The sequence below is a fragment of the Bos javanicus genome, chromosome 19 (assembly GCF_032452875.1).
Source record: "Bos javanicus breed banteng chromosome 19, ARS-OSU_banteng_1.0, whole genome shotgun sequence".
Classification (NCBI taxonomy): Eukaryota; Metazoa; Chordata; class Mammalia; order Artiodactyla; family Bovidae; genus Bos; species Bos javanicus.
Window position 1 is genome coordinate 7346411 of NC_083886.1, and position 67082 is coordinate 7413492.

At 42.3% G+C, this 67082-nt stretch overlaps 1 protein-coding gene and 1 non-coding gene across 3 annotated transcripts; one reads left to right on the forward strand and one right to left on the reverse strand.

Annotated features, from left to right (window-relative positions):
* Nucleotides 1-17138: 17138 nt before the first annotated feature.
* On the forward strand, nt 17139-17223 carry LOC133233111 (small nucleolar RNA Z195/SNORD33/SNORD32 family). The gene has a single exon (XR_009731589.1). It is a non-coding gene; the product is annotated as a small nucleolar RNA Z195/SNORD33/SNORD32 family (small nucleolar RNA).
* Nucleotides 17224-32897: 15674 nt separating this feature from the next.
* On the reverse strand, nt 32898-56791 carry LOC133231642 (phosphatidylcholine transfer protein-like). Of its 2 annotated transcripts, XM_061390020.1 has the most exons (6): nt 56578-56791; nt 40940-41054; nt 37011-37090; nt 35374-35545; nt 34321-34388; nt 32898-33215 (listed from the first exon to the last, which is right to left on the reverse strand). In XM_061390020.1, the coding sequence occupies exons 1-6, from the start codon at nt 56716-56718 to the stop codon at nt 33150-33152; spliced, it is 642 nt and encodes a 213-aa protein (XP_061246004.1). In that variant the 5' UTR covers nt 56719-56791; the 3' UTR covers nt 32898-33149. The 2 variants fall into 2 exon arrangements, with proteins under 2 accessions (XP_061246004.1, XP_061246006.1); XM_061390022.1 differs by lacking the exons at nt 32898-33215; nt 34321-34388; nt 35374-35545 and adding an exon at nt 35854-36749.
* Between the last annotated feature and the right edge of the window lie 10291 nt (nt 56792-67082).

The window sequence follows — 67082 nt, forward strand, 5'->3', positions numbered from 1 at the left end:
TGCATGGTGCTTGACAGTAAAAGATATTTGTCTCTTTAAAAAGGAAGAAGAAGTGGTTTATATATACAATGAAATGCTACTTGATCATAAAAAAGAGGGAAATTTTGCCATTTGCAGCAAGATGGGTGGACTTGGAGGGCATTATGCTAAGTGAAATAAGTCAGAGAAAGCCTGACTGTATGTGATCACTTATATGCGGAATCCACAGTAGAACAAGCTAATGCCTATAATGAGAAAGAAGCAGACTTACAGATACAGAGGACAAACTAGTGGTTACCAGTTTAGGGGGAAAAGTGGGGAGGAGGGTGAAGAGGTACAAACTGTTAGGCATAAAATAGACTACAAAGACATTGGACAGCATGTGGAACACAGGCAATATTTTACAACTAACAAGGGAGTATAAGCTTTAAGACTGTGAATCAGTGTAGTGTAGACCTGTGACTTACATAGTGCTGTGCATCAACTAGACTTCAATATAAAATATTAATCTCATCCCCCAAAAGAAAAAATACAGTGATTTTATGCTACCTTTCACTAAGCTATTATGGTTGTGGTTTACAACGTCAATCCTCTCCTTTAAGAATTATATTTTTACTTTTGCAGAATGCTTCAAAACCATGCTTTTATTGTTCAGTTTTAGCTCTTTTAAGCTATGTTTTTACTATTCTTGAATTCTTAATTTTGACCCATCCTCAAAGTTCTGTAAACATTGATGATTGACATTTAGGTTTAGGAAGAAGAGCTTGATTTGTGTTCTTCTCTAGAATGCATGATTTTCTGTGTTTGAAGCTTCAATTCATGCAGAAAGCTTGGTTTGTCTTTTATATTCAAGAATTTTGCCTGAGTATACCTAGGCTTGTGTTTCATTTGTTTTTAGTGAGCGTTTTTAAAAGATTATGTATTATTTTGGTTGCCCTGGCTCTTTGTTGCTGCATGCGGGCTTTCTCTAGCTGTGGTGAGTGAGGGCTACTCTTCGCTGGGGTCGCGGGCTTTTCATGCAGTGGCTTCTCTTGCTGCCAAGCACGGGCTCTAGGCGTGCAGGCCTCCGTAGCTCAGCACACGGGTACAGCCGCTGCAGCTCCTGGGCTCCAGAACGTGGCCTCAGAAGTTGTGGCGCATGGGCTTAGTTATTCCCCAGCACGTGGAATCTTCCTGGAGCAGGGATGGAACCTGTGTCTCCTGCATTGGCAGATGAATTCTTATCCACTGGGCCACCAAGGAAGTCTTCAGTTCAGCTCAGTTCAGTTCAGTCGCTCAGTCGTGTCCGACTCTTTGCGACCCCATGAATCGCAGCACGCCAGGTCTCCCTGTCCATCACCAACTCCCAGAGTTCACTAGTGGATCTTTGTAAAGCTTCAAACAAATATTTCTTTAACTCAAAAATGTCTTTTGTCATTTATTGTTAATTGTGTTCTTCCGGTGTCATTTCCTGCTCTGGAATTCCTATTTTGCATAATTACATCTGTTGGATTCCTTATTTCTTATCTTTTCTCTCATTATTTTCAATTATTGCTTGTTTTCCTGTGAGTCTTCAGAGAGCTCTCAAGTTTTTTTTTTAGCTTCATTAATTGATATTTTTTTCAGTATAATTTAGGGCATTCATTCCTTCAGCAGGAGGTGAACACGCCAAAGACATTTCTAATTTTCACTCAATCTTTCCAGACCTCAATTATTTCCTTATTCATGATAATCGATCCTCATTTTGGAGATGAACTATCTTCTTGGATCCTATTGCAAACAAGATTTTAAATCTTTTAAAATGTTTGCTCTTTGCTTGTGACATATTTTGGTGCAATTTAGTAGGAAAAGATAAGCCGCGCCGGGAATGGGAACTGATAGAAGAAATATTCGGCAGTACTCTGTAGTGTGACTCTTAGTACTGATGTATCTGTTTTAGATTCCAGGGTTAATTATGGAGTGTTATCAATTTTGGCTCTAGTTTTTAACATATCTTCATGGAAAATATGAGGCATAAATATTATGCAAAAATAGCAATTCGAAAAGCTGAGGCAGACTCAATGTGCTCTCATAAGGTTGGGACATCCTTGCAATGCAACACCATGTAGCCATTATGATGATACATTTATTGACATGGAAAGAAGTTTGCCATACACAGTGCTAAAAGCACATTTTTGAAAACATATGCAGCCTGATCCTATTTTTGTGAGAAAAGTAGCATACATATTAGTCATAGTCACAGGCTGGAGAACTGTAATCTTTCTGTTCAAAATGGGGCTTCCCTGATAGCTCAACTGGTAAAGAATCCTCCTGCAATGCAGGAAACCTGAGTAAAGAATCCGCCTGCAATGCGGGAGACCTGGGTTCGATCCCTGGATTGGGAAGGTCCCCTGGAGAAGGGAACAGCTACCCACTCCAGTATTCTGGCCTGGAGAATTCCATGGACTGTATAGTCTATGGGGTCTCAAAGAGTTGGACGCGACTGAGCAACTTTCACTTTCACTTTGTTCAAATCAGTTCAGTTTGCTAAATCAATACAAACTTGCAGTCAGTAGAGGGCGCAAGAAGTGAGGTGAAAAAGCTGATGTATAAGTAGGATGAAATTTTTCATAATATAAAGATTATTCTGATTTTTGCTCCATTTGTTTATCAAAGAAAATTTCAAAAGGATCACAGAAGCATAATTGCAGCTTGACTATCATTCTGCAGAATGTTTGGTGTTAGCTAGAGAGTCAAAGTATGTACTTTCAGTGGGTAAAGGGAACAGAAAATAATAGAGTGCCTCTTTTGTGCCAGGCACTAACATATACATAATACACTGTAGTATGCTACATAGAACATATTTTGATATTGCATCAGACACTGCAAGCAGATTAGCACAGTCTTGATGGGGTTTTGATTAAACTATAAATCTTGGAGATACTGACAAAATCGCACAGCTACAGATCACTTTGTAGTTATTAAATGCTTTCAGATTTACTATTTCTTTTCATACAACATTCTGTAGAACAGACTCTTCTTTTAAAGATGAAGGTGGAGTGGTTTCTGGAGGTGTGTCAAGATTAGAGATTCTCTGAGCAAGGTTTTTATGTCTGGGTATGCTGATTTCCTCATACTGTCTCTCAAATAATCAAGAAATCCTCAGACATAAACAACACCTTGGCCTCATGAAAGAACCTCATGATACTACCAATAATTAATACCAACATACATCAAAGGATTTGTGTTCTCCATTATTTTTTTTTTTATAGGATTTGACATGATACCTCACATCTCTGACTCTTGGATTAATTAATATAGATTTGGTGGTTTCCAAAAGTCAGTATTGTAAGAAGGCTCAAGAGAGGACCCCAGTGACAACTAGAAAGAAAGAGGGGCCCTCAGCCCTATAGCTACAAGGAACTGAATTCTGCTGACAGCCCCACGAGCTTGGAAAAGGATCCCGAGATCGAGAAAGGAATACACCCCACTGATATCCTGATGGCAGCCTTGTGAGAACCTGAGCAGGAAACTCAGGATGGTCTACAATAAATAATCAGACTGATCACATGGACCACAGCCTTGTCTGATTCAGTGAAACTATGAGCCATACCATGTAGGGCCACCCAAGACAGATGGATCATGGTGCAGAGTTCTGATAAAATGTGGAGAAGGGAATAGTAAACCACTTCATCATTCTTGCCTTGAGAACCCAATGAAAAGGCAAAAAGATATGACACTGAAAGATGAACTCCTCAGGATGGTAGATGCCCAATGTGCTACTGGAGAAGAGGGGAGAAATAGCTCCAGAAAGAATGAAGAAGCTGAGCCAAAGTGAAAACAACACACAGTTATGGATGTGATGGTGGTAAAACAAAGTCTGATGCTATAAAGAATATTGCATAGGAACCTGGAAGGTTAAGTTCATGAATCAACATAAATTGAAAGTGGTCAAACAGGAGATAGCAATGGCACCCCACTCCAGTACTCATGCCTGGAAAATCCCATGGACAGAGGAGCCTGGTGAGCTGCAGTCCATGGGGTCGCGAAGAGTTGGACACAACTGAGCAACTTCACATTCACTTTTCACTTTCCTGCATTGGAGAAGGAAATGGCAACCCACTCCAGTGTTGCCTGCAGAATCCCAGGGACCGGGGAGCCTGGTGGGCTGCCGTCTATGGGGTTGCACAGAGTTGGACATGACTGAAGCAACTTAGCAGCAAACAGGAGATGGCAAGAGTGAACATTGACATTTTTGGAAACAGTGAACTAAAAGGGACTGAAATGGGTGAATTTAACTCAGATGACCATTATATCTACTACTGTGGGCAAGAATCGCTTAGAAGAAATGGAGTAGCCCTCATAGTTAACAAAGAATCCGAAATGCAGTGCTTGGATTCAATCTCAAAAGCAACAGAATTATCTATGTTCATTTTCTGGGCTAACTATTCAATATCATTAATCCAAGTCTATGCCCCAACCACTAATGCCTAAGAAGCTGAATTTGAATGCTTTTATGAAGACCTACAAGACCTTCTAGAACTAACACCAAAAAAAAAAAAAAGATGTCCTTTTCATCATAGTGGACTGGAAAGCAAAAGTAGGAAGTCAAGAGATACTTAGAGTAATAGGCAAGTTTGGCCATGGAGGACAAAATGAAGCAGGGCAAAGGCCAACAGAGTTTTGCCAAAAGAACACACTGGTCACAGAAAAATCCCTCTTCCACAAACAAAAGAAATGACTCTACACATGTACATTACCAGATCGTCAATACTGAAATCAGACCAATTATATTCTTTGCAGTCAAAGATTGAGAAGCTCTATACAGACAGCTAAAACAAGACCGGGAGATGACTGTGGCTCAGATCATGAACTCCTTATTGCAAAATTCAGACTTATACTGAGGAAAGTAGAGAAAACCACTAGACCATTCAGGTATCTTATGATTATACAGTGGAAGTGACAAACAAATTGAAGGGAACAGATCTGATAGACAGAGTACCTGAAAAACTATGGATGGTGATTTGGGACCTTGTACAAGATGTGATGATCAAGACTATCCCTAAGAAAAGGAAATTCAAAAGGGAAAAATGGTTGTCTGAGGACGCCTTAGAAAGAGCTGAGAAAAGAAGAGAAGTGAAAGGCAAAGAAGAAAAAGAAAGATATATCCATCTGGATGCAGAGTTCCAAAGAATAGCAAGGAGCAATAAGAAAGCCTTCCTCAGTGATCAATGCAAAGAAATAGAGAAAACAATAGAATGGGAAAGACTAGAGATCTCTTCAAGAAAATTAGAGATACCAAGGGATATTTCATACAAAGAGGAACACAATAAAGGAGAGAAATGGTATGGACCTAAAAGAAGCCGAAGATATGCAGAAAGGTGGCAAGAATACATAGAAGAAATATACAAAAGAGATCTTAATGGCCCAGATAATCACGATGGTGTGATCACTCACCAAGGGCCAGATATCCTGGATTGTGAAGTCAAGTGGGCCTTAGGAAGCATCATTACAAACAAAGCCAGTGGAGGTGATTGAATTCCAGCTGAGGTATTTGAAATCCTATAAGACCATGTTCTTTTTTTTTTTTTTTTATTCTTCCAATTTTATTTTATTTTTAAACTTTACATAATTGTATTAGTTTTGCCAAATATCAAAATGAATCCGCCACAGGTATACATGTGTTCCCCATCCCGAACCCTCCTCCCTCCTCCCTCCCCATACCATCCCTCTGGGCCGTCCCAGTGCACCAGCCCCAAGCATCCAGCATCATGCATCGAACCTGGACTGGCAACTCGTTTCCTACATGATATTTTTCATGTTTCATTGCCATTCTCCCAAATCTTCCCACCCTCTCCCTCTCCCACAGAGTCCATAAGACTGTTCTATACATCAGTGTCTCTTTTGCTGTCTCATACACCGGGTTATTGTTACCATCTTTCTAAATTCCATATATATGCGTTAGTATACTGTATTTATGTTTTTCCTTCTGGCTTACTTCACTCTGTATAATAGGCTCCAGTTTCATCCACCTCATTAGAACTGATTCAAATGTATTCTTTTTAATGGCTGAGTAATACTCCATTGTGTATATGTACCACAGCTTGCTTATCCATTCATCTGCTGATGGACATCTAGGTTGCTTCCATGTCTTGGCTATTATAAACAGTGCTGCGATGAACATTGGGGTACACGTGTCTCTTTCCCTTCTGGTTTCCTCAGTGTGTATGCCCAGCAGTGGGGTTGCTGGATCATAAGGCAGTTCTATTTCCAGTTTTTTAAGGAATCTCCACACTGTTCTCCATAGTGGCTGTACTAGTTTGCATTCCCACCAACAGTGTAAGAGGGTTCCCTTTTCTCCACACCCTCTCCAGCATTTATTGTTTGTAGACTTTTGGATCGCAGCCATTCTGACTGGTGTGAAATGGTACCTCATAGTGGTTTTGATTTGCATTTCTCTGATAATGAGTGATGTTGAGCATCTTTTCATGTGTTTGTTAGCCATCTGTATGTCTTTTTTGGAGAAATGTCTATTTAGTTCTTTGGCCCATTTTTTGATTGGGTCGTTTATTTTTCTGGAGTTGAGCTGTAGGAGTTGCTTGTATATTTTTGAGATTAGTTGTTTGTCGGTTGCTTCATTTGCTATTATTTTCTCCCATTCTGAAGGCTGTCTTTTCACCTTGCTAATAGTTTCCTTTGATGTGCAGAAGCTTTTAAGGTTAATCAGGTCCCATTTGTTTATTTTTGCTTTTATTTCCAATATTCTGGGAGGTGGGTCATAGAGGATCCTGCTGTGATGTATGTCGGAGAGTGTTTTGCCTATGTTCTCCTCTAGGAGTTTTATAGTTTCTGGTCTTACGTTTAGATCTTTAATCCATTTTGAGTTTATTTTTGTGTATGGTGTTAGAAAGTGGTCCAGTTTCATTCTTTTACAAGTGGTTGACCAGATTTCCCAGCACCACTTGTTAAAGAGATTGTCTTTAATCCATTGTATATTCTTGCCTCCTTTGTCGAAGATAAGGTGTCCATATGTGCCTGGATTTATCTCTGGGCTTTCTATTTTATTCCATTGATCAATATTTCTGTCTTTGTGCCAGTACCATACTGTCTTGATAACTGTGGCTTTGTAGTAGAGCCTGAAGTCAGGTAGGTTGATTCCTCCAGTTCCATTCTTCTTTCTCAAGATCGCTTTGGCTATTCGAGGTTTTTTGTATTTCCATACAAATTGTGAAATTATTTGTTCTAGCTCTGTGAAGAATACTGTTGGTAGCTTGATAGGGATTGCGTTGAATCTATAAATTGCTTTGGGTAGTATACTCATTTTCACTATATTGATTCTTCCAATCCATGAACATGGTATATTTCTCCATCTATTAGTGTCCTCTTTGATTTCTTTCACCAGTGTTTTATAGTTTTCTATATATAGGTCTTTAGTTTCTTTAGGTAGATATATTCCTAAGTATTTTATTCTTTCCGTTGCAATGGTGAATGGAATTGTTTCCTTAATTTCTCTTTCTGTTTTCTCATTATTAGTCTATAGGAATGCAAGGGATTTCTGTGTGTTGATTTTATATCCTGCAACTTTACTGTAGTCATTGATTATTTCTAGTAATTTTCTGGTGGACTCTTTAGGGTTTTCTATGTAGAGGATCATGTCATCTGCAAATAGTGAGAGTTTTACTTCTTCTTTTCCAATTTGGATTCCTTTTATTTCTTTTTCTGCTCTGATTGCTGTGGCCAAAACTTCCAAAACTATGTTGAATAGTAATGGTGAAAGTGGGCACCCTTGTCTTGTTCCTGACTTTAGAGGAAATGCTTTCAATTTTTCACCATTGAGGATAATGTTTGCAGTGGGTTTGTCATATATAGCTTTTATTATGTTGAGGTATGTTCCTTCTATTCCTGCTTTCTGGAGAGTTTTTATCATAAATGGATGTTGAATTTTGTCAAAGGCTTTCTCTGCATCTATTGAGATAATCATATGGTTTTTATTTTTCAATTTGTTAATGTGGTGTATTACATTGATTGATTTGCGGATATTGAAGAATCCTTGCATCCCTGGGATAAAGCCCACTTGATCATGGTGTATGATCTTTTTAATGTGTTGTTGGATTCTGATTGCTAGAATTTTGTTAAGGATTTTTGCATCTATGTTCATCAGTGATATTGGCCTGTAGTTTTCTTTTTTTGTGGGATCTTTGTCAGGTTTTGGTATTAGGGTGATGGTGGCCTCATAGAATGAGTTTGGAAGTTTACCTTCCTCTGCAATTTTCTGGAAGAGTTTGAGCAGGATAGGTGTTAGCTCTTCTCTAAATTTTTGGTAGAATTCAGCTGTGAAGCCGTCTGGACCGGGGCTTTTGTTTGCTGGAAGATTTTTGATTACAGTTTCAATTTCCATGCTTGTGATGGGTCTGTTAAGATTTTCTATTTCTTCCTGGTCCATTTTTGGAAAGTTGTACTTTTCTAAGAATTTGTCCATTTCTTCCACGTTGTCCATTTTATTGGCATATAATTGTTGATAGTAGTCTCTTATGATCCTTTGTATTTCTGTGTTGTCTGTTGTGATCTCTCCATTTTTGTTTCTAATTTTGTTGATTTGATTTTTCTCCCTTTGTTTCTTGATGAGTCTGGCTAATGGTTTGTCAATTTTATTTATCCTTTCAAAGAACCAGCTTTTGGTTTTGTTGATTTTTGCTATGGTCTCTTTTGTTTCTTTTGCATTTATTTCTGCTCTAATTTTTAAGATTTCTTTCCTTCTACTAACCCTGGGGTTCTTCATTTCTTCCTTTTCTAGTTGCTTTAGGTGTAGAGTTAGGTTATTTATTTGACTTTTTTCTTGTTTCTTGAGGTGTGCCTGTATTGCTATGAACTTTCCCCTTAGGACTGCTTTTACCGTGTCCCACAGGTTTTGGGTTGTTGTGTTTTCATTTTCATTTGTTTCTATGCAAATTTTGATTTCTTTTTTGATTTCTTCTGTGATTTGTTAGTTATTCAGCAGCGTGTTGTTCAGCCTCCATATGTTAGAATTTTTAATAGTTTTTCTCCTGTAATTGAGATCTAATCTTACTGCATTGTGGTCAGAAAAAATGCTTGGAATGATTTCTATTTTTTTGAATTTACCAAGGCTAGCTTTATGGCCCAGGATGTGATCTATCCTGGAGAAGGTTCCATGTGCGCTTGAGAAAAAGGTGAAATTCATTGTTTTGGGATGAAATGACCTGTAGATATCAATTAGGTCTAACTGGTCTATTGTATCGTTTAAAGTTTGTGTTTCCTTGTTAATTTTCTGTTTAGTTGATCTATCCATAGGTGTAAGTGGGGTATTAAAGTCTCCCACTATTATTGTGTTATTGTTAATTTCTCCTTTCATACTTGTTAGCATTTGTCTTACGTACTGTGGTGCTCCCGTGTTGGGTGCATATATATTTATAATTGTTATATCTTCTTCTTGGATTGATCCTTTGATCATTATGTAGTGACCTTCTTTGTCTCTTTTCACAGCCTTTGTTTTAAAGTCTATTTTATCTGATATGAGTATTGCTACTCCTGCTTTCTTTTGGTCCCTATTTGCATGGAAAATCTTTTTCCAGCCCTTCACTTTAAGTCTGTATGTGTCCCCTGTTTTGAGGTGGGTCTCTTGTAGACAACATATGTAGGGGTCTTGTTTTTGTATCCATTCAGCCAGTCTTTGTCTTTTGGTTGGGGCATTCAACCCATTTACATTTAAGGTAATTACTGATAAGTATGTTCCCGTTGCCATTTACTTTATTGTTTTGGGTTCGAGTTTATACACCGTTTTTGTGTTTCCTGTCTAGAGAATATCCTTTAGTATTTGTTGGAGAGCTGGTTTGGTGGTGCAGAATTCTCTCAGCTTTTGCTTGTCTGAAAAGCTTTTGATTTCTCCTTCATACTTGAATGAGATCCTTGCTGGGTACAATAATCTGGGCTGTAGGTTATTTTCTTTCATCATTTTAAGTATGTCTTGCCATTCCCTCCTGGCTTGAAGAGTTTCTATTGAAAGATCAGCTGTTATCCTTATGGGAATTCCCTTGTGTGTTATTTGTTGTTTTTCCCTTGCTGCTTTTAATATTTGTTCTTTGTGTTTGATCTTTGTTAATTTGATTAATATGTGTCTTGGGGTGTTTCTCCTTGGGTTTATCCTGTTTGGTACTCTCTGGGTTTCTTGGACTTGGGTGATTATTTCCTTCCCCATTTTAGGGAAGTTTTCCACTATTATCTCCTCAAGTATTTTCTCATGGTCTTTCTTTTTGTCTTCTTCTTCTGGAACCCCTATGATTCGAATGTTGTAGCGTTTAATATTGTCCTGGAGGTCTCTGAGATTGTCCTCATTTCTTTTAATTCGTTTTTCTTTTATCCTCTCTGATTCATTTATTTCTACCATTCTATCTTCTAATTCACTAATCCTGTCTTCTGCCTCTGTTATTCTACTATTTGTTGCCTCCAGAGTGTTTTTAATTTCACTTATTGCATTATTCATTATATATTGACTCTTTTTTATTTCTTCTAGGTCCTTGTTAAACCTTTCTTGCATCTTCTCAATCCTTGTCTCCAGGCTATTTATCTGTGATTCCATTTTAGTTTCAAGATTTTGGATCAATTTCACTATCATTATTCGGAATTCTTTATCAGGTAGATTCCCTATCTCTTCCTCTTTTGTTTGGTTTGGTGGGCATTTATCCTGTTCCTTTATCTGCTGAGTATTCCTCTGTCTCTTCATCTTGTTTAAATTGCTGAGTTTGGGGTGTCCTTTCTGTATTCTGGCAGTTTGTGGAGTTCTCTTTATTATGGCGTTTCCTCACTGTGTGTGGGTTTGTACAGGTGGCTTGTCAAGGTTTCCTGGTTAGGGAAGCTTGTGTCGGTGTTCTGGTGGGTGGAGCTGTATTTCTTCTCTCTGGAGTGCAATGAAATGTCCAGTAATGAGTTATGAGATGTCTATAGTTTTGGGGTGACTTTGGGCAGCCTGTATCTTGAAGCTCAGGGCTGTGTTCCTTTGTTGCTGGAGAATTTGCTTGGTATGTCTTGCCCTGGAACTTATTGGCCCTTGTGTGGTGCTTGGTTTCAGTGTCGGTATGGAGGCATTTGATGAGCTCCTGTCAATGAATGTTCCTTGGAGTCAGGAGTTCCCTGGAGTCAGGGTTTGGACTTAAGTCTCCTGCTTCCGATTATCGGTCTTATTTTTACAGTAGTTTCGAAACTTCTCCTTCTATACAGCACCATTGATAAAACATCTACATTAATGATGATAAGTTTCTCTACAGTGAGGGTCACTCAGAGAGGTTCACAGGGTTACATGGAGAAGAGAAGAGGGAGGAGGGAGTTAGAGGTGACCCAAATGAGATGAGGTGAATCAATAGTGGAGAGAGTGGGCTAGCCAGTAGTCACTTCCTTATGTGCACTCCACAACTGGACCACTCAGAGATGTTCACGGGGTTATACAGAGAAGAGAAGAAGGAGGAAAGTAACAGAGGTGGCCAGAAGGATAAAAGGGGGGAATGAAAAGGAGGGAGACAGATCCAGCCAGTAATCAGTTCCCTAAGTGTTCTCCACCGTCTGGAACACACAGAAATTCACAGAGTTGGGTAGAGTAGAGAGGGGTTAGGGAGGAGACACAGGCGACCTGGTGGAGAAAAAGGAGGGTCCAAAGGGAGAGAGAGCAGTCAAGCCAGTAATCTCACTCCCTAGTGAAAAATGGGTCCTGAAGATTGGGTCCTTAAAGGTACAAAATTAGTAACAAATACATAAAAGCAAAAATTAAAAATCTAGAGTAGAGTTTGGAATTTCAAAAATACGATGTTAAAGAAAAGAAGAAGGAAAAGAAAGAGAGAAAGAACGAACAAACAAAAACAAACAAGGTCGCGAAAATTATAAAGAAAGTACAGGTACAAAATTGATAACTAATACCAGAAAGCGAAAATTAAAAATCTAGAGTAGAGTTTGGAATTTCAAAAATACGATGTTAAAGAAAAGAAGAAGGAAAAGAAAGAGAGAAAAAACGAACAAACAAAAACAAACAAGGTCGCGAAAATTATAAAGAAAGTACAGGTACAAAATTGATAACTAATACCAGAAAGCAAAAATTAAAAATCTAGAGTAGAGTTTGGAATTTCAAAAATACAATGTTAAAAAAAAAAAAAAGAAGAAGAAGAAAAATAAAGAGAGAAAACAAACAAACAAATACGAACAATGTCACAAAAATTATAAAGAAAATACAGGTACAAAATTGATATCAAATACCAAAAAGCGAAAATTAAAAATCTAGAGTAAAGTTTGGAATTTCAAAAATACAATGTTAAAGAAAAGAAGAAAAAAACAAAAACAAACAAAACAAAAAAAAAAAAAAACAAGGTCAAAAAATTATAAAATATATATATATGAAGTTTGCTGAAGAAGAAAAAAATAGGGTCTTTTTTTTTTTTTTTTTGCAAAGTAATAGGTTATAAAAGTGAAAATTAAAGGAACAATAGAGGACTTAAAAAAAATTTTTTTTTAATTAAAAAAAAAAGAAAGAATGATCGTAAAAATAATAAAAATATATCTAGGGCTTTTTTGTTTTTTTTGTGGGTGTTGTGGGTTCAGTTCATTTTTGGCTAGTTCCTTGGTCAGATTTATATTTCTCAAGATCTATAGGCCCCTTCCTATGTAGTCCGTAGTAACCACAGGGTTTTGATCTATTGCCTGTAGCTTCCAAGGCGTTTCACTCTGTTGTATCTTCTTCTGTTTGCTAGTCTCTTCAGTATCTGGTTTCCGCCCTGACTCAAAGGGCACGGTGGAGGACACTTTTTTTTTTTTTTTTTTAGGCTTACTTGTTCAGTCGCGCTGTGGGGAGGGAGGGAGGGATGCTGCAAACAAATAACACTGGCGTGGGCTCGCAGTGCCTCAGCCACCCTGGGTCTGCCCCCGCTCACGGCGCGTGTAGCCTCCCTGTCCACACTGCTCGGACTCTAGGTTGTTCCGCCGGGAACAATCCGAGGCTGGCCCTGGGCTGCATGCACCTCCCAGGTCCAAGCCCCTCAGGTTCAGGCACTCGGGCAGTCCTCAGAGGCGCAGACTCAGTTGGGCCTGCGTTTTGTGCTCTTCCCAGGTCCGAGCGCCAATTTGCTCTTCCCAGGCGAGCGCCAATGCTGCGACTTATCGCCTCCCTGCCACTCGGTTATCTGGATGTAAAACCGGCGCACCTTCTCAGGCAGATGTTGACCGTCCAGACCCCCAAGAAGTTTTAGTTAGCAAAGAAGCCTGCTTACAATTTTATAGATAATGTCTGGGGCTGCGATTGCCCCCTTCCGGCTCTGGCTGCCTGTCACCGGAGGGGGAAGGTCTGCAGCCGGCTATCTCTGTTCAGTCCTTTGTTCCGTGCGCGGGCCTGGCGGTCTTAGGTTAGGGCTGGCTTTTCGCGTGGTAGGTGTCCCACAGTCTGGTTTGCTAGCCCAAATTATTTCGCTCAGATAGCGCTCAGGGTATTCAGGCCAGATTCTTACTCTCAGCGATGCAGCCCACGCCGCGCCTCCCTGCCCAGCCCCGGTTTGCTAATGGCGGATGCAGGCGTCTGCGCTGCTTCTCTGTTGGGGGAGTTACCGTACGGCTCGCAATCTGTGAGTTTTAAATTGTTTATTTATTTTTTCTCCCTGTTATATTGCCCTCTGTGCTTCCAAAGCTCGGCGCAGATTCGGCAGTGAGAAGGTTTCCTGATGTTTGGAAACTTCTCTCTTTTTAAGATTCCCTTCCCGGGACGGAACTCCGTCCCTCCCTCTTTTGTCTCTTTTTTTTGTTTGTTTTTAATATTTTTTCCTACCTCCTTTCGAAGAGTTGGGTTGCTTTTCTGGGTGCCTGATGTCCTCTGCCGGCATTCAGAAGTTGTTTTGTGGAATTTACTCGACGTTTAAATGCTCTTTTGATGAATTTGTGGGGGAGAAAGTGTTCTCCCCGTCCTACTCCTCCGCCATCTTGGCTCCTCCCCCCAAGACCATGTTCTTAATGTGCTTCACTCAGTATGCCAGCAAATTAGGAAAACTCAGCAGTGGTCACAGGACTGGAAAAGGTTAGTTTTAATTCCAATGCCAAAGACAGGCAATGCCAAAGAATGTTCAAACTGCTGCACAATTGCACTTATTTCACATGCTAGCAAGGTCATGATCAAAATTCTCCAACTAGGCTTCAACAGTACATAAACCAAGAACTTCCAGATGTGCAAACAGGATTTAGAAAAGGCAGAGAAACCAGAGATCAAATTGCCAACATCAGTAGAATCATAGAAAAATTAGAAGAGTTCCAGAAAAACACCTACTTCTGCTTCACTGACTAAGCCTTTGACTGGGTAGATCACAACAAATTGTGGAAAATTCTTAAAGAGATGCGAATACCAGACCACCTTACATGCCTCCCGAGAAATCTGTATGCAGGTCAAAAAACAACAGAACTGGACATGGAGCAACAGACTGGTTCCAAATTGTGAAAGGAGCACATCAAAGCTATTTATTATCACCTTCTTATTTAACTTATATGCAGAGTACATCATGCAAAATGCCAGGCTGGATGAAGCAAAAGCTGGAATCAATATTGCCAGGTGAAATATCAATAACCTTAGATATGCAGATGACACCAACTTTATGGCAGAAAGTAAAGAGGAAATAAAGAGCCTCTTGATGAAAGTAAAAGAGGAGAGTTAAAAAGCTGGCTTAAAACTCAACATTCAAGAAACGAAGATCATGGCATCCAGTCCCATCACTGCCTGGCAAATAGACGGGGAAACAATGGAAACAGTGACAGACTTTCTTTTCTTGGGCTCCAAACTCACTGTAGATGGTGACTGCAGCCAAAAATTCAAAGACACTTGCTCCTTGGGAAAAAGCTATGTCAAACCTAGACAGCATATTAAAAGCAGAGATATTACTTGGCTGACAAGGATGAGTCTAGCCAAAGCCATGATTTTTCCAGTAGTCATGTATGGATGAGAGAGTTGGACCATAAAGAAAGCTGAGTGGTGTAAAATTGATGCTTTTAAACTGTGGCATTGGAGAAGGCTCTTGAGAGTCCCTTGGACTGCAAGGAGATCAAACCAGTCAATCTTAAAGGAACTCAGTCCTGAATATTCATTGGAAGGACTGGTGCTGAAACTGAAACTCCGATACTTTGGCCACCTGATGGGGAGAACTGACTCACTGAAAAAGACCCTGATGCTGGGTAAGGTTGAAGGCAAGAGAAGGGGTTGACAGAGGATGAGATGGTTGGATGGCATCAGTGACTCTATGGATTTTAAGGAGTTTGAGCAAGCTCCAGGAGTTGGTGATGAACCAAGAAGTCTGGCGTGCTGCAGTCCATGGGGTCGCAAAGAGTACGACACGACTGAGTGACTGAACTGACCTGAGCTGATTTGGAGAGACGCACTGAAAAAATATGAAAAATAAAAGCAGTGTGGAGAGGATATGTCCTGTTTCTTGTTTTTGCTCTCAAGTGGTCTCTCTTTTAAAAAGTAATCATGATTGTGGATGGTGGTACTCTTGTTCTTTCAAGTACTTATTTAGCAAAAGACAGCAAGCTCATAGATACAGAGGACAGATTTGTGTTTGGATTGGGTGTCATAGGTGAACTGGAGCTTTTTTGGTTATTTTGATTTAAATAAGTCAAATTGTTCTTTGAAAAAAAAATTACATCATTTATGCAAAACCTGTCCCATCAGTGTTAACTCTATCCCCAGAGATGCCAGCTGAGACTCACATGGGACCTTTGTCAATGTCTGCTGTGACATGACATTTACTGCTTTCCAATTCTTGGCCCATTCCAATTCCCAACCATCATTGTTCTGAGATAATTTTCGCAGAGTGTGAGAGGGAACAGGGAGAAGAAACTCATTCAGGAGGAATCATTCCTAAGGCATTTGGATACAGATGAGATCTCCTCCTGTGTGCATGCCATGCAGACTTCATGTAGATACACAGGGATGGGACTGGGTTCCTAGTGAGAAATTTAGTCTCTTCACTTCTACTTGGTCTGTATGGAGCAGTTCCCTGGTTACTTGCCCGGATTTGTGACTGGTTGGCTGTGCAAGAGAGGGAGGAGGGAAGTCAGCTGAAGGGGCAGCAGCATCCCTTTGTCAAAGGCCCTGGGAGGGGAGGGGCAAAGGGGGTTGAGCAGCACAGGGGAGAGGGAGTCATTTCTCTCCACTGACTGCAAACTCCACACTCACAGCTCACATCTCTCAGGAATCCGGAGGCCTCTTTGCCACAGTGGTGGATAGTTTCTTCCTGATGCTCTTTGCCATCATGAAGTGAAGTGAAGTGAATGAAAGTCGCTCAGTCATGTCTGACTCTTTGGGACCCCCTGGACTGTAGCTTGCCAGGTTCCTCTGTCCATGGAATTCTCCAGGCAAGAATACTGGAGTGGGTAGCCATTCCCTTCTTTAGAGGATCTTCCCAACCCTGGGATAAAACTCAAGTCTCAGGCATTGCAGGCAGATTCTTTACCATCTGAGCCACGAGTGAAGCCCATCATAAGTCTGCTCATTTCGTCCTACATTATTTATCTGTTCTAGGGGCCTGCAGAGGCGGCGTGGAGTCCACAGCTTGAGGAGATGGGGGAAAATGAATCTGACTGGCCTAGAATCCTGCTTGGGGATGCACCAGTGAGTTTTTGCTTCTGGTCACTATTTTAGCTATTGATTGAAAAAAAACAACTGTAAAAAATCTTGTTTTCCTATTTTTTCCTCAGATGCATTGATATAGCATTTCTCAGACCACTCTGAAAAGTGTAAGAGGCACTAACTTCTTTCTTAAAGACCTAATTTAAAATGTAATTATTGGGAGGGGGGTTCAGGATTGGGAACACGTGTATACCCGTGGTGGATTCATGTTGATATATGGTAAAACCAATACAATATTGTAAAGTAATTAGCCTCCAATTAAAATAAATTTAAAAAACAAATAAGAAAAATGAAAAATAAAACCATAAATGTGAAGAATTTTTCGGTAGAATGAGTTTGGAATAGTGTACAGGGCTGGGGGAGGACTATTAATTCTCAGCTTTTTCTTCAAGGTGGGTGCTCAAAAAAAGTTTGAAATCCTATACCAGTCTCTCCCTCCTCATTATAATTTTTACCCATCTGAAATTCCCAAGGACACACTATTCTTGATCAGCAATGAATAACATTGGGCTCTTAGGCTGCCAAGCTTCTCAATCAAGCTGTCCAGGAGGCCAGTGATGAGGACTTTTCCCACTCATGTTCAAGTTTCCCGCTCATGAGATGAGTCCACAGGCACTGCCATCTGTGGCCACCACCCTGCCTGCTTGGCAGGGGCAGCAATGTCTTCGCATGCCCCACTGAGCAAGCCCACTGTCCTCTGCGCACAGGCATGCTGCCCCCAGGACCACATGAGGCCAGGCTGCTCTGGACTGCCTCGGGGCATTTGAGGGATCCCAGTACTCCATGAAAAAAAGTGGATGATGTTCCTGCTGCTCTCTGAGTCATGTGTCTGAACCTTATGCAGAAGTTTCCCTACCTAGGGCACCTGGCTCAGGAGGCTGGCTGGAGAACCAGGCAGTTACAGCCACCCTGGAGGAGAAGAGGAAGAAGAAGGTCAAGATGTATTTCCAAAAGAAGCAGCAGCTCATGAGGCTATGGAAGCAGGACAAAAAGAACAGAGAAGGAAATTTACAAGTTCCCAGAGATCCTCAATACCAATGGATTCCTACTCTGAGCACTCAATAAAACAGACTGCTTATTCCTTTTTTAAAAAATAAAACCCAAAAACTGTCCATGAGCTCTTCAGATAACCTAGTAGCAGGTGCGTGGCATCCCATCCCATCTCTTCATGGCAAATAGATGGGAAAACAGTGGAAATAGTGACAGACTTTATTTTGGGGGGCTCCAAAATCACTGTAGATGGTGACTGCAGCCATGAAATTAAAAGATGCTTGCTCCTTGGAAGAAAGACTATGACAAACCTAGATAGCATATTAAAAAGCAGAGACATTATTTTGTCAACAAATGTCCATCTAGTCGAAGCTATGGTTTTTCCAGTAGTGGCGTATGGATGTGAGAGTTGGACTATAAAGCAAGCTTAGTGCTGAAGAAGACTCTTGAGAGTCTTGCAAAGAGGTCCACCCAGTCCATCCTCAAGAAAATCAGTCCTCAATATTGATTGGAAGGACTGATGCTGAAACTGAAACTCCAATACATTGGCCACCTGATGCGAAGAACTGACTCCTTGGAAAAGACCCTGATGCTGGGAAAGATTGAGGGCAGGAGGAGACAGGGATGACAGAGGATGAGATGGTTGGATGGCATCACCGACTCGATGGACATGAGTTTCAGCAGGCTTCAGGAGTTGGTGAAGGACAGGGAAGCCTGGCATGCTGCAGTCCATGCGGTCACAAAGAGTCAGACACAATTGAAAAACTGAACTGACTGAGATGGGGAAAAGTGGAAACAGTGACAAATTTATTTTCTTGAGCTCAAAAATCACTGCAGACAGTGACTGCAGTCACAAAATTAAAAGATGCTTACTCCTTGGAAGAAAAGCTATAACAAATCCAGACAGCATATTAAACAGCAGAGACATCACTTTGCAGACAAAGGTCCATAGAGTCAAAGCTATAGTGTTCTGTAGTCACTTACAGATGTGAGATTTAGACCACAAATGAGGATGAGGGACAAAGAATTGATGCTTTCCAATTGTGGTGCTGGAGAAGACTCTTGAGAGGCCCTTGGACTGTAAGGATAAAACCAGTCAATCCAAAAGGAAATCAACCCTGAATATTTATCGGAAGGACTGATGCCGTAGCTGAAGCTCCAATACTTTGGCCACTTGATACGAAGAGCTGTCTCATTGGAAAAGACATGATGCTGGGAAAGATTGAAGGCAGGAGGAGAAAGGGATGACAGAGGATGAGATGGTTGGATGGCATCACCGACTCAATGGACATGACTTTGATTTAACTCCAGGAGCTAGTGAAGGACAGGGAAACCTGGCATGCTTTTAGTCTATGGGGTCACAAAGAGTTTGCTTAGGGACTGAACAATGAGGACAATGGGAAAAACATCCTGTTCATTGCTCTAAACCATGTGTTACTGTAAAAATACATAGACCTCACCATTTTAGAAACACCTACCACTTCTTTCAGAGGAGATATCTCCAAGCCCTGTATTGAAAGGAAATTATTATTTTAAGTTTAGAGAAAGGATCATGAAGTACAGAAACAGTTGGAATATAGAGATTATCTGTGATGCATTTAAAGAGGAACAGAATGATTCAGGGTGGTTTTTTGAGATGGTCACACTGCAAAGAAAATACTCTGAGGAAGTCAGGCTTCAATAGTCACAAACTTCAAATGGAAGAGCTAGATTAAATGGTAACCAAGCTCTCTTGTAGCCCTAACAGTATATGCATTCAGGACTTTTTGACATGTCTGTGTAGTTTTATAGTTTGTGAATGCTTGTAGCCCTCATGTTTGGGATGTGAAATAATTAATGGGGAAGTTCTGGCCAACTGCAGCTAGAGGGGAGTTGATGGTGGCATACACACACACACACACACACACACACACACACACACATACACGTATCAGAGCCTACATTTCCATGCAGCAGAGGTTTTTCTCAGCTGAACTCAACATGGAAACTAATTCATTCTGTTACAAAAGGGAGGGAGGTATATAAACCAGCCCACCACAGTGCTGGGAGAGCACAGAGGCCACAGCGATGGAATGCCCAGGGTGTAAAAGGAAGTCATAAAGAAGGTCAGCAAAGAGAGAGAGACAGAGTGGGGGAGACCCTTCCTGAAGAGAATAAATAACTGGAGAGGAATTCCATAGGCTGTACTAGAGGAAAAAATCTTCACAAAGAGTGAAGAGGCTCCCTTATTAATGCCATGTATTCTGTGCAATTATAGATGTAAAACCTGGTAACTTCCTGCACTGACATTCAAGGCCAGGAAACAAGGGAGCCCCAGCACAGAACAGAACAGAATGGGGCTAATGAAAGGTTTTGACAGCCCCTGGAGGCCACAGAACACTGGACCGTACTAGGGCAGAGAGGGCCCCCTCAGGCCCGGCTGGGTCCTTATTAGACCCACAACGCGTATCTGGGGCAGGGAGTTGAGCCTTTAAGGTTTCCACAGTCTGTTCATTTTAACAAAGCTCCTCGTGTTTATAATGCTCCAGATTAAAGATCTCTTCCAGATATTGGTACAGGGCACTGTACTGTTTGCATAACCTGAATTTTCAGTACTCCCCAAGCTTTGTGTCTGGAGAAAACATGAGAGAACCCTGTCTTCCTCAGGTTGCCTTCAGCAGGCTTCCTTCTCCACTTCGCACTTTTACAGACCCGTTCTCATTCCATCCATGGAGAACGCAAAGGCACAAGGCTGAGGGTTACAAGTGAGGGAAACTGAGGCACAGGGATGCTAACTGGTTTGTCCAGCGTCGCCACATCTAAAACTTAGAGCCCACCAACATAAGCTAAAATGTAGCTCTTCTGACACCTAGTGCATCCGTCAAGTTTTGCTAAGGGGACTTCCCTGGGGGCCCAGTGCTTAACAACCCACCTGCTCAGCTGCAGGGGACGCAGCTGAGATCCCTGGTTGGGGAGATAAGCTCTCACATGCCTTGGAGCAATGAAGCCTGTGTGCGGCACCTGCTGAAGCCCTCACATTCCAGAGTCCACGCGCCACACAAAGATCCCTCATGACACAACAGGAGTCAACAATGAAGACCTGATGCAGCCCAATAAATAGACTTTTTTTTTTTTTTTAAGTTTTAAGGTGCTATACAGGGGACAGAAGGATACACTAGGCAAAACCCCTACTCTGGAACTCTCAGGATCTAAGAGGAGATAAATGAGCAGCAACTTCCCACATGACTTGGCTCGGGCTATGATGTTTGTAAGTCTAGGGCAATGCCCTCAATCAGGTACAGCTTTGCTCCTCAAGAGACATTTGGCGGTGCCTGAAGACATTTCCGGTTCTCACAACTCGGGAGCTGCTACTGGCATCTCGTGGGGAGAGACAAGAATGCTGCTAAGATTCATCAATAAACAAGAGAGCTTCTCACAGCAAAGAGCTACCCAGCCCCAAATGTCCAAAGAGCCTAGGTTGAGAAACCCTAGCATAGAGCACTATAGGGATACAGTGTAAGGACTCAACTCTGCCTGGTCCTAAGATGGTGGAGGATTTATCAGGGAAGCAGGTGATGCTTGAAGTATCAGGAAAAATGAGCAAATAGCATCCAAAGTATCCAAAAGAACCAACAGGTGAGAGCAACGTGACATAGTCTATTGTACACATATCTATAATTTGATCTAAGCTGAAGGTGACTCTTCAGTGAAGGGGAACCATTGATGGTATTAACCAGAGAGGTGTAGGCTCATGCACTCAATAGTTTGTTATATTAGTGTTGAGCAGAAGCTCTCAAACTTCATGTGGGGTATGAATAAAAAATACAGATTCCAGATCTACCAGCATACACACACATGCACAAATATCCTGATGCAGGAACACAGTAGGTCTAGGGTAGAGCCCTGAAACCAGTACTTTTTATAAGTACTCCGTGCAAGTCTAAAGCAGGTAATCCAGCTCCTCACTGGTATACAGAATATATTTGACAGTGGTAAAATTGCAAACTCAAAGAAAATAAAAAGGAATTTCAGAAAGAGACTAACTAAGTAGACTAATTCTTTTCTCTGTTCTGAACTGGGTGCTTATATAGGAATCTACTGCTTTAGTACAAGTCACACAGCAGGAGAGCTACTCTTCCTGGATTCCTGGGACGGGAGAAGCACTGAAGAAGTGCACACTCCATGTGACACTTTCTGGGCAGTTCTTGGGGATCCCAATTGCTTCTCCAACTTGAAAAATTCTGTGTCCCCAAACCTTGCAGACACAGCAGTACTTGCTTCCTGTCCCCAAAGAGATCATCCCTGGGCTTCCCCATCAGTCATACCATGAGAGCTTGGGTAGTTTTGTTAGCTCTTTCCCTTAGTCGTCTCATCTATGTTCTCTGATAATGATTTGGGGAATTATAGAAGCCCAAATAGGATTTTTAAAATACAAAGAAAAGAATAGTAAAGAATCTACAAGACAGGACCCTGAGATCTGACAGATGGAACTCTGAGAGGTTGGGTGCCTTGCCCAAGGCCACAAAGAGGAAAAAAGCTTCAAACTTAGATTTCCTGACTTTCAGTTTATGGTTGCTTTCATTGCACAAGAGTGAAGAGCCAGAAATGTTAATTTTGTTGTGGAAATGATCCAAAACCTTACCCTGTAACCCTAGAAAGAAAGAACAAGTCATATCAGAACTGTAAAGAAAATTTTCCAAACTAAGTTTACCTTAGGAAATAAATAGAAATAAATCAGTGGAGAGAGGCCCCGCTGAGACCACGGAGCCCCTCAAGTTAGAAGTCATTCAGAGATGCCAATGGCAAACTTACTGACCAGGCTCTGTGGTCCATTGGAGTTCAAAGTGGACTTGGAGCCCTCAGTGAGAAGGAGGACAGAAAATGTGTTTTCATTCTTTGGCCATGTGCTATCTTAGGGTCTTTAGTTTTACCAAGTTTTACAATTGCTTTCACAAAGACAATAATGCCTGTTTCCTATGTAGTTTATTTAAGTAAACAAGAAGGAGACAGAAAGGTACCTTTGTGAAACAAGACTTTAAAATTTTTATCGAAAGAAATAAAGCGAGAGATCTGTTCTCTGCACTGTTCCATAAGATAAGTTCATTAAGATAAATAGCTCTAGTTTGACCTCAGTTCTGCTTGGCAAATGGCTCCCTTTACCACCACCCACCCATGTCGAGAACATCAAAGTTTTTAAGTGAACAAAAATGTTTCCAGTTTCTTGAACTGATCCTATTCTCATCAATGGGTCACTACAGAGGTTCTGTGGGAAGGTGATTGTATGTTTTTTCTGGCAAAACAAGCTTGTCCAAACCCAGAGTTTATTCTCTTGTGACTGTAAATTCCTATGAGCAACAGAAAGAGTGCACATCATCTGAACACAGAAACGATAATGCACAGGAATTAGGAGGTAATCTTTAAACAGGCTTTGGTTCTAGTTTCACCATTTTCCAAATGGTGACTTCCCAAAACACGTCACTTAATCTCTTCATTTGTATATCAACACTGTCTGACATCTACCTGTTGAATTACTTATGAGTATTGAATAAAAAATAAACCTATAAAAAGTATATAAGAATATAATACACATTAAGTGTTGAATAAATATGTGTTTCTTATTAGGTAAAGCCATTGCAGGGTCTACAGGATGCCCACCACCCAAAGAATCCTGGAAAAATGCAAATAATAAATGAATAATTATTTAGTTACAACTAAATAACTAATGTACTTAGCACTAAATATCTGGACACTTTGAAGTAATCCATTTGAATAATATCTCAGTTTTCAAATTTATATCTGACTTCAATGTCGAGTCATCCTTTTACTTGTTTACTTATTTGGCAAAAATTTTCCTTACTCATTCACACAATTACTGATACTATCTTTCAGAAACTTATGAGGGATTTTCTAGTTAACCTGATCCTGGTAAATCCAATGTGAAAGCTTTCTTAAACTGAGTGAGGCCCCAAACAGGACATTTCTAAAGAAATCCAGAATGCCTTTATCAGTTCAGTTCAGTTCAGTCGCTCAGTCATGTCTGACTCTCTGCTACCCCATGAATCGCAGCACGCCAGGCCTCCTTGTCCATGACCAACTCCTGGAGTTCACCCAGACTCATGTCCATCGAGTCAGTGATGCCATCCAGCCATGTCATCCTCTGTCATCCCCTTCTCCTCCTGCCCCCAATCCCTCCCAGCATCAGAGTCTTTTCCAATGAGTCAACTCTTCGCATGAGGTGGCCAAAGTACTGGAGTTTCAGCTTTAGCATCATTCCTTCCAAAGAAATCCCAGGGCTGATCTCCTTCAGAATGGACTGGTTGGATCTCCTTGCAGTCCAAGGGACTCTCAAGAGTCTTCTCCAGCACCACAGTTCAAAATCATCAATTCTTTGGCGCTCAGCCTTCTTCACAGTCCAATTCTCACATCCAAACATGACCACTCGAAAAACCATAGCCTTGACTAGACAGACCTTTGTTGGCAAATTAATGTCTCTGCTTTTCAATATGCTATTTAGGGTGGTCATAACTTTCCTTCCAAGGAGTAAGCGTCTTTTAATTTCATGGCTGCAGTCACCATCTCCAGAGATTTTCGTGCCCCCCAAAAATAAAGTCTGACACTGTTTCCACTGTTTCCCCATCTATTTCCCATGAAGTGGTGGGACCGGATGCCATGATCTTCATTTTCTGAATGTTGAGCTTTAAGCCAACTTTTTCACTCTCCACTTTCACTTTCATCAAGAGGCTTTTGAGTTCCTCTTCACTTTCTGCCATAAGGGTGATGTCATCTGCATATCTGAGGTTATTGATATTTCTCCCAGCAATCTTGATTCCAGCTTGTTCTTCTTCCAGCCCAGCGTTTCTCATGATGTAATCTGCATATAAGATAAATAAGCAGGGTGACAATATACAGCCTTGACGAACTCCTTTTCCTATTTGGAACCAGTCTGTTGTTCCATGTCCAGTTCTAACTGTTGCTTCCTGACCTGCATATAGGGTTCTCAAGAGGCAGGTCAGGTGGTCTGGTATTCCCATCTCTTTCAGAATTTTCCACAGTTTATTGTGATCCACACTGTCAAAGGCTTTGGCATAGTCAATAAAGCAGAAATTGATGTTTTTTCTGGAACTCTCTTGCTTTTTCCATGATCCAGGCGATGTTGGCAATTTGATCTCTGGTTCCTCTTCCTTTTCTAAAACCAGCTTGAATATCTGGAAGTTCATGGTTCACGTATTGCTGAAGCCTGGCTTGGAGAATTTTGAGCATTACTTTACTAGCGTGTGAGATGAGTGCAATTGTGCGGTAGTTTGAGCATTCTTTGGCATTGTTTTTCTTTGATATTGGAATGAAAACTGACCTTTTCCAGTCCTGGAAAAGGACTGCTTTTCCAGGTGGCCACTGTTGAGTTTTCCAGGTGGCCACTGCTGTTTTCCAAATTTGCTGGCATACTGAGTGCTGCACTTTCACAGCATCATCTTTCAGGATTTGAAATAGCTCAACTGGAATTCCATCACCTCCACTACCTTTGTTCATAGTGATGCTTTCTAAGACCCACTTGGCTTCACATTCCAGAATGTCTGGCTCTAGGTGAGTGGTCACACTATGGTGATTATCTTTGTAGTGAAGAACTTTTTTGTACACTTCTGTGTATTCCTGCCATGTCTTCTTAATATCTACTGCTTCTGCTAGGTCCATACCATTTCTGTTCTTTATCGAGCCCATCTTTGCATGAAATGTTCCCTTGGCATCTCTAATTTTCTTGAAGAGATCTCTCGTCTTTCCCATTCTGTCCCCTGACTTCGGACGTGGGGTAGTTCCTCTTGGCCGCGCTCTATGCACCATCGCAGCCGCCTGCGCTCTATGCCCCATCGCAGCCACCCACGATCTGCTCTGCGCTTTGCTGGAGCAGCCGTGAAGAGATACCCCATGTCCAAGGTAAGAGAAACCCAAGTAAGATGGTAGGTGTTGCAAGAAGGCAGACACACTGAAAACACAATCACAGAAAGCTAGTCAATCTAATCACACTAGGACCACAGCCTTGTCTAACTCAGTGAAACTAAGCCATGCCTGTGGGGCCACCCAAGACGGGCGGGTCATGGTGGAGAGGTCTGACAGAATGTGGTCCACTGGAGAAGGGAATGGCAAACCACTTCAGTATTCTTGCCTTGAGAACCCCATGAATAGTATAAAAGTTTGGGCATATAACCAGATTAAAATGAGGGTATTTTCAGTGTTTTTGTAGCACCACTCAATTGTCCTTGAAAAACAGGTTTATTTATCAAATATTATTCTAGATCACATGAATCTGGAAAAGATTTGGGTTCGTTTCTATATTTCTGATAGTTCACTTAATTTGTATATTCTTGTTGAACTTCAAGTCAATTACTGGAGTCTTTAAAAATAACTTTGGAAATAATATTCAGAAATACAAAAAATTCACTATAACATATAGATAGAGAAAGAAATAAACAGATATGATAATATGAAACTCAGTGGTTTATAAAAGAAGATTTGAATCCATTGTGATTCTGGAAGATGGAGTAAATTAAGGTTATCTGCTCAGATAGTTTTTTACTAATATTTCCGAGTGAGACTTTCAAGATGTTTCCTGCTCCTAATTATCAAAATGGACTTTTTTTCTCTCCTTCTTATGAGATTCCTTTGCATCCTAGAGAAGACTATGTAGAATATTTATATCTCAAAGACACAGAGAAAGAATGGAAGTTGCACCAAGGACTTTTGTTCCTTAAGTTCATAACTTTTAGAATACCTGCAAACATTTTGAGATGAAAAGGGTATATTTGGGCACTGGTAAAAAGGACAAGTGGGCTTTGAATTCTTCCTAGAGCCTCCTTTTCAGTTATAATAAAGGCCTGGTTTGTAAGATAATATAGGTTTCTTTAATTCCTCAAAGAATTGAGCGGCAACTTGAACAATATGGAGGACAACACACTCATGCATCTTTATTATCCTCAGTTTGCTTCTTTACATCAGGGAGAAGATCTGCAAGTAAGATGGAAATCAAAAGATTCCTATGTTCTCAACCTAGAGGGGTGGGATGAGGAGGGAGAAGGGAGGGAAGTTCAAAAGGGAGGAGATATAGATACACACCTTTCATGTTAAGGTTTGACAGAAAATGACAAAATTCTGTAAAGCAATTATCTTTCAATAAGAAAATAAATTATGTATACAAAAAGATTCCTATGTTCTTGATTTAGAATTGTATGTCTTTGGAACATTTTGGTAAGTCCATCCACAAAGACTTCAGAGTTTTTCTTGCCCTCTTGGTGTAAAGTTTCATTTTAGCTTAGTGGAGAAGGCTTAAAAACAAATTCCCATCAGGCACTTATTATCAGCTTCATATTTGGCCAGTTTCCTACAAGAGAGCTACTTAAAAAAAAAAAAAAAAAAAAAAAAGCCCTGCCAAATATATTGTCAAGTTTGAGCTGGACAAGCAGTACATATGTCTGGTAGTATTGAACAATCCCATGGGAACAAGAGAAGTCCCCAAAGAGAGTGCAAAAGACCGTATCCTCCCAGGATCCAGAGCAAGTCCCAAGGGTAAGCAAAATGAAGAAAGGGCTGAGAGCTGGCAACAGGGATAAAACCACAGCTGCACATGGAGTGCAACCCACATTCTTCCAAGTCAAACATTTTGGGGATCCCAACCTGGCTTTTGCTAAGCCAAGTTCTCACGACAAAAGTTAGACAAACAAGAAGGAAATGAGTGTCTTTGGGGTAGAAGGGATCTACAATGAATGTGGACTCAAAAGCAAATTTGAGAGTCACAGTTCAAAGATCTGATACATTTAAATGTTTTCTCCCCGTCAATCTAAATTTGGAAAGGAAGGGAGAAAGTGCAATTTAACCTTGCTCTGTTAAATAAGCACCACAGGTGGAGATAGAGATGAGAGAGCTGACTTTGGTAGGAACCCTTACCTTTGCTGTCTGCAGGCTCTGGAGTAAGAAGGATGTCCCAGTGGGTCCCATCCTGATCACCGAAGAGGTTTAGAGAAGGAAAAAGCATTTTTCCTCTACCCTTTATCATGAGATCACTTTTCTTCTAGATAACATCATAAATGATGAGAAATTCTGGGGTAAAATGTCTCCCCTGTGGCCACCAGGATCAAGATTATTTTTGGTAAGGGTAGCTCATTTGTCCAGCCTTAAAACAAAAGTTTATTCTCCTGAGGCCTCACACTGGACTCAGTCCAACTTGAATAAGACCCCGTCTGACTCTGGACTGAGTCCAGTTTCTAAGCTGGACCAAGTCCAGTTCGAGACCCAGACCAATTTCTAAGTCAGATTTAGTCTCTTTCTGGACAACTTTGGGGCCCCAGTCCAGAGAAACAAATGCTAAAATAAAGTATGAACGCTCATGTAAAACTGCAGAGCTAGAATTTGAGAAGGACTTGCTCACAACTTCCAGAAGCAGTGGGAGAGCAGTGAGCTTAAAACCTCAGCAGACATCCAAGTATCCTTGTTTGTGCTGCTGAGGTCCTTTTGGCTCAGTTCATTCTTCTGACACCAGAGCTGTTAAAAGATAAACTGAAGAATATTAAGATTTTTAAGAGTTTATCTGAGCAAAAATCAATTAGAATGGGCAGCATCCATCCCAACAATAGAAAGGAGCTCCAAAGGATACTTGAGCCCCTGAGGAGAGGCAGGCACTGAGGAATACAGGTCAACCTCCAAAACACCAGTTCTGTTTTTTAGGCCCCTGACATTTGCTATATGCCCCTTCATGGATCAAAGCCTTGTCTTGCATAAGGGACTTGCATAGCTCAATGAAGCTCTGAGTTATGCCATGCCATGCCATGCAGAGCCACCCTAGACAGGTGGAGAGTTCTGACAAAGTGGAGAGTTCTGACAAAATGTGGTCCATTGGAGGGAGGAAAGGCAAATCACTCCAGGATTTTTGACCAAAGAACCCTATGACTGGCATGAAAAAGCAAAAAGATATGACAATGGAAGATGAGTTCTACAGGGTGAAAGGTATCAGTAAGGACCTAACAGAAGCAGAAGAGATTAAGAAGAGGTGGCAAGAATACACAGAAGAACTATACAAAGAAGGTCTTAACAACCCGGACCCCCACGATGGTGTGGTCACTCACCTAGTGCCAGACATCCTGGAGCGAGAAGTCAAGTAGGCCTTAGAAAGGATTGCTACAAACAAAGCTAGTGGAGGTGATGGAATTCCAGCTGAGTTAGTTCAAATCCTAAATGATGATGCTGTTAAAGTGCTGCTCCCAATGGCAGCAAATTTGCAAAACTCAGCAGTGGCCATAGGATGGGAAAAGGTCAGTTTTCGTTTCAATCCCAAAGAAGGGCAAAGCCAAAGAATGCTTAAACTACCGCACAATTGCACTCATTTCACATGCTAGCAAGATAATGCTCAAAATCCTTTAAGCTAGGCTTCAGTGTACACGAACCAAGAACATCCAGATATACAAGCTGGATACATTCACTGGATGATAGAGAAAACAAGGGAATTCCAGAAAAACACACACACATACTTATGCTTCATATACTATAGCCTTTGACTGTGTGGATCACAACAAACTGTGGAAAATTCTGAAAGAGATGGGAATACCAGAATAGGCACCTTACCTGCCTATTGGGAAACCTGTATGCAGGTAAAAAAGCAACAGCTAAAACCAGACATGGAACAGATGGACTGGTTCAAAATTGGGAAAGGAGTATGTCAAGGTTGTATATTGTCACCCCGCTTATTTAACTTCTATGCAGAGTACATCATGTGAAATGCTAGGCTGGTTGAAGCACAAACTGGAATCAAGACTGCCAGGAGAAATATCAACAACCTCAGATATGCAGATGCTACTACTTTAATGGAAGAAGGTGAAGAAGAAATAAGGAACCTCTGGATGAAGGTGAAAGCAGACAGTGAAAAAGCTGGCTGAAAATTCAAGATTTAAAACACAAAGATCATGCCATCCAGTCCCATCACCTCATGGCAAATAGAAGGGGGAAAAGTGGAAACAGTGACACATTTTATCTTCTTGGGCTCCAAATCACTGTGGATGGTGATGGCAGACATGAAATTAAAAGATGCTTGCTCCTTGGAAGGAAAGCTGGGACAAACCTAGACAGAGTATTAAAAAGCAGAGACATGATTTGCCGGCAAAAATCCATATAGTCAAAGTTATGGCTTCTCTGGTAGTAATATACAGATGTGAGAGTTGGACCAGAAAGAAGGATGAGCACTGAAGAATTGATGTTTTCAGATTGTGGTGCTAGAGAAGACTCTTGAGAGTCCCCTGGACTGCAATGAGATGAAACCAATCAATCCTAAAGGAAATCAACACTGAGTATTCTTTGAAGGACTGATGCTGAAGCTCCAATACTTTGGCCACCTCATGCAAAGAGCTGACTCACTGAAAAAGACCCTGATGCTGGGAACGATTGAGAGCAGGAGAAGCAGGCAACAGAGGATGTTGTATTTGGATAGTATCACTAACTGAATGGATATGAGTTTGGGCAAACTGCAGGAGATAGTGAAGCACAGGAGAGCTTGGTATGCTGCAGTCCATGCGGTCAAGAGTTAAACATGTCTTAACGACTGAACAACAAGAAGTTTACTGTTTGCTCAGGGGTTCTCAGTTTCCCATGTAACCTCAAGTTTCAATGCTGTGTAGGACTGTCTTTCCTGATTCCGAAATCTTGAATGCCAAGAGGGCCTTAATTCTACTAATCAGAGCAAGCTTAGTGACTTTTAAAAAATCTCCTACCTAGAATGTTAGGATTCTTAGTAGTCTCAGTGTTTTTAGAAGATCATCAAATACTGTTTAAATATACAGTTTGCCTGACAGCATTTCATGTCAACTCTCTACTCAAAGGCTATAATTTTAGTACTTGTCTTTCAATGACAAATGACTGGTAACTTGACCTCAATTACATGAGACATTCACATTTACTTTACCTAAAATTAAATTCCAGCCACCTTCCTGATAGTGATATTTTCATGACACATTTATGAAGTAATTGTTGATTTGCACCGTTCTATCCACGTGACCACAGTGACTGCAGCAGGGATTGCCATATGTTTTAGAGGGAAGCAGAGGAGGGTTCTGGATCTACTGGAAAGAAATGCTGTCTTTTATTGACTTGGCATAAACCTGGGAAGATGCAGGCCTACCCTTTGCTAACAGAAGTGATCCTGCCAGCAAAAACAGCCTAACATTAAAGAAAGCTTAAAGAACAGAGTTGATTCCAAATGCCAGCCTGAGCACCCATAAACTCTTATCCGAGACCACTCTATATTTGATCTTACATGTAAAGTGAGTCTAAAATATCTTGTATGTTCAAGTACATGAGTTAGATAGGATGTGACTTGCAAACCGAAGAGACTTAACAGATGCATTCACACAAAAGGAACAAAGCAGGAAGGAGACTGAAGGACAAGTGTAAGTCACTATTTGGTATTCAATGCACTACGCCTTCTAAAGAGAAGACAAAATCTGAGGTATCCCATTAATAATTTTGCTGCTTCTGGGAATTAATTGCTGAAATTTTATGCCCATTAATCAAGGTTTAGTACCATTACACACAGTAATTAAAATGTTACCCAAGATTTTAAGACTGTCCCTTTGTACACAGAATATCTTTCCTTCAAAAGCCCACCAGCCCGTAAGATTTCAAGAGAAAAGTAGAAAATGGGAAAGTCTTCTGGTGGTGGGAGAAGTGGATAACTTAGGTAGAATTCCTGAGAGAAAACTGTAGAGTCAACCACAATACTAATTCAATAACAAGGGAACTAGGATCCCTTTCCAAGGCAAGAATGCTGAAGTGGTTTGCCATTCCTTTCTCCAGTGGACCACATATTGTCAGAACTCTCCACCATGACCTGTGCTTCTCGGGTGGCTCTGCATGGCACGGTTCAGTTTCACTGAGTTACACAAGACTGTATTCCATGTGGTCATTTGGGTTAGTTTCCTGTGATTGTGGTTTTCATTCTGTATGCCCTCTGATAGATGAGGAGAAGAGGCTTGTGCAAGCTTCCTGATGGGAGGGACCGGCTGTGGGGAAAACTGGGACTTGTGCAGGGCCATGCTCAGTAAATCTTTAATCCAATGTTCTGCTGGTAGGTGGGGCTGTGCTCCCTCCCTGGGCCTGAGGCAGCCCAGTCCTAGAGTCTGCAGTCTTTAGGCTATGGGCTCTATGATGGGGTAATGGCAGCCTCCTCCTAAAGGACTTATACCAGCATGCTTGCTGTGCGTCCCAGGACTGCTGCTGCCAGTGCCCCCGAACCTGTAGCAGGCCCCTGTCAACCCAGTTGGATACCCAGACAGTACATTAAAAAGCAGAGACGTTACTTTGCCGACAAAGGTCTGCCTAGTCAAAGCTATGTTTTCTATCCAGTAGTCGTGTACAGATATGAGAGTTGGACCATAAAGACGACTGAGCGCCAAAGAATGGATGCTTTTGAACTGTGGTGTTGGAGAAGACTCTTGAGAGTCCCTTGGACTGCAAGGAGGTCAAACCAGTCAATCCTAAAGGAAATCAATCCTGAATACTCATAGGAAGGACTGATGCTGAAGCTGAAACTCCAATACTTTGGTCACCTGATGCAAAGAGCCAACTCATTGGAAAAGACCCTGATGCTGGGAAAGATTGAGGGCAGGAGGAGGACAGGGACACGGAGGATGAGATGGCTGGAGGGCATCATCGACTCTATGGACATGAGTTTGCGCAAACTCTGGGAGATGTGTAAGACAGGAAGCCTGGAATGCTGCAGTCCATGGGGTTGCAAAGAGTCAAATATGACTGAGCCAAGTGAACAACAACAATTATCCCTCCGACATCTCCAAACATTCTAGAAGAGAAATCCATTTCTTGCCTAAAAGACAATTTATTCAATGATGTGTGTAAACAGGTTGGTTTCTGTTAACTGCCAGAGCAGTCTTGATGCCTCAGTGTTCAGAAATTCAGAGCTAATGAGGTACAGACAGCCTTCTCCAGTGGCACAGAAAAACCTAGACACCAGTACTGAGATAACTGTCACCACTCTGTACACGTAGTCAGGTCTGCAACATTTTTCAAAATGATTTGAAATCGAAGCTGCTCATGATCCTCTACAAATAGAAGTGGGGAGAGGCTTAGGAGATGATCATCTCAGGCAAATGAAGTCAGCAAAGCAAAAGGGAAACGGACATGAGTCTTTCATTCTTTCTGTACTGCAAGTCAACTTTGCTCTTGTGTTGCAAAAACTCACATGTGGGAAGAGGACAACTTGCTCGGGTCAGTCACTCTTAGGCAGTGTTACCACTCCACCAACCATCCCCCTAGAATGCAACAATGGAATGACTGGATTCCCTCCTGAGGATTCCCCTTTGAAAAAATAAACAATCAAGTTTATTTCACCGAATCTGACCCACATTCTACAGTGAAACAAGGCAGTGTGTCCCTGAGTAGGGAGAATGGGAAAGGAAGCCAGGCATCAGGCTGGCACCCTTGGGCACAAGGTGCTGGAGTGTGTGCAGGCTTCTGAGATGGAAAAATGACAGACATCCTGAGCAGCAGTAGTTGAGGCACTTCCAGGGACATCATTCATGAACAAAAAGCTCCCAAATCTCTCTTAGGTTCTCCTCTGGTACTTCAGGCAGGCATCCTCCAGGTCAGCCAGGAAGCCAGGAATTGCACTCTGCAAAGAAAAGGAGATTGTCATTACTCTGTCCTCCCAGCAACTACTCTTCATTCTCAGGATGTGGCAAGGGTGAAGGAAGATGCCTTGGGGAATAATAAATAAGACAATAGGGCTCCTGGTAAGATTTCAATGGAATGTTGTCACTGATGACGAAAAAGGTAAGACTCAGGGCACAGGTAAGGCAGGGGCCACAGTTTTCAGACCTTGCATATTTTAGCTTTTGCTAGTAGAAAGCTAAGACAAGTCTAAGACATTATTTTTGAAAAGAAAAAGAAAACTCAGGAAATGGGACTGGGCTGGGCTGTGCGATTCTTCCAAAAAGATGAAAGAAAGGACTTGCTTTACAAAATTAGAAAATTGGTAAGAATTGGGAGCAAGAGGCAGGATATGTCATCCCTTATTTAGTGTTGAACATTGCCCAGACTTTCCCCAAATGTTGTTTTGGTTACTCCTTCTCTACATTGTGGAAATATCCATCCCCGGTTTTTGGAGGGGAGAAACTGATAGCTTCCCTAGATTACACAGTCGGAAGTAGGGACCAGAATTCAAAGTATGATGTGTTTTACTCAAGTTTGTGTACTTTCTTACTCTCCCTGTGAATTGGTGAGCCCACCAGCCCGTAAGTAGGACCTCACAAAGCAGACTGAATGGTCTCCAGGAGTGATCTGCATACCACTGAAGTCCCTTCTCTTTATAGGAAGAAAACACAAAAATGAAACTGGAGGCTTCCCCAGGCTTGAGCATATCTCATTGTCTCCCAAGCCATGTTGGCCTAACTCCTCCATAAGCAGATACAGGGTCCACAGGCACCCTTGTTCCTACAAGGAGCAGGTTATTGTCCAAAGGTTCCAGAGAGTGATGCTGGCGGGATCTTGGTGGGAAAGTAGTGGGGAGCTGATATTCCAGGTGAAGAGTTTGGTCTTTTGTCCCAGCCTCAGTCCTGGGTGTTGGCAACCCCAGTCCTAACCAGAGTCAGTCAACCATGCTGCTTCGTAAAAGAGCATCATGAGGCCTGAGATTGCACATCTCTTCAGCCTAACAGCCCCACAGGGTAAGTCAATATTTGTCAAGCACGCTTCCCCCCTGCCTCAGGGGGTCTCACCTTGACAAGCAAGTTGATGAGCCAGGATGGAATCCAGCCACCAGGGTTTACGAAGCAATAAATAAATACTAGAGAGGGAAAGAAAGGACAATTCAAAACGAGGAAAAATACAGCAGCAAACATCCAGGTTTACATTCAGGCAAAAAATTAAGGAGGGAGGTAACACCCAATTCAAGCGGACTCTCCCATCTCCTTTATGGGACACTTATATACACACTTTGGCAAACAGTCAAAGCACATTCTGCTGCTATTTATTAAACCCATGGCAAGTGCTAGATAGGGAGGGCATGGCAAATCACTCCAGTATTCTTGCCTGGAGAATTCCCATGGACAGAGGAGCCTGGGGGGCTACAGTCCGTAGAGTTGGACATGACTGAAGTGACTTAGCATAGCATTGCATAGCATAGCATAAGTGCTAGATATTTGGATATATATCTCACTTAGTTATTTCTCTCAATTATCTTAATTATAAAAGTTGATAAAATTAAACTCTGGTTTATAAATGATAAAATTGAGACTAGAAGAGTAGGGTGATACATCCAAGGTAGCAGATCTAACACACACCAGAACAATGTTCAGATTTCCCTGCAGTCTCCAGGCCACACCCATTCCAGTCCAGCAGGTGGCCACATAAACCCCTCCCAGATGCTCTCCTGAGTATGGAACTCAAGGCAGACAGGTCCTGAGTCCCTTAGTTTTTGCTGAGTGAGAGGTACCTCCTCAGAGATGGTCCCACTAGCCTTCCTGCTCACCTCCAGCCAGAATGTGCAGAACAAGAGCAGCCTGAAGTGAATTCCTAAACCTTTTGGTTCACTTCGATGTTCTGATTTCATTTGCACAATGCAAGAGTAAGTAAAAAATAGATTGATCAGATTTAAACATCCACCTTGCATTGTAGCCAAACTTCAGGGGTGGATTGAGTCTCCTCTGTTTCCTCTGAAGTCATGCCCAGTTCTCTGACCTCAGGGGAAATGCATCCTGCATATTCTGAGCCTCACAGTCACCGCAGCCTTCACAGGGCGCACCATACACCAACCGCTGCCTTCGTTTTACCTTTGCTCCGGTTATGGCCAGCGCTCTCCACGGCCAGCTTCACCTGGCACTGGCTCACCCGGATGAAGCCTGGTCTCTCTGGAAACTGTGGCAGCGAGGTGCCCTTGGCCAGGACCACCTGAGTCTTCCGCCCTCTGAAGTCCAGTTCTCGCCGCTGCTTCACATAGACGCACTACACTGCCAGTCAAGGCAAGGCCAGAGTCAAACCTCTCAGATGGATAAAAGGAAAGCCCACAAGTCAGAAGCAAAAGGCAATTGTTTTGTTGCCTCCACTTGGTGTTTGCTCCCTTAAACTGCCAGTTCACTGCCTGCTTGGTCTGCCTAACTTCCCTGCAGAGCCCTGTCACCTCCCACCTGGTGTTCTCTTTTCATAGCAGGCATGGTGTACATACTCAGTTCCCAGTGGTGTCTGACTCTTTGTGACCCCGTGGACTGTAGCCTGACAGGTTCTTCTGTCCATAGGATTTCCCAGGCAAGAATACTGGAGTGGGTTGCCATGTCTGCTCCAGGGAATCTTCCTGACCCAGGGCTCAAACCCACAGCTCTCCTGCATATCTTGTACTGGCAGGCAGATTCTTCACCACTGAGCCACCCGGGAAGCTCAAGAGCATGCATTCAGATCAGATCAGATCAGATCAATCGCTCAGTCATGTCCGACTCTTTGCGACCCATCTGTAATAATTCCTTGCTGCTCTAATTATGAGGGGAACCCACTCCTCCTTTCTCCAATAAAGCAATGAGATCTCAGAGGATTGGTCATTTATCAGCTGTGATCCTGGGTAACTTAATTTTTCTGAGATTCGGCTTCAGTGTGCAAGAAAAGAGAGGAACACTGCCTGTAGACAGGCTTGGTGGGGGCATTGGAGAAAGACTGGAGCAGAATCTCACACAGGAAACAACGGGGTCATTGCTCTCTGTCTTCCTCTTAAGCCCTAACCATTGACCTCTGGGCACAGAGGATGGTCAGGCAAGGTTACTTACACCTGGTGACCACAGGAAGATATGTGGATATCCAAATAGTAGTAGGCAAATGCCCTCACTGGTTCTGGTTCAACAAGAGTAATATAATCATTTCATCGCAATAAAGATTCACAGACCAGCCACCATGTGTAAGGCACTATTACAGGGAAGGTAATTCAATGTTAAGAAACTGAGCAGGAAACACACACTCACAGGGTCCAGAGCCAATGCTGGGGGAGGAGGGGCGGTGGAGAGAGCTGGAAACTCGGGGCCTGAGTTCCATCCCTGAGTCGGCTGCTCACCGCCTGATTGTGCGCCTCGATCACCTTAACTCTCTGGGGCCTGGCTTCCTCCTCTACAGACTGAGGGAGTGTAGTGAATACTCTGAAGGAAAAGTTGTTTTCAGGCCCCCAAATCTGTGGTACAAGGATTTTCTAGGAAAAATCTCAGGAAAGTATGAGCTGCCTTCCCACAATTATAGATGCTCCATGTCGTCAGACCCAGAAGTCACACTGAGATCTCTGAAAGCTACACAAGAAGCAACAGCTTTAGTAGATGCTTATGCAAGAGTCAAAGACAATGTTGTCCACCTTCTGGATATACCGCCATTGAGTCATGGCCATGAAGAACAAAGACACTTAGAAAGCTGAATAATAGTATGCATTCGAAAAGGATACATCTCTGCTGGACAATAAAAAAGGGAACTCCATTTTCATGTAGGTCACTGTTTCTCCATCGCATTCTGTTTCATAGGCTTCTATTAGACAAAGCAAAACAAACAAACAAAAAAAAACAACACAAAAGATGTTATTGCATCTGGAAGACCCTTTGGCTTCAATTAACAAGAACCTTTGATATGACAACCTTGTAGGGTGATAAACCACTAACTCACGAGGCATTGAATTTTAGAGAAAGTCAGATATTTAGAACCACTGAAATCTTGTTGTCCAGGTACAGTTGCTGGTAGATAGAAAAACACAGTAGAAATAAAAGAACCCAACAAAACTTGTTCATTGTATACCACAAACAACATTCTAAGACAGAATGCAGTGAAACAAAATTAGGCATCCAAAAATAAATTTTCAAGTTCTAAAATCTTGGTAATCATCAGATGACACTACAGTGCCAATAATTTTTCTGTTGTGACCTTTCTCCTCATCTTAAATTTTGTGACATATTACAGGTGTCCTGGAACTGAGCAACCCAGGTTAGAAATGAAGTTTCAAGAGAGGTTAGTGTCCTTCTGAAAAAGCTAGAAAGTGGTTAACTATGTTAACTGTAAGATGCTTGCCTCTCTCCCATGTTGCTTTATATCATAGTTACAGGGACCAAATCTCCTTAAACCCACCATGCTGCTGTGTGCAAATAGCATCGGCTCTTGGAGACAGAGAGCAAAGCAATGCTATGAAGTGCACAGCCTCTTCCCTCAAGCTGTGTGCGAAGCTTTTAACTAATTATTTAGAAGAGGAGCCAAGCCTAAGCTTCTGAAGGAACCAAGAGAATCCCTCGAGAAAGTGCTGACAGCACAGAAATGTGTTATTTAATTCAGCTTTTGAAAGAAAGAAAACCTATTAGAAGCAGACCATGGAGTACAGAATTTATCAGCCCATTACTACAAGAGGTTGAAGATGACCTTGAAAGGAAGGGAATGAGTGGACATCTGCTGCTTTTGCCTGCTCTGCTATGACTCTTCCATTCTTGCACCAGAATCTCATTCTCCTTCAGGGCATCACCATTTACCTCCTTCTCCCACTATGTGGTTTAAGCAGGACTGTTCAGTTCAGTCACTCAGTCATGTCTGACTCTGAGACCCTATGGACTGCAGCACGCCAGGCCTCCCTGTCCATCACCAACTCCTGGAGCTTGCTCAAACTCATGTCTATCGAGTCGGTGATGCCATCCAATCATCTCATCCTCTGTCATCCGCTTCTCCTCCGGCCTTCAGTCTTGCCCAGCATCAAGATCTTTTCAAATGAGTCAGCTCTTCGCATCACATGGCCAAAATGTTGGAGTTTCAGCTTCAACATCAGTCCTTCCAAGGAACACTCAGGATTGATCTCCTTTAGGGTGGACTGGTTGGATCTCCTTGCAGTCCAAGGGACTCTCAAGAGTCTTCTCCAACACCACAGTTCAAAAGCATCAATTCTTTGGCACTCAGCTTTCTTTATAGTCCAACTCTAACATCCATACACGACTACTGGAAAAACCATAGCTTTGACTATGCAGACTTTTGTTGGCAAAGTGATGTCTCTGCCTTTTAATATAATGCCTAGATTGGTCATAACTTTCCTTTCAAGGAGCAAGTGTCTTTTAATTTCATGGCTGCAATCACCATCTGCAGTGATTTTGGAGCCCCCAAAATAAAGTCTGACACTGTTTCCACTGTTTCCCCATCTATTTCCCAAGAAGTAATGGGACCAGATGCCATGATCTTTGTTTTCTGAATGTTGAGCTTTAAGCCAACTTTTTCATGCTCCTCTTTCACCTTCATCAAGAGGGTCTTTAGTTCTTCACTTTCTGCCAGAAGGGTGGTGTCATCTGCATATGTGAGGTTATTGATATTTATCCTGGCAATCTTGATTCCAGGTTGTGCTTCATCCAGCACAGCATTTCTAATGATGTACTCTGCATATAAGTTACATAAGCAGGATGACAATATACAGCCTTGACATACTCCTTTTCCTATTTGGAACCAGTCTGTTGTTCCACATCCAGTTCTAACTGTTGCTTCCTGACTTGCATACAGATTTCTGAAGAGGCAGGTAAGGTGGTCTGGTATTCCCAGACTGACTCAGTGTTAATTTCAGGGCTGGGAAAATGAGCAGAACATGGTCACAGTGATTAGTTCAGGGAAGGCATATGTGGACAGAATCCTGGCTTGCCACTCTCGCAAGTTTAGGCCCAAAAGTGGCTTTGTAAAGTTCTCAGGTAGCTTATAGAAGATCTGGGAGGACCAGAGTTAGGTTAAGAACCTCAGGATGATTCCAGAAAAGTCAAACTACTGCAGCCTCTGGACCATACTCCATAGTGTGGACTGTTGATAGCAAGTACCACACATCAGAGGCTCTGTAAATGGCTACAGCACATGACTGAATCACAACTGGCAGGGAGATGGCCAGAGAACATCTGGCTTCTCCCTCTAATATACAGCACCACCATTCCCCATAAAGTAAGTGTGTTTGAAAATAGTATGTGCCCTAAACCATGACAAACATGCCGAAAGAAATAATATATGATCCAGGCTGAGGCGATAAGAGCCAATCCTGAGACTCTGGATGCCATCAGTAGGAAAGTTCCTGTTCCTCTGGGGTTGTGTACTCGGTTAGAATGTAACCAGTCCATTCTAAAGATCAGCCCTGGGGTTTCTTTGGAAGGAATGATGTTAAAGCTGAAACTCCAGTACTTTGGCCACCTCACGCCAAGAGTTAACTCATTGGAAAAGACTTGGATGCTGGGAGGGATTGGGGGCAGGAGGAGAAGGGGACGACAGAGGATGAGACGGCTGGATGGCATCACTGACTCGATGGATGTGAGTCTGAGTGAACTCTGGGAGTTGGTGATGGACAAGGAGGCCTGGCATGCTGCAATTCATGGGGTCACAAAGAGTCGCACACGACTGAGTGACTGAACTGAATTGAACTGAAGCCTGCCTCTTCTGGTGGCCTCTCTGCATGACACAGAATCTGCCTGAGAATCTGGTCAATACAGAAGAAGGCAGAGTCCAGCTGGAGAATGAACTATTATGTGCAGCTATCCTGGAAGCCAGACAACCGTGGATTTTCAATGTCATGAACCAATAAACACTTTTTCCTTTCATTACACTGCAATTTGTTAGCTTTTCTTCCTTACAACCAGGATTCCTAACCACAGCAAGTGCCTGTCAGGGTTTCTGGCCCCTGGGCTAGCTGTATCTAGTCCATTGTGCCTGGGACAGCAGAGATCACTCCCCACTCTAAGTGCCAGAAAGATTCCCTATCTAATGCCACTCATAATTCTCCATCATTTCTGGGAAAAATCTAAGTGTAGCCAGGTGACCAGCCTAGGTCCTTAGGTCCCTGGACTCTCCTCCCAGGCTAATTCCAGATTCTGCTACCCCAACAACCCAAAAGCACCCAATTGCTCACAGATTAAAAAAAAAAAATTCACATTGTTTCATGCCTTCCTCATTTTATTCGTACTGTTCCCTGGGCCAAATGTCCTTAACCCACTCACCCTTCACTTTTCACCTCAACATGTATATATATTCTTAAAACTTTGATTCAATTTGTCAAACATAGCTCAGACACCACTTTGTCCAAGAAGTCTTCCATGCTCTTCCTGGTGTATATGTGTGTGTGTGTGTGTGTGTGTGTGTGTATATGATGACAACAAACTTGTAGTAAGTTCAAACAGAAGCAAACAGGAGAGTGAATCTATTAAAGTATAAAAAGGAAGTCCTAGAAATATTGAAGGCATATTTCAGCGCAGCACCTCAGATATTTAAGCCAAAATTTAAAATGAAACATAGTATAATAGAAAGTAAACCTATTGATCTCTGCTGGTTAGAGAAAATAGCAATAGATTCTACCTTCTAATTGATTTTTTTAAAGGAATACATGTCACTCACCCGTCACTTGAGGGATCCGCCGTCTTATATAGTCCAAATCCATACAGATATCTGCAAGAATATCTGGTGGGGCTCTCAGGGTACCAATGAGCTTATACTCATAAAGTCCAGTTGGCTGTAAAATGAGAACAGACAGAAACAGCCTATTGATTCCCCAGTTGCTATTACACAGCATATGAAAAATAGTTGCTTGTGCCATCTCACTACTGGGCATCTTGCGGTCTTGGAAATGCAATGGTGAAAGAACAGGTGAAGATCTTGCTGATCTTGTTCTCATAGTTCTATTTGCTCTTTACCTGGTGACAGGTACCCAGGTAATTTAAGTAGGATAAAAGAAGGTGATGTGATAAATGGGGTCTAGTTTCGGGGGGCTGGTGGTGTGCGTATCACCAGGTGTTCAGGGAATGTCTCTATGAGGGATTTATCAGAAGAATTTGTTCTGAGTATTAGAAAGAGCTGGCCATGGGAAGATAAGAAAAGCCCATTCCTGGTAGGGAGAAGGCCCACAGGCTGATGGATTGGTTGTCTTCCTCAAAGAACAGAAAGTCAGGGAGACCAGAGAACTGTGATGGGGGAAAGAGATAGGAGCTGCTGTCAGAGAAGTAGTGGGGGCTGGGTCCAGAGGGCTTTGTGCACCAAGGCAGTGGGCAAAAAGATTTTATTCTAGTAGCTATGGAAAGCCAGTCAATAACTTAAAATAGGGAAATTATTTTTTTAAATAGTTCTTGCTTCTTGGTAGAAAATAGAACATAAATGAGTAAGGAGATGGGTTAGAAGACCAGTACAATGATCCAGAGAAGAGAGGTTGACGACTGGCCAGAGCGGTAACAGTGATGGGGAGAAGTCAGTAATTTAGGGTAACATTTTGGAAGTAATGTCAACAGAAATTGCTGACAGGTTGGCTGTAGAGACAGAGATAGCTAGAACAGATCTTCTAACATTTGCTTAAACAACCAGGTAGATGGGAGATCCATTTCCTGAGAGAGAGAAAGCTTGCAGAGGTGGTGACCTGTGGGCTGACCGAGAGTTCTACTTTGAGCATGTTGAGTTTGAAGTGCTTGTTAAACACTCTTGTGGAAATGTCACATAGGCAGAGTTCAGACTATTTTAGATAATCATGGGCCATAATGAAACCCAAAACATTATTGTTCTACCAATTCCAAGATGGAATTTTTCAGCAAATGCTTTTTTTCTATAAAAAACTTGTGTATAAAAGAATGAAAAAGGGATATATGTAGATAGAGAACAGATTTGTGGATATAACAGAAGAAGGAGAGGGTGGGACAAATTGAGAGACTAGCATTGAAACCTATACATTAACATATGTGAAATAGAAAGCTGGTGGAAGCTGTTGTATAACACAGGGAGCTCAGCCTAGTGCTCTGTGACAACCTAGAGGGGTGGGATGAAGGGGGAGGGATGGAGGAGACGTACAAGAGGGCGGGGATATATGTATGCTTATGGCTGATTCATGCTGTTGTACTGTATTGAAGAAACCAACACAATATTGTAAAGCAATTATCCTCCAATTAAAGATTTTTAAAAAGATAAAAGAATGAAATGGGGGAAGAAACACCAGCTTCAAACCATACTAGTCCTTTTTATTCAGAAAAAAAAGATCATTTCTAAATGTCTAAGTACAATAGATTTTCCTTGTTTTCAAGCCATATTCTGTGAGGGTGTAGGCTGGAGGGGATACACTTCACTCTCTGTACAATGGCAACTAATTCCTGACACCCCTGCCAAAAAGTTTATTGTACAATTCCTGACCCTCTTGGCAAAGGGTTCTTTGTTAAGATTAAACTAATGACTTAATTCCAGTACAGAAACAAACAAACAAAAGAAACAAAAATGAACCTTTTAAATGTACCTCTACTTCCAGGTGCTAACGCAGTCCTAATGGCTAACCCCAGAGGAGTGAACCTACATCCTTAAACACTGTTCCAAGAACTTATGTGAAGTCAAGGTGTAAACGTGAAGATCTTTCTAGAGATCCTGAGGCTTCAAGGGTCTCCTGACTTAGGTGGCATAACCATAATTCTCAGTTTAGGAATCTCAGATGACTGTGAAAGTACCTGGCAGAAAATGGAAAGTAAAGTTGAAACTGAATTCATACAGGTGTTTCAGCTCTGAGAGCATGTGGCATTATACCAAGAGTTTCCAATGAGCAAATGAGAGACTGGTAGGTCTGACCTCCACGCGTGCTGTGCCGTGGAACCCCACAGGAGGGAGGGAGTCAAGAGAAAAGCCCTCATTCTCCTGTCTCCTCCCATCAACTTCACAGAGGATGAGGCTTTATACCAGCACATATCTACACCCACACACGTTTTAGTTAGCTTGGGAAGACAAAGAATTACCTTCTGTTCAGGAATAGTGTGGCCCCGTTTTCTATACACAGTGAGCAAAAAGGATAGCTATGTGTAGAGATTATGATCTCCCCAACTTCACATGAATCAGCTTTGGTTATCTGGATAAATGAAGACAAACTGCTTCCTGGAACTAGTTCCCAGCCCTCCTGCATGTATTGATCATTTGAGCCCTTAGGGACTTCAGTCCTGTAATATTACAGAAAAGAAAAAAGAAAGCCTTCAAAGAAGAGAAAAATAAAACAGTGTGATTTATGTGAATACCCAAGAATGAACGATCATGACAACTTTCTTTAAACACTGTCTTCATGGCAGCACTGAGAAATGCCAGAACACCAGAGGACAAATTGTGGGATGACACCTTTCCTTGTCCATCAATAAAATGCTCTTTACAGGTGTTTAGCAGCCCCATCCAAATTCTTGCATCAAAGAATCATTTCCTTTGAAAGAGGACCTCAGCAAACACATTCACAACTTCATTTTGTCTTTGAAACAATAAAGTGAATTTTTATAACTATAAAAGTAATTCATATTCATTAAGAAAAATTATAAAATATGAAGAAAATTTAAATGGCATGTAATGCTAAAATCCAGAAATAACTAATTGCAATATATGATACACTGCATCTCTGTTTACCATTTTTTATTGAAGTACAGTTGATTTACAATGTTATTAAATTCTGCTGTTTAGTAAAGTGACTCAGTTATAGATATACATAGCTTCTTCTCCATGGTCTTTTCCATTATGTTTTAATTTATCACAGGATATTGAATGTAGTTCCTGAGCTATACAGTAGGATTTTTTGTTCACCCATCTTACATGTAAAAGTTTGCATCTGCCAGCCCCAAACTCCCAATCCTTCCTACCCGCGCTCTATCTCCCCCAGGCAACCACAAGTCTGTTCTCTGTATCTGTTAGTCTGTTTTCGTTGCATAAACATGCTCATTTGTGTCCTACTTTAGATTCAGCATATAAGATAAGCATATAAGATATCACTTATATGCTGAAGCTCCAACACTTTGGCCACCTGAGGTGAAGAACTGACTCCTTAGAAAAGACCCTGATGCTGGGAAAGATTGAAGGCAGGAGAAAAAGGGGACGACAGAGGATGAGATGGTTGGATGGCATAATTGACTTGATGGACATGAGTTTGAGCAAACTCCAGGGTTGGTGATGGACAGGGAGGCCTGGCGAGCTGCAGTCCATGGAGTCTCAAACAGTCGTATACGACTGACTGGCTGAACTGAACTGAGTTTCTATACAGTGAGCAAAAGGGATAATTATGTATGGAAAAAAAGATCTTCTCAGCTTCCACGAGTTAGCTTTGGTTATCTGGACGCATGAAGACAAAGTGTTTCCTGGAATTAGTCCCCTTCCCTTCTGAATGCAGTTTCTGCTCTTAGTGACTTCACTCCAGTAATACCACAGAAAACAGAAAGCCCTCTAAAAGAGAAAAAGAGAGTGATGCGACTTACGTGAATACCCAAGAAGGAACTACTATGACGACTGCCTTTAAACAGTCCCTTCACGGCAGGACTGAGAAATGCCGGAACACCGGAGAAGCAAAGTGCTTGGTGACACCTTTGCTAGTCCGTCCATAAAATGCTCTTTTCAAGCACTGAGTAGCCCCACTCAAATTCCGGGTCAAAGCAATTTTTTACCCCTCATTCCTTTCAAAAGAAGGGCTTTGTTTCAAAAGAAACAAACTTACATTTTCATTATGTCTCTTAAAAATGAATTGTTCATAATTATAAAAGTAAGTCATATTCATTGAGAAAAATTAGTAGGTAACAAAAATAATAAATAAAACTAAAACATATAACTTCATAATCCTCAAATACCAACTGATAATATTTTGCATATTTTTTGAGTAAATAAATATTTCTGTGTGTTATAAAATGGGAGTAAGATAGTATAAACAGACTGTATTCCTATTTTTAATGACATCATTTTGAAACTGAGTGATCACAGCTAATTTTAGTATTCTGTAAGTTATTTCTGTTTCCATATATTTTCACAATTATGAACATTGCTGGAAAAATTATTCCAAATGGACAAACCTGGTTCCTAATTCTAACTTCCTCATTAGGCAAGCAAAATGCCTCTTCAGAGATCAATTTTAGGGTCAATGACATTAACATTTTAATGCTCTTTATACTTTTTATAAATCTTTAATAAAGAATTTTATCTATTTATACTCTCACCAGTAGCAAAGAAACATCTCACCAGGACTGGGTACCACTGTTTGTACAAATAATTTAGTAGGAGGACGCATAAATCTTAGTTTTATTTGGGCAATGTACTGATGTGTAATTCTCTTTCAAATTAGAGATATAATTCTGGTGCAAAATTTTTTGCAGATACGTTTTGAAATTCTAACATTTCAATAAATGACTCTAAACAAGTTTATGCAAAAGGTGCTTGGCTTTTCCTGAAGGTTCTCCAGAAAAACACTTCTAAGAATGGCTCAATTTCTTTATCCAAAGTAAAATGCAATGCATGCTTTTCTTTTTTACATTACTTTTAATTGCAGTATAGATGATTTACACTGTCGGGTTAGTTTTTGCCGTACAGCAAAGTGAACTAGTTATACAAATATCCACTATTTTTTAAGACCCTGATGTTGGGAAAGATTGAGGGCAGGAGGAGAAGGGGGAGACAGAGGATGAGATGGTTGGATGGTATCCTCGACTCAATGGACGTAAGTTTAAGCAACCTTTGGAAGACAGTGAAGGACAGGAAAGCCTGGTGTGCTGCAGTCCATGGGGTCACAAAGAGTTGGACACGACTGAACAACTGAAAAACAACATACTTTTCTAATGACGCACTGATTACAGGATACTGTAATTTCCTACACTACAGGTGGTAAAAGAATTAGTCAATGGTAGAGAATCAGTTGATACCATGTGTAGAATATAATTCCCAGAAGAAACGGGAGATTCATTATAGCATATACTCTCTTTCTTACTAAGAAAATTGCACAGCTGATAATTTTCCTCATCTCTTTTACAGGTAGAGGCAGCCATAAGACGATTCTTTCTTCTTTTGAATATGGGTATGATTCTAGAGCTGAAGCAGCTATTTTGTGATTAAGAGACAATAAAAATGAGAAAGCAGAGTGAAAATATTCAGAATTTTACTGACATTGTTGATCAACTGATTCAATGCCAGCAACTGCTAACCTCTGGACTACTTGCTAGGTGAGAAATAGAAACCCCTCTTTGGGGACTTCCCTGGTGACTCAGTTGGTAAAGAATCTGCCTGCAATGTGGGAGGCCTGGGTTCGATCCCTGGATTGGGAACATCCCCTGGAGAAGGGAACGGCTACCCACTCCAGTATTCTGCCCTGGAGAATTCCATGGACTGTATAGTCTAGAGGGTCCAAAGAGTCCGACACGACTGAGTAACTTTCACTTTCCCTTTTCACTTGTTTAAGTCTTTGTTAATCCAGTTGTCTGTTACTTGCAGCTAAAAGCAATCCTACTTATTACAAGTGGTTCTTATTGAGAATTTTATTTGAGCTCTGTGATCCTGAAAAACAATAGAGATTAAGAAACTCTCCCATGCTTTATGTTTCAAAAAACAGCTATCACAAAAGAATCACTTTTACACACACACACACCCTTTGTTTACCTATCACAAGGCCAGACACAACACCTCTAAATTCCCTTTGACGGTCCCACAAATGATCCGCTAAGCTCCTTATTCCAAGGATCAATAGACACAAAACGCTTGTTCACCAAACTAGTTAAGCATCTCCTTCCTCCAGACTCTAAATTTTGGCCCAGCCTCAGTCTAAGCAGCATCCAGCCCTGCTGAGAATGAACTGGCCTCAGGGTAAGACATTCTGTTCTATTCTTTAGCAGAACACCTTCACCTCACTTCCCCACAAGCGGTTTCAGTCTTGCTGACTCCTCTCTCTCTGGGGGAAAAAAAAAAAAAAAAAGACCTTTCTGCCTCTCTCCTGAGAAACTCACGGATCTTATGGTCAAAGTATTCTTCCTAATACAATGTCCTCCAATCTAAGTCCAGGTTTGCTTCTTATTTGGCATTAAAGTAGACTGACAAAACAGTACTGATCAGACTTCTGAACATTTCCAAGCATGTGAGACTGTGTGATTCATTATGGAGTTCATTAAAATAGCACACAATACTACACTATGTAATTCATTAAAATAGTACAAAAACACATAAGCATTACTGAAACGAATAGTTAAGGAAGAGAAATAAGAGATAATGGACACAATTAATGGACATTAAACTGCAGCATATTTAATTCTGCATAGAAATCTGAAACTTCACACACTCTGTTACAGAAAGTTCCACCTCCTTCTACTATGTACCACAGGAAAAAAAAAAAAAACAGCAACAACCACCATGGGCCCACTATATTCTTGGGCCTGAGAAAACAGTCAGGCAAGGTTTACACTTGGCTTTTCAGCTGGAATGGATTTGCCTTGGTGATCTGTCAGCGTCACTACAGCTGCCATGCATTCTGCGCTGGAAGCTGTCCAATCACTCTGACCTGCTATAAACTCTTTCAATAATACGAACATTCATTTCTCTAAACACAGTGCAGGTTCTAGTTTTAGGTTCACTATCTTGTGTAATCTCAATAGAGCTCTGTGGTATCAACAGGGACACTGGTGTCATGTCCCTAGGACATGAAGCTCAGAGAGGTGACATACTTGCTCGAGTTCTACAGTTAGCTCTGGGGACAGCCAGAGAGAGGAGGGCACCATCCCCTTCTTCTCCCCACAACGGCTCCTTATATGGCTCTACTCTCTCTGCACACTTGCTCCAAGCCACTGTTCCAAATGACGAGCTAAGGATGTCAATAAAGACGGCACAGGCTCTCAGAGCTGGAAGGAGTCTTAGATCCTTATGAAAAAAATGACAGCAACGCATCAAAAGGCAGCTGATGACTCCTGCTGGCAAAACCTGGATGGGAAACTTTCCTTCCAGTCCCTAACCCAGTGTTCCTGCCCCAGACTACCCAGAAAAATGCAAATATGCAGAGACACCAAGTAGCTTGGTGGCTGTCTAAGACTGGGAACGGGAACAGGGGATGACTGCAAATTGGGAACAGGTTTCTTTGGGGATAACACAAATATTTGAACATTAGACTCGGGGAAGGATGTGTGACTCCATAAACTTACTAAAAATTAGTGAACTATACACTTAAAATGAGTAAATTTTGAGGTACTTAAATGATACCTCAATAAATACAGCTGTTAACACTAGAAGATTAGGAAACTCACTCAAGGTCACACAAGTAACAAGCTTGACCTGAAGCTCATTCGTTGCAAAAGAACCTGGACCTGAAGCCAGCGATGTGACGGCAGAGTTCACAGCCTATGATCCCATCTCCAAGCATCACTGGCCTCTCCCAACATATTATTAGAGAAATGACAAGCCGTCAGAGTAGACACAGCTGTGGCCAAGGTGACCGTGTAATTGACCATTCTAGTGGACAGTTCTGAGTGAAAGAGCTTTGTCATATGTTTCACCAGGACAAACATAATGCAGGTCTTGAAGGGTAGAGTAGAACATAGATCACCCTACTCACAGCAAACACCATTTAATTTACTAGGGGCTTCAAAATGTATCCTCTCATTGATCCCTGGCACAAATCTGGCAGAAAAGGAATTATCTCCAGCTTACAGATGAGGAAGCTGAGACTCAGCTAGGGCCCTAGGTTCATAAATCCCAAAACCTCAGAGCAATTAAGCATCAGAACTGTATTTTAGACCAGGAGTTACTGAATCTGTCATGCTGTCTCTTTTTCACAGTCCACAGCTAACAATAGTTTTTAGATTTCAAAGTGGTTATGTAAGTCAATATACAGCCTCTTAGTCTATAAAGCCTAAAGTAGTTTCTATTTGGCTCTTTACAGGAAAAAAAAAAAATTTGCGATCCCTGCTTTAGACCATTGCTGCCACCACTTCTAAAAACATACAGTCCAGAAAAGCTCTGGATTACTGGATTCATACTGCTATTCCACATGCAAGAAAGGAATCTTTGCATTATAAACCCCAAATATATTATATTTTATTTTAAATCACATGTGGCTTTACCATTAAGCTCAGACCACTCTTCAAAGTAAATCTGCTGATCTTGAGCACACCATACAGGATAAGCAACAACACTCTTAAACAAAACATATTCAAACTCAGAAAACCAAAGAGAAAAAGTAAATCTTAAAAGAAGCTGTCAGGAAGGAATGGGCCATCACTTTACTTATAGACGAATACCGATGATAATTAGAGCAGACATCTCATCAGAAACCACTCTGCAAAAAGAGAAAAGGTAGGGTGAAATATATACTAAATAAATAACTGACCTAGAATTCTATATCCAATGAACCTGTCCTTCAGAAGTGAAGAAGAAATACAAACTTTTTCAGACAAACAGAAACAGGGAATTCATCAGCAGCAGACCTGGCTCTGGAAGAAATGTTAAAAGAAGCTTTTCAGGGAGAAAAACATATGCTATAGGTCAGGAACTCAGATAGACATTGCATAAAAGGTGCCTGTTTTATTGTCTTAAAGTTTCTGGAAGGTATGAACTTTCTGTCTGATGAATATGTCAGGCATCACCAAAATGCAGGCACACAGTAAGTTCTGAAACACTGCTTGAATGGGTCATGAAGGAGTATTTTGGAGGTTTCTTCTTACTAGGGTGTATTCAAACAGCCCCAAACCAGCTGTGCAATACAAAGTCTGACTTACACCCGCAGACAGGCATGGGGGATCCTGCTCCCCACTCCCCGCTAAGGCATGCCTTCAAATCTTGGACCACCACCTTGTGATCGGTCAGCATCTTCATGCTGCCTCACACCACAAGCTCATCCTGAGAGAAGTGAGGAGAGAGAGCTGAGGCTCCAACATTATCTATCCAGTTACACTGAGGGGCGATGGGACAGGAGAGAGATAGAGAGAGACAGAGAGAGCGAGCAGACCTGCACCAGTGGCAGCAAGTAGAGGAAGGCTGCACATGCTGCTCAGCTTTAGCCACGGTGGTCCTACCCACTCGAACATATGGCTCTGTAAGTGTCCCCAATGCATCAACTGCTCCATCGATCATGTTAGTACCTAGAAGGATGGGAAAAGGGAGAAGAGTCCTTCACCCAGAAGTGAAGAGGTCCGTGATGCAAGTCGGATTACCATCCCATCTGGGAAATCAGAGTGAAGCTTCTCACCACTGAGGCATATCTGTTTCCCTGGCAGTTTAATCACTGCTTCCTTCCAAAAGGCCAAGCTATCTCTCGACAGCACGGCTGAACCCAGTTTTCCAGTAAGGCCAGGCTCTCAGTAGTTCAGTAGGGCAACAGCACAGGAAAGAACAGTCCCTGGGAAAGTACTGTCTGCTCTTGACCAAACTCACTGATGAGAAGACCTTTGCAAGGACAAAGGCAGCCGCTTCACACAGGGCCAGACACTTGGTTTCAAATCGTAAGAAGTCAAGCCCTCAGTCAGATCTTTCCAGACCAACATTTTCTTGGTCTAAATCAATGATGTGAGCTCTGCATGCCAGTTTCACTCCATCTACAGGCAGGTCACAGTGTCTACTGGCATAGTATCCAGCCTAAAGCTCCAGGGAGACCTGACTGCAGATCTCTGGGGAAGCTTTTGCAAATGACCCATGACCCTTCTCTCCAAGGGAACCTTCTCCCTGCTGTTCAGGGGACCACATCCCCTCTCAAGTGGACACTGAAAAACCAGGAAGCGTTGGTCTTCACGTGGACATGACTTCCACCTTAAGATAGTCCTCCTTTTCGCTCTTCCCTCTCCTGCCTCTTGCTGCCACCACATGGGGTGGTGCACCTGAGCACCACATGAGAAGCTCCCCTTACATCAGTGGTTCGCAAAGTATAATCCATGGAGCTTCAGTATCACCTGGCCATTCGGTAAAAACAAAATGTAAAAAGGAGGAGGAGGAGAAGTAAAGAAATGTAAAGCCAACTCTCAAGTCCCACCCAGATCCACTGAATCTGAAATGGAGTAGGATATTAACTGTGAATTTTAACAGGCTTTGCAGATGAGTCTAGTGTATGCTCAAGGTCAAGAATCAGTCTGCCATGGATCATTTCATTCAATGTTTGTCAGAAGCCAATGATCCTAAAAAGCAAGAATTATACTTGTTTTGCAAATGAGGAAGCTGAGATTTTAAAAGGAAATAGCAGCTGGCCAATATCCCCCAAGTAGTAAGTGGGGGCCACTCTCCAACTCCAGGTTCACCCTGGTCCTGTGTCCTTCTGGCCTGTCCTGGAAAAGGAAGGAAGGTCAGCCTGGCTCTGGAACTTAGCACTCAGCGTTCCCTCTACTGCAATGGTTTATAACACAGCACGCTCATTACAACTTCTTGGGAAGCTTTCACATGAAAAAACAAAAAGAAGCAACAAAAACATATTTTATTTTTAAGCATTTCAAACACACCAACGGAGAAGGAAATGGCACCCCACTCCAGTACTCTTGCCTGGAAAATCCCATGGGCAGAGGAGCCTGGTAGGCTGCAGTCCATGGGGTCACTAAGAGTCGGACACGACTGAGCAACTTCAGTTTCACTTTTTCTCTTTCATGCATTGGAGAAGGAAATGGCAACACACTCCAGTGTTCTTGCCTGGAGAATGCCAGGGGCAGGAGAGCCTGGCGGGCTGATGTCTATGGGGTCACAGAGAGTCGGACACGACTGAAGTGACTTAGCAGCAGCAGCAGCAAACACACCAAAGTAGACAGGACAGAATAATCAGCCTCTAGGCGAAAGGGGATCTTCTCAAAAGGACCATCCAAGCTCCACTCCAACTCTGTTTACGATGGGGTTCTAATAGGGCTGAGAGGTGTCCTGAGAGCTCCCCAGGCAGCTCTTGAGCTTTGAGGAACACTCTCTGGTCCATTTCTCCTCTGATATTGGCAGGGCACAATCTCTTCTTTCATTTATATCTCCACTCAATTGTTAACCTCTGGAAGAGGGTTTTTCCAGATTCCCTGTATCTAAAGCACATCTGGATATCCCCACCTCTGCCATAACATCTCTGTATCCCTTCATCCCACTTTACTGTTTCTGTAGCATTTTTCAGCTGCCATTTCATTATATACTATGTTTATTATCATCAGTGAGTACTGTTTATTGTTTAAGAAGCTCATTCACTGAACCAGCAGCTCCAACTGCCTGCTCCCTGCTCATGCCCAGTGTCTGTCAGGGCACTCCCACACGGGAGGCACGCAGTGAACATCTTCTGAATAAATGAATGACAGCGGAACAGAGCAGAGACTGCAACTCAACACTCTCTGCCTCCAAAATCCATGCTCTTTTCCACGGCACCACATAGACTAGCACAGCACACAGCAGTGTTGCCCTAGCTTTGCTTTCAGGTAAGTTCAGTCGCTCAGTTGTGTCCTACTTTTTGCGACCGCATGGACTGCAGCACGCCAGGCCTCCCTGTCCATCAGCAGCTCCCAGAGCTTACTCAAACTCACGTGCATCGAGTCGGTGATGCCATCCAACCATCTCATCCTCTGTAATCCCTTTTTCCTCCCGCCTTCAATCTTTCCCAGCATCAGGGTCTTTTCCATCGAGTCAGTTCTTCATATCAGGTGGCTAAAGTATTGGAATTTCAGCATCAGCATCAGTCCCCGCAATGAATATTCAGGACTGATTTCCTTTAGAATTGACTGGTTTAGCTTTGCTTAGCTTGGAGAAAAAGAATGTAGTTCTGAATTGAAGCAAGCTATATATTTGGTACTGAGTTTATCCAAGTACACTGGTTAGTGTCTAATTACTAGCTATGAGGGCTTGTGTGGCTCACTCTGGGTCTTACTGCCATCCATAAAATAGGAAAATAAACCTGTCTCTACCTACCTTCTATATTTGTTGAGAGGGATAAATGAAAACTTACGTGTAATAGCATTTTGTATATTAAGGGGCCATGTAAAGATAAGTTAGCAGTAAAACAATGGGAGAGAAAAAGAAGGTGAGACCACAGAAACAGAGTAGGCAAAGAAAGCAGGACAAAAGCAAAAAGAAAGGGTGATGGGAATTGGACAGAATGGTTGCAAAGAGACTTTCTAAGTCTAAAATTCTGTGATTTAATAGGAAAAGAGAAAATGGAAAAGTATCAAAAGGTACTTTTGGTGTATCAAAAGTAGCCATTTGTGCAAGAACAAGATTCAGAATTATTCGAGTCTACTAAAAAGAAGCCACAATCTTTTTTAGTTTAAAATACAATTTATCTGTCATACTGCAAACTCTCTCAAGTACCTCTATGCTTATGTCAGTCTTTTCAAATCATGTGATGGTAACTTTGTTACAGCATCATTTTTAGTTCATGATCACTCCTCCCTGCTTCAGACTCACAGCGGGTTATTCCCTGTGGAACAGCCAGCCTGGTTCAACTGGATAAAAGTCACTGAAAAGTCTGAGAAGGGGGCCTGTCTGATTCTTCTTATTCCATAAATTCCAAATGGTACACCCCTGATGAAACAGCTAATATGCTTTGTATGCAAACCATGATGGACTGCCTTTACCATAATCAGGACATTCATCCATTGAACATGTCCCTTACTCAACAAAGATTTAGCAAGAACTTTGATGAAAAGGGTTATTTTTGTATGGGTACCAAACGTAACCTTACTGAAACAAAATCAAGCATTTCAAGAAGCCTTATAGGATTACCTGTCTCAGCTTCTGCTTATGGGTTTCACATTAACTAGAAATAGGAAGAGACAGGAAGAAGCAAGGGACTCATTCCAGCAGGGTGGAAATCTGTAGATGGTTATTAAGAAATAAGATGAATAATGTGTCTATTGATGGGACTGAAGGAAAGGTCTTAATGCAACTCCATCAAAAGTCAGGTGGATCAATAAGACCCTCTGCTAGTCCCCTAACATTAAAGGGCCCCAAACAAGTCCACTCTGTACACCAGTTGGAAGAATTGAAAAAGCCAGATGATAACAACTGCAATGAAAACCCTGATCTGGAATGACCTGGGCAATAGTCTGGTATGTAAACCAAGGTGAACATTAACAGAGGGGCCAGGATTTTCTGGTTGGACCTCCAGTCAGGGACCTGGGGACCCAAGGCCATATGTACAATGGCTCTAGGCAGGAAAGTGTGGGGAAGAGGAAACAGAGTCACATAATATCAACAGCATGCATGGTGGATGAAACCACACTGGATCACCAGACAGAAGAGGGCACAGGGTGTTAGGGGAGATAAGTGCAGGTCTAGGCAGGGTAGGACAAGCTGAATTCACTGGACGTGGAGTGGCATTCAGAAGACAAGATTTACTAACCGAGGGATTCGATGGAATTCTCCTCCAGGAGGAAAGTAAAGGATGGGAGTCAACCTGGAAAGAAAATGAGGCTCTATCTAGCAAAATGGGTCAGGCAGCAAATAACACTGGATGTGCAACTAAGGCTCTAGGAAAGGGCTCGCACCTGACACAGCAGGGTCCCTAGACACTGAATGCACGTGCAGATCACGGTGGCCATGGGCAGTGGCCCCCAGCCTAGCTGCTGGGGCTCAAGGCCAGCATATGGCCTCCAACTTACGGGAGCTCTCTGGAAAGACTTGTAGCTTACATCAATGTACTATAACTGCCCTCATGCCCAGAACAGGTGGAAATAAGACTTATATCATGGTTCAGAGGGATAGGAACAGTTCTGAATACCCATCCTCCCCCCAGGAGGGAGGTGGGCCCTGCTCCATGTCAATACACAATGGAAACAATACAAAGCCAGACATTCGGCCTCAGCTCAGGCAGCAGCTGCTGTGGGATAAAAGGCACAGCCCTTCAGGGGACATGAGGGGAGTGGTCAGGGCTGATGGGAGGACAGGACCAGAGTGGAGGAGCCATGGGCCCTGGACCAGCCTAGTCCCCCAAGCACAGCCCACCTGGCATACTTGCCCTCTCAGAGTCAGTGGAGGAGTGTATCATAGCGTAGGTCTGGAGCTAGAAAACTGAGTTCCAACCCCAGCGTGAGTCTTGAGGCTTCAATTTAATCTTTCCATATATCCATTTCCAAATTGGTAATAAGGTGATGGTCTATATAGTGCCTGACAACCTGGCACCGATGTGAGGACTAAGTCAGTGCTGCAGAGCACTTAACCCTGCCTGGAGCATAAGACAGCATGCAATGAGTAAGCTATTATTGTAGGTTTTATTTGTTATGCAATCAACAGGGCCATTGGAAGGGGAACAATAAGATCACAGTCTCTTTCAGGTGCTTGATTTCAGGTGTGCAAGATGGAAGGGAAAGGTTGGAAGGCCGAGAAGCAAGTCAGAAGATCACTGCGATTCTAGGGAAGAGGTGGCAGTCAGAGTGACAGGGGTCAGGGAAAAAAGGGAAGGGGAAGGGGCCAGACATCAGATACATCTGAGCAGTGAATTGCCAACATTTGGCAAATGCCTGGAAGTGGCCTGTGCGGAAAATGAAACAATTTTATCCAGAAGATCAAAGGAGTTTTTCTGAAAACATGTCCATTTTTGCAGCCAGGTAAATGCTTAAACGACACTCAGAAATTAATTCTGCCTGCTCTACACTGAGCTTCCTGCTCATCCTGTTGTACCCAGTGACCCTGGGAAACAGAGGCTCAGAGTTCCTCCCTACTCTAACAGTTTCATACTCTGGTCTCTGCCAGGAAACCGGCACTTCACTTCCCTTGCCTAAAGGCGACTTTTAAGCTAGTTACCGCGCAGCAGCTAGCACACAGAGCAACCCATGACAGGCCATCATTCCACCTGGCCGGTTACCTGGTTCCAAAGGCCTGCCGCACACCCGCAACTCCATTCCTCCTACCCTTCAACTTTTCCCCAGACTTTTTCTCAGGCTAAAGCTATTCGGTGCAATTTACAAGGAATGGGGCAGCTCTCCAAGGAGCAAGTTAGTGAAATGACTAGAGTCGACGGTAGGTGCCTTCTCAGCAACATTCCTCACACCACACATACCACCCTGAACATCCACTCTCTGAAGAGCCCAGTCGCTTATCTTCCTGGATTCAATCTGAACATACTCCCCGCCACACAGATATCACTGGCACCCACCCGGGAGAGAGGCTCAGGTCCCTTGCAGGCAAGTGGGTGGGACTAAGCAAGAATCCGCAGACCCACGTTTTCACTCTGCCATCAACTTGTAACACTTGCCCTGTCCGGTCCCCCTACCCCAGGCCCCCGGGAGCACCTCCCACTCCCACCCTCACCCCCCAGAAGCACTCCCCACCCTGCCCCCCGCAGACGGCCGCCCGGCGGTCCTCTAGGGGCGGACAGCTACCTGGTCCAGCAGCCCGTAGACGCTGATGCCCTGGGTCTCCATCAGCAGCTCCCAGGCGGCCCCGGAGAGTGCGGGCCGCTGGAGCTCGGCGCAGGCCTCCCTGAATTGCTCCTCCGAGAAGGTGCCGGTCCCAGGCTCCATCCTTCTGCAGCGGCTGCCCCGGGGCCCGGAAGGAAGAGGGGATAGGTGGGGCTCATGCTCGGAGGCGGGACGAGAGAGTGGCCCAGCGAAGTTTGGCAGGGACCAGAGAGAGACCCGGACGCGGCTGGGGGCGGGGCCTATAGGGGCGGGGCCTTGAGGGCCTCGAGGGAACCGGGCCTCGAGGGGTCGGCCTGGAGGATTGGGCGGACCCAGAGCTGCCCAGGAACGCACAGCAAATAGAACTAGAGAAAGGTCGGACTTGATCTGCATAAAGGTGGAGGGCTTAGGAAATGGGGAGGCTTTCAACAGGAAGAGAAAAAGAAGACACTGCTACAATCTCAGAAACACAATTTCCAAATTGCATAATTTCCAAATTGCTTGCCTGTCTCTCCTTTACTTTCTCTGAAGAAGGTTAGGGAAGGTCTCAGAGCAGTTGAGTACAAGTGGGAGGTGAGATGGACAGAGTGGAAATGCTTGAAAATCTCAGGGGTCAGAAGCTACAGCAATGTTCCATTTGCTCTGTTATGCACTTCAAAACATTGTTCTGAGAAGAGGTCCATGGAATTCCCCAGAAGGCTAAATTAGGGGTCCATGGTACAAAAAAGATTAAGAACCCTATTCCATAATAGTACAGTGCCACCACCGGGAGGGTGAAAGATGATCTCAAAAGGTATCACGGTGTCCATCCAAGACTTCTGCTGCTTGTATAATTTAGATCTTTTGTAACTCAAAGACGTTTTTGTTCCTTCAAGTCCCTTTGTTTTACTATATTTCTTACCGCCACATTGTACTTTGGTTTGGATAAAGTGGACAGTTTAAATGTCAAATCAGATAACACCGCATGGATGCCAGAAAACTTGCAACCCTTTCCCAATCTGTAAAATGGGGTAAAATTGTGCCACCAGTTAGAACTGAGGAGGTGACCACAAAAGATGAACATAGAACATGTTTGCACAGTGCCTATCAAAATAAATGTTTATAAAAATTTCCACTTGCCTTACATGACTATACTGAAATGTTTCTCTTTCTATACTTGAAAGGAAGACTTGGAAGTTGATGGCAAACTCTACATTTATGCCCATTTCCAAGAAGAGAAATAAAATGAGACGTGGCAGCATAAATGAATTACGCCTTTATTCAATTCATTGCTGGTTCTGTTCTGTTTCATGAGGATGGAAAGAGGGATGTGGTAGTTTCTGACAAAAAATGCATGAAAGATCAGAGACTACTGTTTTGGTAATGCCTTTTAAGTTTAGTCGTTTTATTTTAAAACATATTTAGACTAAATTTCAATTGTTTTGAAAAAGGAATTTCTTCAAAAGCCATTGACTATGAAGTATTTTCATATATTGTCAAGGAATTCTATTTTTAAGGTGGGTATTGAGGCTCCACCTTAATATTTTATACCAATTGGTTAATGAAGACAACCATGAGGGTATAAATAGTATTATGAAAGATATAAGGTAGGAAGTTTAAATTGTATTTATTACACGTTTTTAAAAGTGTGCTTATCTACTAAATTCAGAAGGTGAATGTCTATATATTTGAGTATACTGAGATTTACAACATTATTTATTTTCTTACAGATAATGAAGGAAAGAATCATATTATAAAATAATTTCTATTTCGTGACAAAAGTCTGAAAAAGACTTGGAAGGGGGTCCAGAAAGACCTGTTTTTCTCCAGGACTTTTCTGTTGTAATAGGCCAGCCTGTTTCCTTTGTGAAAAACACTTTGTAGAGGAGTTGCCAACAACAAGGCAAGTGAAGAATAATATATTTGGGGTTGCTGGGTGGCTCAGATGGTAAGGAATCCGCCTCAATGCAGGAGACTCAGGTTCAATCCCTGGGTTGGGGCGATCCCCTGGAGAAGGCCATGGCAACCCACTCTAGTATTCTTGCCTGGGAAGTCCCATGGACAGAGGAGCCTGGCAGGCTACAGAACCTGGGGTTGCAAAGAGTCAGACACAACTAAGGGACTAACGTTTTCACTGTTGAAAATCCAAAAGGACAAAAGTTGCAAGGGCTGGAGTCAGGGTTCTAATACTCTCACTGTGGGCTAGAGATGTAGTGCTGGGCCACAGTGGTGGAAATCTGGCCCAGGGACTCCTTCATAAAGCCTGGCTCCTCTAGGAGCTGCCCCTTCCATTCTATGAAACCAGAAAATTCCCTGCCTGTAGACCATGGAGCCTTCAAGGAAACTCATGCTTTCCTCGAAGCTGTAAGGAGAAAGAAACAGAAAGGCAACTAGGGGAAATCACACCCCAAGCCTATGCCAGAGATGGAATTCAAATTTACATTACCAGTGACTGTATGGGAGTCACAGGAGATAAATTAACGCAAACGACCTTTGAAACCCCTGAGACTCTGCCAGAATCAAAGCCAGTACTAGGACCCATGAAATTATCCAAGAGAAAACAATACCCACAGAAGGTGCATGTACAAAAAGTGAGTTACAAAGAACTGAGGGAACAACTCTCCATGTCAGAAAGTTAGAAGATGTGCCAACGGAACTGTCAGAACCAAAGAACCATGATAACAGACCGATATGAGAGTAATTACTGAATATGTATTCATAATATACATAAATTCATTTAAGAGGTAAAAGAAGGCCTAGAAATAGAACACTAACAGAAAGATAAATGAATCTAAAAATGAACCAGAAGAACCAAATATTTCCTACAAATGAAACTTCCGCAATTAGAAGTGTGAAAGAGAAGGTAATATAGTTGTCCTGCCACAGTTCAAGAGGGAAATAAGAAGGTGACTATAAGAAAATTCCCCAGAAAGCAACACAGAGATAGGACACGGAGATATAAAGAACTGGAAAACATGAAAGATTAATTAAGAGACATGAAGGTCACACTGATAGGTAAAACATTTCTGACTGGAGTTTCACAAAAAGAGAACAGAGACGTTAGGATGCATGGGTGGGGAGGTAGATAAATAGACACATGGAAACAAAGTGAAACTAAAATTTCAAACAGCAAAAAAGCAGAAGTAAGGTGGGCAGGGCGGGCGGAGGGCAAAGTCAGGGTTTTGTTTAGAAGTGGATAAGAGATATTAACTAATTAAGTCTCTTGTGAATGTTACATTTAATGGAATAATTTCTTGAAATGCGGTAATAAAACAAGGCAGTACAAATGGGCAAAAGATTTAAACAGACATTTCACCAAAGAATGTATACTGATGGCAAATGAGAACATGAAAAGATAGTCAACATCATTCATTATCAAGATAATATAAGTTAAAATCACATATGAAATATGAATATGCACCTTTTAGATAGCTGAAATTAAAAAGATTGACCAAAGTAAGTATTGGCAAGGATGTGGAAGAAATGGAACTCTCCTGCATTGCTGATGGGAATGGAAATGGAAAAATCACTGTGGAAAACAGTTTGACAATTTCTTTAAGATAGCCTTCAGAATGGGAGAAAATAATAGCAAATGAAGCAACTGACAAAAAATTAATCTCAAAAATATACAAACAGCTCACACAGCTCAATACTAGAAAAATAAATGATTCAATTAAAAAAAAAGGGGCCAAAGAACTAAACAGACATTTCTCCAAAGAAGACATACAGATGGCTAATAAACACATGAAAAGATGCTCAACATCTCTCATTATTAGAGAAATGCAAAATCACAATGAGGTACCACCTCACACCAGACAGAATGGCTGCTATCAAAAAGTCTACAAAGAATAAATGCTGGAGAGGGTGTGGAGAAAAGGGAACCCTCTTAAACTGTTGGTTGGAATGCAAACTAGTACAGCCACTATAGAGAACAGTGTGGAGATTCCTTAAAAAGCTGAAAATAGAACTGCCAAGTTCAGTTCAGTTCAGTTGCTCAGTCGTGTCCGACTCTCTGCGACCTCATGAATCACAGCACGCCAGGCCTCCCTGTCCATCACCAACTCCCGGAGTTCACCCAGACTTACGTCCATCGAGTCAGTGATGCCATCCAACCATCTCATCCTCTGTCGTCCCCTTCTCCTCCTGCCCCCAATCCCTCCCAGCATTAGCATCTTTTTCAATGAGTCAACTCATCGCATGAGGTGGCCAAAGTACTGGAGTTTCAGCTTTAACATCATTCCTTCCAAAGAAATCCCAGGGCTGATCTCCTTCAGAATGGACTGGTTGGATCTCCTTGCAGTCCAAGGGACTCTCAAGAGTCTTCTCCAACACCACAGTTCAAAAGCATCAATTCTTTGGCGCTCAGCCTTCTTCACAGTCCAACTCTCACATCCATACATGACCACAGGAAAAACCATAGCCTTGACTAGATGAACCTTTGTTGGCAAAGTAATGTCTCTGCTTTTGAATATGCTATCTAGACAACCCAGCAATCCTACTGGGCATACACACTAGGTAAACCAGAATTGAAAGAGACACGTGTACCCCAAATGTTCATCGCAACACTGTTTACAATAGCTAGGACATGGAAGTAACCTAGATGTCCATTGGCAGACAAATGGAAAAGAAAGCTGTAGTACATAAACACAATGGAATATTACTCAGCGATTAAAAAGAACACGTTTGACTCAGTTCTAATTAGGTAGATGAAACTGGAGTCTATTATACTGAGTGAAGTAAGTCAGAAAGAAAAACACCAATACAGTGTATTAACACATATATATGGAATTTAGAAAGATGGTAACGATGACCCTATATGTGAGACAGCAGAAGAGACCCAGATATAAAGAACAGACTTTTGGACTCTGTGGGAGAAGGCAAGTATGGGATGATTTGAGAGAATAGCATTGAAACATGCATATTATCATATGTGGAATAGGTCACCAGTCCAGGTTCAATGCATGAGACAGGGCACTCAGGGCCAGTGCACTGGGATGACCCTGAGGGATAGGATAAGGAGGGAGGTGGGAAGGGGATACAGGATGGGGAACACATGTACATCCATAGCTGATTCATGTATGGCAAAAGCCACCACAGTATTGTAAAGTAATCAGCCTCCAATTAAAATAAATTTAAAAAATAGTTAAACATACAACCTACCATAAAATGTAGCCATTCCATTCCTAGATATTTATCCAAGAAAAAAAACTACCACTGCTCATATTGACATAAATGTTCATACCATCTTAAGTTGTAATAGCCAAAAACTGGAAGCAACTAAAATGTCCTTCAATGGGTGAATTGATAAAAACAAATTGTGATAGATCCACCAATGAATTATTACTCAGCAATACACTTTTAAATGATTAATATATATATGTATGAGTTCATTCCAATCATTAAGAAAGGCAATGCCAAAGAATGCTCAAACTACTGCACAACTGCGCTCATCTCACATGCTACCAAGTAATGCTCAAAATTCTCGAAGCCAGGGTTCAGCAATACATGTACAATGAACTTCCAGATGTTCAAGCTGGTTGTAGAAAAGGCAGAGGAACCAGAGATCAAATTGCCAACATCCAGCAGAGATGTATCCTTTTCGAATGCATACTATTATTCAGCTTTCTAAGTGTCTTTGCTCTTCATGGCCGTGACTCAATGGTGGTATATCCAGAAGGTGTGGACAACATTGTCTTTGACTCTTGCATAAGCATCTGCTAAAGCTGTTACTTCTTGTGTAGCTTTCAGAGATCTCAATGTGATTTCTGGGTCTGACAACATGGAGTGTCTATAATTGTGGGAAGGCAGCTCATACTTTCCTGAGATTTTTCCTAGAAAATCCTTGTACCACAGATTTGGGGGCCTGAAAACAACTTTTCCTTCAGAGTATTCACTACACTCCCTCAGTCTGTAGAGGAGGAAGCCGGGCCCCAGAGAGTTAAGGTGACCGAGGCGCACAATCAGGCGGTGAGCAGCCGACTCAGGGATGGAACTCAGGCCCCACGTTTCCAGCTCTCTCCACTGCCCCTCCTCCCCCAGCATTGGCTCTGGACCCTGTGAGTGTGTGTTTCCCGCTCAGATTCTTAAAATTGAATTACCTTCCCTGTAATAGCGCCATAGATGTGGTGGCTGGTCTGTGAATATTTATTGTGATGAAATGATTATATTACTCTTGGTGAACCAGAACCAGTGAGGATATTTGCCTACTACTATTTGGATATCCACATATCTTCCTGTGGTCACCAGGTATAAGTAACCTTGCCTGAGCATCCTCTGTGCCCAGAGGTCAATGATTAGGTCTTAAGGGGACAACAGAGAGCAATGACCCCATTGTTTCCTGCGTGAGATTCTGCTCCAGTCTTTCTCCAATGCCCCCACCAAGCCTGTCTACAGGCAGTGTTCCTCTCTGTTCTTGCACAGTGAAGCCGAATCTCAGAAAAATTAAGTTACCCAGGATCACAGCTGATAAATGATCAATCCTCTGAAATCTCATTGCTTTATTGGAGAAAGGAGGAGTGGGTTCCCCTCATACTTAGAGCAGCAAGGAATCATTGACAGGTAGGTAATGGATGCTCTTGAGCTTCCCGGGTGGCTCAGTGGTGAAGAATCTGCCTGCCAGTACAAGATATGCAGGAGAGCTGTGGGTTTGAGCCCTGAGTCAGGAAGATTCCCTGGGGAGGGCATGGCAACCCACTCCAGTATTCTTGCCTGGGAATCCTATGGACAGAAGACCCTGTCAGGCTACAGTCCATGGGGTCACAAAGAATCAGACACCAGCTGGAAACTGAGTATGTACACCATGCCTGCTATGAAAAGAGAAGGTGGGAGGTGACAGGGCTCTGCAGGGAAGTTAGGCAGACCAAGCAGGAAGTGAACTGGCAGATTAAGGGAGCAAACACCAAGTGGAGGCAACAAAACAATTGCCTTTTGCTTCTGACTTGTGGGCTTTCCTTTCATCCATCTGAGAGGTTTGACTCTGGCCTTGCCTTGACTGGCAGTGTAGTGCGTCTATGTGAAGCAGCGGCGAGACCTGGACTTCAGAGGGCGGAAGACTCAGGTGGTCCTGGCCAAGGGCACCTCGCTGCCACAGTTTCCAGAGAGACCAGGCTTCATCCGGGTGAGGGATCGTCCTGGGATTCATCCTGGCTGTAACCGGAGCAAAAGTAAAAGGAAGGCAGCGGTTGGTGTGCTGGCGTGCCCTGTGAGGGCTGCGGTGACTGTGAGGCTCAGAATATGCAGGATGGGTTTCCCCTGAGGTCAGAGAACTGGGCATGGCTTCAAAGGAAACAGAGGAGACTCAATTCACCCCTGAAGTTTGGCTATAATGCAAGGTGGATGTTTAAATCTGATCAATCTATTTTTTACTTACTCTTGCATTGTGCAAATGAAATCAGAACATCGAAGTGAACCAAAAGGTTTAGGAATTCACTTCAGGCTGCTCTTGTTCTGCACATTCTGGCTGGAGGTGAGCAGGAAGGCTAGTGGGACCATCTCTGAGGAGGTACCTCTCACTCAGCAAAAACCAAGGGACTCAGGACCTGTCTGCCTTGAGTTCCATACTCAGGAGAGCATCTGGGAGGGGTTTATGTGGCCACCTGCTGGACTGGAATGGGTGTGGCCTGGAGACTGCAGGGAAATCTGAACATTGTTCTGGTGTGTGTTAGATCTGCTACCTTGGATGTATCACCCTACTCTTCTAGTCTCAATTTTATCATTTATAAACCAGAGTTTAATTTTATCAACTTTTATAATTAAGATAATTGAGAGAAATAACTAAGTGAGATATATATCCAAATATCTAGCACTTATGCTATGCTATGCAATGCTATGCTAAGTCACTTCAGTCATGTCCAACTCTACGGACTGTAGCCCCCCAGGCTCCTCTGTCCATGGGAATTCTCCAGGCAAGAATACTGGAGTGGATTGCCATGCCCTCCCTATCTAGCACTTGCCATGGGTTTAATAAATAGCAGCAGAATGTGCTTTGACTGTTTGCCAAAGTGTGTATATAAGTGTCCCATAAAGGAGATGGGAGAGTCCGCTTGAATTGGGTGTTACCTCCCTCCTTAATTTTTTGCCTGAATGTAAACCTGGATGTTTGCTGCTGTATTTTTCCTCGTTTTGAATTGTCCTTTCTTTCCCTCTCTAGTATTTATTTATTGCTTCGTAAACCCTGGTGGCTGGATTCCATCCTGGCTCATCAACTTGCTTGTCAAGGTGAGACCCCCTGAGGCAGGGGGGAAGCGTGCTTGACAAATATTGACTTACCCTGTGGGGCTGTTAGGCTGAAGAGATGTGCAATCTCAGGCCTCATGATGCTCTTTTACGAAGCAGCATGGTTGACTGACTCTGGTTAGGACTGGGGTTGCCAACACCCAGGACTGAGGCTGGGACAAAAGACCAAACTCTTCACCTGGAATATCAGCTCCCCACTACTTTCCCACCAAGATCCCGCCAGCATCACTCTCTGGAACCTTTGGACAATAACCTGCTCCTTGTAGGAACAAGGGTGCCTGTGGACCCTGTATCTGCTTATGGAGGAGTTAGGCCAACATGGCTTGGGAGACAATGAGATATGCTCAAGCCTGGGGAAGCCTCCAGTTTCATTTTTGTGTTTTCTTCCTATAAAGAGAAGGGACTTCAGTGGTATGCAGATCACTCCTGGAGACCATTCAGTCTGCTTTGTGAGGTCCTACTTATGGGCTGGTGGGCTCACCAATTCACAGGGAGAGTAAGAAAGTACACAAACTTGAGTAAAACACATCATACTTTGAATTCTGGTCCCTACTTCCGACTGTGTAATCTAGGGAAGCTATCAGTTTCTCCCCTCCAAAAACCGGGGATGGATATTTCCACAATGTAGAGAAGGAGTAACCAAAACAACATTTGGGGAAAGTCTGGGCAATGTTCAACACTAAATAAGGGATGACATATCCTGCCTCTTGCTCCCAATTCTTACCAATTTTCTAATTTTGTAAAGCAAGTCCTTTCTTTCATCTTTTTGGAAGAATCGCACGGTCCAGCCCAGTCCCATTTCCTGAGTTTTCTTTTTCTTTTCAAAAATAATGTCTTAGACTTGTCTTAGCTTTCTACTAGCAAAAGCTAAAATATGCAAGGTCTGAAAACTGTGGCCCCTACATTACCTGTGCCCTGAGTCTTACCTTTTTCGTCATCAGTGCCAACATTCTGTTGAAATCTTACCAGGAGCCCTATTGTCTTATTTATTATTCCCCAAGGCATCTTCCTTCACCTTTGCCACATCCTGAGAGTCAAGAGTAGTTGCTGTGAGGACAGAGTAATGACAATCTCCTTTTCTTTGCAGAGTGCAATTCCTGGCTTCCTGGCTGACCTGGACGATGCCTGCCTGAGGTACCAGAGGAGAACCTAAGAGAGATTTGGGAGCTTTTTGTTCATGAATGACGTCCCTGGAAGTGCCCCAACTTCTGCTGCTCAGAATGTCTGTCATTTTTCCATCTCAGAAGCCTGCACACACTCCAGCACCTTGTGCCCAAGGGTGCCAGCCTGATGCCTAACTTCCTTTCCCATTCTCCCCACTCTGGGACACACTGCCTTGTTTCACTGTAGAATGTGGGTCAGATTCGGAAAACCCTTGAAGAAAAACTCAGAAGTCTTTCTGGATGGACTTACCAAAATGCTCCAAAGACATACAATTCTAAATCAAGAACATAGGAATCTTTTTTTATATATCATATATTTTCTTATTGAAAGATAATTGCTTTACAGAATTTTGTCATTTTCTGTCAAACCTTAACATGAAAGGTGTGTATATATATCTCCTCCCTTTTGAACTTCCCTCCCATCTCCCTCCCCATCCCACCCCTCTAGGTTGAGAACATAGGAATCTTTTGATTTCCATCTTAGTTGCAGATCTTCTCCCTGATGTAAAGAAGCAAACTGAGGATAATAAAGATGGACGGGTGGGTTGTCCTCCATATTGTTCAAGTTGCCACTCAATTCTTTGAGGAATTAAAGAAACCTATATTATCTTACAAACCAGGCCTTTATTATAACTGAAAAGGGGGCTCTAGGAAGAATTCAAAGCCCACTTGTCCTTTTTACCGGTGCCCAAATGTGCCCTTTTCATCTCAAAATGTTTGTAGATATTCTAAAAGTTATGAACTTAAGGAACAAAAGTCCTTGGTGCAACTTCCATTCTTTCTTTGTGCCTTTGACATATAAATATTCTACATAGTCTTCCCTAGGATACAAAGGAATCTCATAAGAAGGAAAGAAAAAAGTCCATTTTGATAATTAGGAGTAGGAAACATCTTAAAAGTTTCACTTGGAAATATTAGTAAAAAACTATCTGAGCAGATAACCTTGATTTACTCCATCTTCCAGAATCACAGTGGACCCAAATCTTCTTTTATAAACCCCTGAGTTTCATATTATCATATCTGTTTATTTCTTTCTCTATCTATATGCTCTAGTGAATTTTTTGTATTTCTGAATGATATTTCCAAAGTTATTTTTAAAGGCTCCAGTAA

Excerpts from the sequence above, each read along its gene's own strand:
- LOC133231642 (XM_061390020.1), bottom strand. The coding sequence starts at position 56,718 with ATGGAGCCTGGGACCGGCACCTTCTCGGAGGAGCAATTCAGGGAGGCC. Across the intron at positions 37,091-40,939 it reads GCGGATCCCTCAAGTGACGG|AAGCCTATGAAACAGAATGC; the intron begins GTGAGTGACATG and ends TTTGTCTAATAG. Across the intron at positions 33,216-34,320 it reads TCATCAACTTGCTTGTCAAG|AGTGCAATTCCTGGCTTCCT; the intron begins GTGAGACCCCCT and ends TTTTCTTTGCAG.